At 40.4% G+C, this 72,089-nt stretch overlaps 1 protein-coding gene and 1 long non-coding RNA gene across 18 annotated transcripts; both read left to right on the plus strand.

Moving 5' to 3' along the window:
* The first annotated feature begins 19,395 nt into the window (after positions 1 to 19,395).
* On the plus strand, positions 19,396 to 41,009 carry LOC145459394 (kinesin-like protein KIF9). 17 transcript variants are annotated; one of them, XR_013921377.1, is made up of 11 exons: positions 19,397 to 20,527; positions 23,394 to 23,481; positions 28,096 to 28,208; positions 29,938 to 30,037; positions 32,461 to 32,559; positions 33,918 to 34,079; positions 35,214 to 35,541; positions 37,253 to 37,385; positions 38,655 to 38,732; positions 39,574 to 39,779; positions 40,577 to 41,009. XR_013921377.1 is itself a non-coding variant. In XM_080338050.1 (9 exons), exons 2-4 carry the CDS (start codon positions 23,438 to 23,440, stop codon positions 33,979 to 33,981), a joined length of 207 nt encoding a protein of 68 aa, XP_080194176.1. In that variant the 5' UTR covers positions 19,396 to 20,527; positions 23,394 to 23,437; the 3' UTR covers positions 33,982 to 34,079; positions 35,214 to 35,541; positions 35,700 to 35,762; positions 38,655 to 38,732; positions 39,574 to 39,779; positions 40,577 to 41,003. The 17 variants fall into 17 exon arrangements, 6 of the variants coding, with proteins under 6 accessions (XP_080194176.1, XP_080194178.1, XP_080194179.1 ...); XR_013921373.1 differs by lacking the exon at positions 37,253 to 37,385 and adding an exon at positions 35,700 to 35,762 and having other exon boundaries at positions 28,096 to 28,212; positions 40,577 to 41,007; XR_013921379.1 differs by lacking the exons at positions 29,938 to 30,037; positions 37,253 to 37,385 and adding an exon at positions 35,700 to 35,762 and having other exon boundaries at positions 32,461 to 32,564.
* Positions 41,010 to 42,154: 1,145 nt separating this feature from the next.
* On the plus strand, positions 42,155 to 50,704 carry LOC145459413 (uncharacterized). Its single transcript, XR_013921404.1, has 2 exons — positions 42,155 to 46,634; positions 49,337 to 50,704. It is a non-coding gene; the product is annotated as an uncharacterized LOC145459413 (long non-coding RNA).
* The last annotated feature ends 21,385 nt before the right edge of the window (positions 50,705 to 72,089 follow it).

The raw sequence follows: 72,089 nt of genomic DNA on the forward strand, positions 1-72,089 counted from the left end.
TCTGCGGCAAAGATTCGATATAATCTTGTGCCATCTATTTTCTAAAAATTTACTAACGTTTACGGTGACCGTGGGTTTTCGCGATCGCCACAAACCTCTGTAAAACGCCTGGATATAAAGAGGGAAATTTACTAACGTTTACGGTGAGGGTGACCGTGGGTTTTCTCGCGATCACCACAAACCTCTGTAATTCACCTTGGATATAAAGAGCTCTACGGGTCGGAAACGGGAGATATTTCGTCAAGTCTTTTGTCACGGTGGGTGTGACAGTGGTCGATATGCACAGTTAGTCACGAGTGGCTACTTTTTTGTCAAGCATTTTTGTTAAAAAAACATGCCCCGGCATGCATGGTTGGAAAAGAAGAGAAGTTGAAATAACAGAGAGAAGGAGAGGAGATAGCAGAAACAAAGGAAGGTTTGCCACAGTAACTGGGGATTCAGACTCCGAAATAGGAGGGTTACACCAAACAGCAAGTGTCAGTGAACCAGGGTGGAGCCTGGATGGCTCCATAGCAGTTGTTAGTCCAATTGTGTAGGAGGCGATTCGTCCTTCGTTGAAGCTGAAATCATCTCACGAGCGTGCACCATATGGGAGGGTGTGACTTCTGATACCTGCTAGAGTTGTAACCTGAGTCCCACGTAATGTGTGGCTGGGTGGATATACTTAGCTCTTTCGTAGTAAGACGCACGTTCCTGCGTGAAGTCCTTGATCTGACAATTTCAACGCGAATGCAACGACAGCATTGCCTCAGATAGATATATTGGTCGAATATGTATGGAATATACAGTAGGATATCGCAGATGAGTCTCCCTTGTAAAATGAGATACACGAGCTGATAAATGGCAAGTCACATGGTAGCGAGAAGAAAGATATAAGTCACGTGATATACATATATGAGAGAGAAGGGTCAGAGCTCCACATCACCCCTTCCAAGGAGGCGTGATTAGCGACAATACAAAATGACATTTACTACATGAATTGAATAGCAGTACGATTACGAGACTTAGTAATCGGAAAATAAACACATAGCGTGTGGTTGAAGGTGGTAAGGCCTAAGTATGCAGTGAATAAAGCATTGGTAGAAAGGCGATAACATCAATTTAAAATGCAATATTGTAGCCTGATGTTGCAATATTTATACAACATGATAGCGATGAAACCATATATGAGATAGTGTATTGATAACACGTTAAGGGTTAGATTAAATATAGTCAAAATGGCGAATTGGTCATATCTGAGGCAAGTTTTTTATTTTATTAAAAGAACAATAAACGAAAAAAAAATATGTACACAAAGGAATTGACATTAGGTCTGGCGAATGCGTCATACGCTAGAACAAATTGGTGGTAACTCGAAAATAAGTGTCTGTTATTTGTAAATGCAAAATCCTATAAGCGGAATCTAGTGTATGGTTTGGTAGCATATTCAAGTCAAAACTACTTTTGAAAGTAATCGAAACACGTGGTATAGGAAGTAACGAAAGTAGGAAACCCATGTCTGGGTTTTCTAGCGACCAGAGACTGCTTTTATGAGTCAATGGAGTTGAATAGAAAAAATTACTCAAATGATGGTCTGGTAGTCGAACCGCTTAAAATGGCGAGATTTGTGGGAAATTTCCTGAACCATTAAGATTAACGACCATTGAAATAGTCACAAAGACCGGGGCCCGAAATTATGCGAGCCGTATATATTTTCGGCAAGAACAGTCGTATTGACGCGTTCGGTAATGGGTAGCCTATACGAATGAATCAGTCCATCAGTCTTTTGGAAGACCGAATAATTATTTATATATAGTTGAGCCATGCACCGGGAGCCGCGAACCTGCCTGGAATAATTAACAGTCAATGGTCATTGCACATTAAGGATTGTATTTAGATCCAATTAGTTCACTCCGCCAAGGTTAAAACGCGTATTAACTGTTGTGCGAATATTCTTCACGACTGTTCAAGTCGGCTTTAAAATGCGTATAATACGTGGTGTTACCAAAGCCATGTTGAACTTGTATGTCCTGAAATGTTGACATAGGCCGGAATCGGAGAGCGGAGGAATGTTGTGTCGTAGTGAGCATTTCGGCGGTTCGCGATAGACCCGTTGGCAGACGACGACGAATCTGGGATGCAAAAGCAATTTCGGCAGCAAAAAGGCTACTTCACAAAGTAGGAAAATAATAATGGCAATATAATAGTATAGCCTAATGACAAATTGAACAAGAAATTAAACATGATAAACACTTCGTATGTCAGCGGACCAGATATGAGGTGGTGAAAATCTGCACCGATAGGGAGTATACGCTATAATGTGAGCGTAAGTACTAAGTATTGAATCGATTCCATACGTGAAGGAGCGACGCAAGGCGGTTATATAAGCCTTGTGAGTAATTTGAGATTTCAAGTAGAAGTTAATAAAAATTTACGGAATCTCGAAGTGAATGGAAATTATGCCGGGTTATCCGGGTGTTTTGATCAGTTCAAAAGTATAGTAATTGAATATTTAGCATAAAAGCATGTCAAGATCAATGTAATCGTAGCGTAACGCGGGGACTTCGTCATAAATTACGAAGTAACGTCGTGAAAGTAGAATGTACAAAATGTAAAGAGGGGTAATAAAAATAGCTTAAGTAATGACAAATGTGTGTATTGTTAGGTAGCATAATGGCATTGTTAGTGTTTAGTGCTGCGAACCGCAGTCATGTCGAAAAAAAAGTCCCTAGCGATGTACACAGCATGGTATACCACAAATCCATACACATTGATGAATCTGCGCGCCATATGCTATCCAGATATATAAAAAGGTTTCCGGAAATAAATTGACGTGAATTAATCAAGAATTTGGTCCACTAACGGATCGAAAGAAGGGATAAAAATAGTAATTAATCATCACTGCACGCCACTTACATATCGCAAGTGTAAGAACGTGCGCCCGACTACCCCAGTATAATGTGCTTCGAAGACTTACACATGGCAATGCCTGGTGACGTATCGACCGGTAAGATACGTCTAAACGACAGTCTAAATATTATGTCAAATTCCCCAACACTGGATAAATAATTTATCCAAAAAACCGTATATACACTAATAGTGTCCGATCGTGGATCATTTCGATAAAAAAGCGTACAGGCGAGACGCGAGTCGACCGAATTTCACCTCAACTTCGTTATGTAATGATGGAAGTTTATAGCATGAGTTAAAATCGCATGTTTACAACCCATAGATTCCCCGGCCGGTAGAATCGCTGAGTCACGCACAAGCAATTCCCATGTCTAAAAACGATTTGGAGAGATAACATGTCCAAACCCACTCATTACACACGATCTCAGGAGCAAAAGTGAAATCGTAGACCCGGTACTTCGACCCTAACCTTAATTAACAAGTTTCCCCGAGTAGCGACAATGGGCAACGTGATATTCAAAATTTAACAGATTCGTGACTATACAAACGTTTCACGGATAGGTGACCAGATGTCAGTAATAGGTAGCAATGCCATGAAATGTACAATGTACAATGTATAGAGGTAAAAGATATGTATAGCTAATCGCCTGTAAAACTATAGGTTGCAAAATCTGAGTATGTTCAGATGACATTATAGCGGGTAAGTATATAAGGACGTAAATTACGGAAAAAAAATGACAATTTGTCACCGTGTTAAAGCGGCCTTATTTAAGTATAGATAATTAGAAGTAAGCGAAAATGTCAAAGACCTAGTATAAAGAAAGTAAGCAAGTCAATGTTTGAAGAAAATAGGGAAGTAACTTCCGTATTTATTAATTCCAGCAAAGCGCTGAGTTAGAAGTAACGCTAATATGTGATTAAAATCGAATTATGATTATGGGTAATTGTAGCAAAAGCGAGGTTATGCGAATACGTGTAGTGAGATAAGATGAAGTTGCGTTATGCAGAGTTAAGTTAGTTATAAAATCCCCATTCCCAGTGATACTGGTATATTTAAATAGTTCAAAGCTGAAATCTAAATTGTCGGTTAAAAATAGCAGATTTTGCCGCGGAACATCATATAGAATCCTAATGGAATGCTATGCTATAATCCGGCGAAAAGCCGCGTCACTATTTTTATCGAAGTAACATTGACGGTATAGTTACGGTAGTTCAAAAGGGTAGCGCTTAAATACGCGCGTAAGTCAATGTCGCATGAATGACATATGAAATCACAAAAATTAATATCCTGGAATTGGTAGTTATGTTCCACGGAGATGCCGTGAATTTAAAAAACGAACAAAAAATAGATTGGTAAATAACCAGGGTGGTTGGAAGTGATTTACGCGGTAATATGAAGGTAGGAGAAACCGCAAAATTTATAATCAGAATCGAAATGGGGGTGTTGAACAATCAAACAACTGTAAGCAAATGGTATGTTACACGACCAAGGTAGGCTATTCGTGCGAAAGTGAAGTTGTATATATGGAAATAGTGAATAGTGAATCGGTAGTAATTATTCGATTTCACGGGAGAGAGAAGCAATTTTACCGGGCGATCGGGAGTGTAATTCCCGACGAGGAATGGATGTGACAATTTCGTTAGAAAGCAAAACGCTAAGATTCAAATAATAGTTTTTAAGGCCGTAATATAAAAACGAAACCAATGCACAATGTTCTGTCAGTGTCAGAGCATCACTCAAATCTGGTTCTCTGAATGTCATGGCGATGAATATAGGAACACAAACAACGAACATAATTATATGGAAAGCACGAATCGAGCAATAACAAGGAAATTTGCTGCTAGCCGATAAAGCCAAGTGAGATAAATCATTCTCACTGCAAAATGCATTCCCGAAATTCGAAGTCAAGTAAACGGATTTACCGTGTAAGGGTGGAAAAGTCCTGGATGGCTCCATAGCAGTTGTTAGTCCAATTGTGTAGGAGGCGATTCGTCCTTCGTTGAAGCTGAAATCATCTCACGAGCGTGCACCATATGGGAGGGTGTGACTTCTGATACCTGCTAGAGTTGTAACCTGAGTCCCACGTAATGTGTGGCTGGGTGGATATACTTAGCTCTTTCGTAGTAAGACGCACGTTCCTGCGTGAAGTCCTTGATCTGACAATTTCAACGCGAATGCAACGACAGCATTGCCTCAGATAGATATATTGGTCGAATATGTATGGAATATACAGTAGGATATCGCAGATGAGTCTCCCTTGTAAAATGAGATACACGAGCTGATAAATGGCAAGTCACATGGTAGCGAGAAGAAAGATATAAGTCACGTGATATACATATATGAGAGAGAAGGGTCAGAGCTCCACATCACCCCTTCCAAGGAGGCGTGATTAGCGACAATACAAAATGACATTTACTACATGAATTGAATAGCAGTACGATTACGAGACATAGTAATCGGAACATAAACACATAGCGTGTGGTTGAAGGTGGTAAGGCCTAAGTATGCAGTGAATAAAGCATTGGTAGAAAGGCGATAACATCAATTTAAAATGCAATATTGTAGCCTGATGTTGCAATATTTATACAACATGATAGCGATGAAACCATATATGAGATAGTGTATTGATAACACGTTAAGGGTTAGATTAAATAAAGTCAAAATGGCGAATTGGTCATATCTGAGGCAAGTTTTTTATTTTATTAAAAGAACAATAAACGAAAAAAAAATATGTACACAAAGGAATTGACATTAGGTCTGGCGAATGCGTCATACGCTAGAACAAATTGGTGGTAACTCGAAAATAAGTGTCTGTTATTTGTAAATGCAAAATCCTATAAGCGGAATCTAGTGTATGGTTTGGTAGCATATTCAAGTCAAAACTACTTTTGAAAGTAATCGAAACACGTGGTATAGGAAGTAACGAAAGTAGGAAACCCATGTCTGGGTTTTCTAGCGACCAGAGACTGCTTTTATGAGTCAATGGAGTTGAATAGAAAAAATTACTCAAATGATGGTCTGGTAGTCGAACCGCTTAAAATGGCGAGATTTGTGGGAAATTTCCTGAACCATTAAGATTAACGACCATTGAAATAGTCACAAAGACCGGGGCCCGAAATTATGCGAGCCGTATATATTTTCGGCAAGAACAGTCGTATTGACGCGTTCGGTAATGGGTAGCCTATACGAATGAATCAGTCCATCAGTCTTTTGGAAGACCGAATAATTATTTATATATAGTTGAGCCATGCACCGGGGGCCGCGAACCTGCCTGGAATAATTAACAGTCAATGGTCATTGCACATTAAGGATTGTATTTAGATCCAATTAGTTCACTCCGCCAAGGTTAAAACGCGTATTAACTGTTGTGCGAATATTCTTCACGACTGTTCAAGTCGGCTTTAAAATGCGTATAATACGTGGTGTTACCAAAGCCATGTTGAACTTGTATGTCCTGAAATGTTGACATAGGCCGGAATCGGAGAGCGGAGGAATGTTGTGTCGTAGTGAGCATTTCGGCGGTTCGCGATAGACCCGTTGGCAGACGACGACGAATCTGGGATGCAAAAGCAATTTCGGCAGCAAAAAGGCTACTTCACAAAGTAGGAAAATAATAATGGCAATATAATAGTATAGCCTAATGACAAATTGAACAAGAAATTAAACATGATAAACACTTCGTATGTCAGCGGACCAGATATGAGGTGGTGAAAATCTGCACCGATAGGGAGTATACGCTATAATGTGAGCGTAAGTACTAAGTATTGAATCGATTCCATACGTGAAGGAGCGACGCAAGGCGGTTATATAAGCCTTGTGAGTAATTTGAGATTTCAAGTAGAAGTTAATAAAAATTTACGGAATCTCGAAGTGAATGGAAATTATGCCGGGTTATCCGGGTGTTTTGATCAGTTCAAAAGTATAGTAATTGAATATTTAGCATAAAAGCATGTCAAGATCAATGTAATCGTAGCGTAACGCGGGGACTTCGTCATAAATTACGAAGTAACGTCGTGAAAGTAGAATGTACAAAATGTAAAGAGGGGTAATAAAAATAGCTTAAGTAATGACAAATGTGTGTATTGTTAGGTAGCATAATGGCATTGTTAGTGTTTAGTGCTGCGAACCGCAGTCATGTCGAAAAAAAAGTCCCTAGCGATGTACACAGCATGGTATACCACAAATCCATACACATTGATGAATCTGCGCGCCATATGCTATCCAGATATATAAAAAGGTTTCCGGAAATAAATTGACGTGAATTAATCAAGAATTTGGTCCACTAACGGATCGAAAGAAGGGATAAAAATAGTAATTAATCATCACTGCACGCCACTTACATATCGCAAGTGTAAGAACGTGCGCCCGACTACCCCAGTATAATGTGCTTCGAAGACTTACACATGGCAATGCCTGGTGACGTATCGACCGGTAAGATACGTCTAAACGACAGTCTAAATATTATGTCAAATTCCCCAACACTGGATAAATAATTTATCCAAAAAACCGTATATACACTAATAGTGTCCGATCGTGGATCATTTCGATAAAAAAGCGTACAGGCGAGACGCGAGTCGACCGAATTTCACCTCAACTTCGTTATGTAATGATGGAAGTTTATAGCATGAGTTAAAATCGCATGTTTACAACCCATAGATTCCCCGGCCGGTAGAATCGCTGAGTCACGCACAAGCAATTCCCATGTCTAAAAACGATTTGGAGAGATAACATGTCCAAACCCACTCATTACACACGATCTCAGGAGCAAAAGTGAAATCGTAGACCCGGTACTTCGACCCTAACCTTAATTAACAAGTTTCCCCGAGTAGCGACAATGGGCAACGTGATATTCAAAATTTAACAGATTCGTGACTATACAAACGTTTCACGGATAGGTGACCAGATGTCAGTAATAGGTAGCAATGCCATGAAATGTACAATGTACAATGTATAGAGGTAAAAGATATGTATAGCTAATCGCCTGTAAAACTATAGGTTGCAAAATCTGAGTATGTTCAGATGACATTATAGCGGGTAAGTATATAAGGACGTAAATTACGGAAAAAAAATGACAATTTGTCACCGTGTTAAAGCGGCCTTATTTAAGTATAGATAATTAGAAGTAAGCGAAAATGTCAAAGACCTAGTATAAAGAAAGTAAGCAAGTCAATGTTTGAAGAAAATAGGGAAGTAACTTCCGTATTTATTAATTCCAGCAAAGCGCTGAGTTAGAAGTAACGCTAATATGTGATTAAAATCGAATTATGATTATGGGTAATTGTAGCAAAAGCGAGGTTATGCGAATACGTGTAGTGAGATAAGATGAAGTTGCGTTATGCAGAGTTAAGTTAGTTATAAAATCCCCATTCCCAGTGATACTGGTATATTTAAATAGTTCAAAGCTGAAATCTAAATTGTCGGTTAAAAATAGCAGATTTTGCCGCGGAACATCATATAGAATCCTAATGGAATGCTATGCTATAATCCGGCGAAAAGCCGCGTCACTATTTTTATCGAAGTAACATTGACGGTATAGTTACGGTAGTTCAAAAGGGTAGCGCTTAAATACGCGCGTAAGTCAATGTCGCATGAATGACATATGAAATCACAAAAATTAATATCCTGGAATTGGTAGTTATGTTCCACGGAGATGCCGTGAATTTAAAAAACGAACAAAAAATAGATTGGTAAATAACCAGGGTGGTTGGAAGTGATTTACGCGGTAATATGAAGGTAGGAGAAACCGCAAAATTTATAATCAGAATCGAAATGGGGGTGTTGAACAATCAAACAACTGTAAGCAAATGGTATGTTACACGACCAAGGTAGGCTATTCGTGCGAAAGTGAAGTTGTATATATGGAAATAGTGAATAGTGAATCGGTAGTAATTATTCGATTTCACGGGAGAGAGAAGCAATTTTACCGGGCGATCGGGAGTGTAATTCCCGACGAGGAATGGATGTGACAATTTCGTTAGAAAGCAAAACGCTAAGATTCAAATAATAGTTTTTAAGGCCGTAATATAAAAACGAAACCAATGCACAATGTTCTGTCAGTGTCAGAGCATCACTCAAATCTGGTTCTCTGAATGTCATGGCGATGAATATAGGAACACAAACAACGAACATAATTATATGGAAAGCACGAATCGAGCAATAACAAGGAAATTTGCTGCTAGCCGATAAAGCCAAGTGAGATAAATCATTCTCACTGCAAAATGCATTCCCGAAATTCGAAGTCAAGTAAACGGATTTACCGTGTAAGGGTGGAAAAGTCCTGGATGGCTCCATAGCAGTTGTTAGTCCAATTGTGTAGGAGGCGATTCGTCCTTCGTTGAAGCTGAAATCATCTCACGAGCGTGCACCATATGGGAGGGTGTGACTTCTGATACCTGCTAGAGTTGTAACCTGAGTCCCACGTAATGTGTGGCTGGGTGGATATACTTAGCTCTTTCGTAGTAAGACGCACGTTCCTGCGTGAAGTCCTTGATCTGACAATTTCAACGCGAATGCAACGACAGCATTGCCTCAGATAGATATATTGGTCGAATATGTATGGAATATACAGTAGGATATCGCAGATGAGTCTCCCTTGTAAAATGAGATGCACGAGCTGATAAATGGCAAGTCACGTGGTAGCGAGAAGAAAGATATAAGTCACGTGATATACAGATATGAGAGAGAAGGGGCAGAGCTCCACAGCGGATAATATGAGCTCTCAGATAACACTCATCAACGTTGAACTATGCGCAGTTTTATGGCAAAATATTAATATTCTACATATATTTCGCGCAATCAATTTATGTATATTAAAGACTATATATGATACACAAGACCTCTGTAAATATTGAGAAATCGCATCATCACTAATTAATTAATGTTCATTTATTTCGAAAAAAGAGCATAATAGGCTATATCAGAAATAGCGTTAACGTCACAAACGCATCCAGCACGGCCAGACGGCATGAAACAACGCTTTCGCTCGATTCTTGTAGTCACCACATTTCATACGATTCATTCCTTTTCATGTCACTAGAATAAAGGTAATTAAATCGACAGTGAAACGTCGCCGGCGTCTTATAACGTAATAATGTAAGCTGCATCGGGTGCTGCTATAATGTTGATAGCGAATATAGTAGGTAGAAAGTCCACGTCTGGACACCTGTAACCAGGTGCGCAAACTAACGTAGTAAAACGCACAACAGAATTCACGCAAAAGTCGATATTGCTTTGTGATGATTTTGATGTTATTCCATACCGATTGGGAAGATAGCACTCCTAATTTCATAACTAACTACATAATCCCTAGTAACGTAGTCAGACGCATAACGATAATTTTGATCACTATGTTTTTGATAATATAACTTGCTTCCGATAAATATATAACATTCATTATATGTTAGATGATACTTTGCCTTGATATTCTTTTATGTATTTAGGGCTAATGCGACATCACTATGTTGGCGACAGGCCTGATTTGAACACACCAATTTTGCGAATTTACCATCTTGCTTTCCATAAATAACATTCATATTACCCATAAATTTCGAAAACTATGATGTCTATGCAAGGCTATATTCGCCAGATAATATTATTATGTGTATTTGGACTTTGTATTTTAGCGGATAACATGAGCTCTCAGATAACACTCATCAACGTTGAACTAGGCGCGGTTTTATGATGATATATCAAAGTTCTACACATCATCACTAATTAATTATTATAAAGTGCGATTTTGGGCGCAGACAGACAGGTCTCTGCATTTCACGACCTAATATGAACGGGCACTACAACTGAATAGGGCTTCATTCGAATACCTGCAAGTTTACTTTGCATGTCGAGTATAAGGATAATTTAATCAGCACTAAAACGCTAACGGGCTCCGCAGGCGCACAATTCTTGGCGTTATAATGAAACAAACTTTTCGGTGCAGGCACGCGGTTCCTAACTCGCAGTCACGGTTTCTACAGTTCCACATTTTACGACTTTTATTTTCATTAGACGCATACAAGCGACTCCCAAGGTCGGGGCTATGAAAACAAATCAAGCATGAGTATGTGATTCCAAGGTTGTACCAATCCCCAACCTCAGGGGATTTTGATGATGTATTAAAATTCTACGCACATCTCTGATCTCACCTGAGCTATGTCTTGAAGCCTACGGGACTCTGCAAATTGTTTCGATTAATTCTGCCCGTTTTAATTTAAAATAAGGAAGTCCATTTCACTCAATGTATCGATGCCTACGGTACTCTACATAATTTTCTGATTAATTCTCTCTATGTTAATTTATCATAAGAAAGATGATTTGACTCCAAAAGTACGAAATACTTGTTCGCTTGAGGTAAGCCGCAGCGCTTGGAGTGGAATTTTACGAGGTATGTGGACTCATTTCGAAGGGCTCTATGCCATACGAGCATACTTTACGCTCCAATTCGATCCCCACACATTCCATATAATTACTAACATAACCATTGAGTACCAGCCTTGAAATTTTGCGTAGTACTAGATGCATGTATACAATTTCATGACATCCGACAGTACGACGGAGACTATCAAAATATCGAAAGAAGTCCTCTATTCTTCTCTGAAATAATCAAGGTTTTATCAGGACTTCCCTTCATATAAACTCCAGCAGAATCACTAATAACCTCTCAAGTTTACTCAAGTAACTCTAATTTTATACTCGAGTACTAAATCCCTATTTTCCGCAAGCATGATAGAGGCTATCGCTCGATACTCAACGATTCGTAATTCTGCTGGAATACAAGTACAATTAGGGATGTCAAAGTAACTAATATAGGGGAGATGTGGCACCGATGGAACAAAAATTGGAAAATGGATGCTGGCCCACAAATGTTCAGCCGAAAACAGCAGATCTTTTGCTGGCTCAGCACTTTGATACAAGCTCTACCTATCGCGCACATATACATGAATATCCGTCTTTTCAAAAAATATTAATGGACGTTCAAAATTAGGCTCCAACTTATAAATTTGAGAGTGCATACATATTGCCCGAAAATCGACAGTGTGACTTCCAAGTGCCTCTAATTTTAATTTTAATCTAATTTGGAAGAATTAGGCCTAGAATCAGATCATCAACTAACTACTGATTTTTGAGCAGTTCTAGTTTTAGTTGGTAGTTCTGAATTTTGAAAAGTCCATAGTTTGTAGTCTATCCCTATATAAAAAAAAATTCAAAATATTGGAAATTCAATGCTCCGTGTTCTCAAGAAATCGACGACGCAAAGGGTGATACCTGATACGTAACAGATTTACCCTTGCAGTCAGAGTTTAACTCGATGAGCATACAGAGAAACTATGCTTCCTGCATTACAATCTACCTCTACTGGACTGATCTGCAATTCTGTATCACGTTTTGCTTTTTGGGTTAACCCAAATTTCAATGAATGTGCACAATTCAGCAATAGTTATTTTCAATTTCAGTTTTCTCATATGTTGCTCAGCTGTCTCTGGCATGTACAAGGGCCATTTGCCTAATATACAATATTATGGGCGAAATGGTTCTCTGCTGCAACTGAATGACATCGAATGTCCACTGACATGTGCGATTGTGCGTGCGCCGTGCATGCGTGCGTAATTAAATTCCGCTAATACTTGGAACATAACCACCAGAAGATGTTTGTCAAGGCTTGAGTTGTAAAAGACGAGACAGGTTTGAACAACCTGAAATCGGTGCCATTATAGAACAGATTCCATAACAACTCGGACATTTTGCCTTGTGGAAATCGTCGTCGAGGTTATGTAATACGCGTTGATAAGCGGGGTATTTAATTGTTCGCTAGCGATCACGCTAATTGACAGCGCTTCCGGACTCGCAGACAAGCTTATTCGCGCAAGTTCGTTAACACGAGGAGATTGTATAATCGGCATTTACGCATGCACTTAACCCTCGTGAATCGATGCTATATTAACCCTAGTTATCAACTCCGTCACATTATGACGTCATTCATTTGTGACGTCACCGAACCCGCATACCTAAGGAAAATTAGCGTTCGGCGCCTATGCATCACATCACAACAGAATGTACTTCGTCAACGTTCGAATATGCACCATTCATCCCACAGCAAAGAATATAATGCTTGTTATCCATCTCAAAAGATACTTTGGTATTTTTTAGACCATTCCGATTTTATTTCACTTGGTGCCAATGTTGTGGGATGATCATGATTTCATATATTTGCTACATCCAGTAACCTTCGTAGCTTTGCACTATGTTTGGTATGCCACGATACCGCCAATCAAGGTCTCCAGGCTTCAACAGTGAAAATTAGTATGGAAACTATATTCTTGTTGATAAATAAACTTTCAGTGGCGAGAAGCGTATAATTTCAATACTCGAATAAATCGTATCACAGCCTACGAAACATGTAGTACATAGCTATGCACGTCAGTGGAAAGGACATGCGAAGTCGTGATCAACTTTGCACCTTCAAGAATCTCTTGAAATATTTCATATACCCGGGGCGGGCAACATACGGCCCGCAGCGGGATTGCGAGCGACCCGCATACAGTTTCTGGTCTTGCATGATAATGTGGCCCGTGCCTATCTGCATTTGAAATCACATATCTTCGGCCATGAATATGAACAACGTGTGTTCTAAGCTAACTGATATCCACGTGCAATTTTAATTAAGGGTTTCTACGAACAACATGTATTCAGAGTTCAAAGAACTTTTATCAACCGCTGATCAACAGCTTCTGAAGTACGGCAATAAATTCATTGCATCATGTTTTTATCTCAAGGCTTTAAACTGAAGGTTTAGATTAAAAAGGATCTAATCCTTCTATAAGTGGATATATACGCGTTTACTGTATCGATTGAAGAACCCGGCCTCTCAAGTACTTTAGTTTCCCCTATGCGACCCTGCCGACTGGAGAAGTTGCCCGCACCTGCCATATCCCAAACACAATCTCACATTACCTCAAAGAAGTTGATCTGCATGGTCCCGTTGCTGAGATGCAGCACGATGGCGCTTCTCACCCAAAACTACGTTCTGAGGAAGGGCAGACGAGCGTACTGGTCACCTTCCTTTGGTGCCATGGACGCCCCGGCCTGAAACGCAAATCCACAGTCAAGAAAGTGTGCCGGTATTTAAAGTTCAAACCTACACATCTTAGTTGAAACGTAGCGACTCATTTCAAGTGTTGCGATGTAATCGGTAGCCTTGAGTCGAACGTCATTTCGAGTGACTCTGGACATTAGATTTTTAGCAAAACACATTTTCAGCAATACTTGTTTGTTTTTAAAATTCGAATGATTACGAGCTTTTTTCAAATAATACAATAATTACAATTCTAGTTATTCAGTTTTTTCCAAATTAAATTAGATTTATAGCTGTACTGTTGATTTCCGAATTAGATTAAAATTAGAATTGTAGCAACTGGTTTTCTGACACAGTTGATTATAATTACTGAACCCGCGAAAACTTGAACTTGAATCAAGTTCCGTTCATACAAATCTGAGCACGTTCTCAAAAGCACGAGAATGGCAAATATCTGTACAGCAAGCTTACTTGGTTTCATACTATACAGTTCTCCTGTAGCATTTTCAGAAAAACATAAATTAGATTAGAATTAGAGCAAATCAACATTTCACAAATTAGACTAGAATTAGATTACCGGCATTCCGCTCTATTCAGTCCAATTTAACAACTAGAATTAACCAGTTGTATAAGTCTGCTATGAAGGCAGCGCAGAGTAAAATCATGCTTGAGTGTGGAGACGAATAATGTCACCCTATCTTGTCAAAATTGCCAAAAAATACCAACTTGAGAGTATTAATGCGCCTGATTTACGAATGGTTGTAAATACACTTTTATTTCAAATGAGATCACGATAAACTCGACCCACCTTGAGCAAATGCTCGCTCATGCAGTTGCGGAAATACTTGAGCTAGGTGACTTTTTTGGTTAGCGTAGGCGGGTATTGTTGAAGTGTGTAATAAGGCTCTGCCATGTCTCTGTCAATGTACTCCACTTGCTCGTCGTTGGCGTACAGAAGTATTCGTGTGCTATCATTGAACAAAACTCCATTGCTGTTGTCACATAGCTGGTAACCTGAAATTTGAAGTGAATTTATCAACATTCGGACCACAACAATTTCTATATCGTTGCTGGAAAACAAACTGTCCGGCTCCAACTTTTTGATTTTTTTTCTTCCATCGCTATTTGGACATAGGTCTTTTGTCTTAACGTGGTTGCGAGTTCTTAAGTAGCATGAATTTCTAGTGAAGTGGACATATGAATTTGAATTGTCGAGGTAAATTCAAAACAAATCAGGTTTAGGACCAAAGTATATGGTCAAAGTCAAAATTTTCAAAAAGGGACGATGTAGGGACCACTGTTGAACAGCTAAAAAACTTTGCAGGTTTTTGAAATTAGATTGGAAACGGCTAGGCAGTTTGAGTTTTGCAAATTAAATTAAAGTTGAAAGTAGTGAATTTGCAACCACTTGACAATTGAATAAATTGCCCGTTAGAAAGAAATGCAACAGAAATCAAGTTCAGTTCGTATCGAAACAGAGTTGATTCTGATATAGACGAGAATGGCAAATGTCTGCACACCAAGTTTGGCTCATTTTGCATGATGCAGTTCTCCTGGAGCATTTTATGGAGGACAGGGAAATAGATTAAAATTGGATTAGAGCAGCGATACTCGCTTTGTATTACAAGAAGTCATCAAGATATGATAAAAATTTCAATTCGTTTTCTGAAATTGGGTGTAAGAACAAAAAATCATGATAGAAATATTAGAGTTGACACTTCAGGCCATATAATAAAATCATTTTTAGAGATCAATTATTTTCATTTTTCAGCCATTTTATAATACAGAAACGACGCATCTGGCATCGCTACTGTGCATACAAACAGGGATATTTAGGATTCCAAAATTTCCATACCTAGGCCGTACTTATCCGTATAATCCACTCATTTGCTAATCCAGAGTACCGGTAGAGCTGCTGGGTCTTCCGCCTCATCTGTAAAATCGCACTGCCAACAGTATTGTGAACGAAGCAGTACGGTAATAATTTCCACATTAATAGAATAAAACTGTTAAATTACCACCACCAATAGCACAGTTTATAGTAGCATCAAACCCCACACAAGATACAAAATACATTGGAAATTAAACTGCGCAGCATGAAAAGGCAAAGTCGAAGCGGTGCAAATTTTACTGAGAGAGCTGCAGCCGAGCGGAGCATAGGCCTATTGATGAATTACGATTCAAGCCGATATACACATGTCGACGGGAAACTCGACTAGGATTGGCTGGCGCTTCTTCGATATACGCCCCAGATCGAAACAGTGCTCCCCATGACACCAACAAATGTTTCACATGAACACAATAAAATTTATAAACGTCAAAATAAATTGTTTTTTTTCATGGTTGTGGAAGGGGGATATTATGGTCGGAGAAGAGGGGGATATTAGGACTGGGGAGGGAGGATTTTAGGGTTGAGTAGAGGGGGATTTTAGAGTAGGAGAGGGAGGATATTAGGGCTCGAGGAATGATGGATATTAGGGTTGGAAAGGGGGATATTAGGTTTGCAGGAGAGGGGGATATTAGGTTTGGGGAAGGGGGATATTAGGGTTAGGGGATGGGTTTAGAGTTAGGGTTAGGATTAGAGCTGGGTTAGGGTTAGAGTTGTGTTAGGGTTAGGGTAACCCAAGAATAGGTTTGGAGTGAGGGACACGATATCCAACCCTAATATCCCACACTCTCCCGACTATAATATCCCCCAACCCTAATCTTGGGATACCCTAACACCAACTTTGACCTTAACCCACCTCCAACCCTAAAATCCCCCTTCCCAGCACTAATCTTGGAATACCCCAACCCAACCCTAATATCCACCTACCCCCAACCCTAATATCCCCTAATCCTGATATCCTCTTCTCCTCCAACCTTTATACCCCTCCCCCAACCCTAATCCTGGGATACCCTAACACCAACTTTGACCCTAACCCACATCCAACCCTAATATCCGTCTCTCCACAGGCAAAAAACAATTTATTTTGACGTTTATAAAATTTGATCGTATTCATGGGAAACACTTGCTGGTGACATGTGAAACACTGTTTCGATCTGGGGCGTATAACGAAGAAGCGCCGATTGGCTTATGGTCATGAAGAATCACTGCATGGCTCCATCAACAACAACTATATACCGTAACTCATGGACGATATTTCTACAGCGGTGGCAACAGCAAAAAAATGATGTATTCTTAACGGCTAACACAAGATTAGAAAAGTACCTGTAAATGACTGTCCCAATTCCGTTGTGCGCGAAAGCGTAAATAGGTCACTCTCGAACCGGGATATCTAAACATATCCCTGCTCTCGAAACCACAAGCTGTGACGACACAGTTAGTAGGGCTGGGCACAATGATTCGAGTACTCGAATCTGAATCGAGTATTAATTTTAATGATTCGAGTCGAGTAGTAAATGACGATTTTTTCGAGTACTGAAATTATACGCTTCTCACCACTGAACCTTAATATATCAACGAGAGTTATAGTTTCGATACTAATTTTCACTGTTGAAACCTTGATTGGTGGTATCTTAGCATGCGAAACATGGTACAAAGCTACGAAGGTTACCGGACGTAGCACATTTCCGAAGTCATGATTATCCCACAACATTGTCACCAAGTGGAATGAAATCGGTATGGTCGAAAAAATACAAAAGTATCATTTAAGAGGCATTATATTCTTTGCGGTGGCATAAACGGTACATATTTGAACTTTGACGTATTACATTCTGTTATGACGTCATAATTAGTGATACTCGATTACTCGACTCGACTCGAAACATATTACGTGATTCAGAATCGAATCACTCAGGTACTCGGTTTTGCCCAGCCCTAACAGTTAGTCTGCGACGCACGTGTTCTCAGAGCCCGCATATGGAGGTCGGCGCGCTGACGCGGCAGACGTAAGATAGACAATTGGCTCTATTTCGCTTCATTTATTCTTTCTTATTTCCTATTGAACCGCAGTATCATTGAACCTGGTAAATCTACAAGTTTCTGACCACTAATTACTACTATTTGGCTGTTCTGTGCTAGTAAAGAAAGCTCCTTGGATCTGCGTGTGTGATCAGGATTGCAAGTGTACTCAGAGCGGTCATTAGTCAGTGACTAGTGCGTACAACAGGAACTGTAAGCTGTAGCGTCGACTCCAATCAAGCACTATACCTGCGTGTCTTGCAACAAGTCGTTGCAGCGACCGCTACAGTACCGGTAATCGCCCAGGCCAATGGGCACTTCTTCGATGGCAGTCAGAGATCGAAAAGTGTTCACCATGATCACCAATCAATGTTTTCTTATGAACACGAACAAAAATTTATAAACGTCAAAATATATTGTTTTGTTTTGCGTTTGGAGAGGGTTAGGGTCAAAGTTGGGTTTAGGGTATCCCAAGATTAGGGTTGGGGGATATTAGGGTTGTGAAAAGGGGGGTTATTAGGGTTGCGGGATGGGGTATTAGGGCTGGGGTTAGGGGGATATTAGGGTTGCGGGAGGGGGTATTAGGGCTGGGGTTAGGGGGATATTGGGGTTGCGGGAGGGGGGATATTAGGGTTTAGAGAGGGGGTATTAGGGCTGGGGTCAAAGTTGGTGTTAGGGTATCCCAGGATTAGGGTTGGGGGAGGGGTATAAAGGTTGGAGGAGAAGAGGATATCAGGGTTGGGGGATATTAGGGTTGGGGGTAGGTGGATATTAGGGTTGGGTTGAGGTATTCCAAGATTAGTGCTGGGAAGGGGGATTTTAGGGTTGGAGGTGGGTTAAGGTCAAAGTTGGTGTTAGGGTATCCCAAGATTAGGGTTGGGGGATATTATAGTCGGGAGAGTGTGGGATATTAGGGTTGGATATCGTGTCCCTCACTCCAAACCTATTCTTGGGTTACCCTAACCCTAACACAACTCTAACCCTAACCCAGCTCTAATCCTAACCCTAACTCTAAACCCATCCCCTAACCCTAATATCCCCCTTCCCCAAACCTAATATCCCCCTCTCCTGCAACCCTAATATCCCCCTTTCCAACCCTAATATCCATCATTCCTCGAGCCCTAATATCCTCCCTCTCCTACTCTAAAATCCCCCTCTACTCAACCCTAAAATCCTCCCTCCCCAGTCCTAATATCCCCCTCTTCTCCGACCATAATATCCCCCTTCCACAACCATGAAAAAAAAACAATTTATTTTGACGTTTATAAATTTTATTGTGTTCATGTGAAACATTTGTTGGTGTCATGGGGAGCACTGTTTCGATCTGGGGCGTATATCGAAGAAGCGCCAGCCAATCTTAGTCGAGTTTCCCGTCGACATGTGTATATCGGCTTGAATCGTAATTCATCAATAGGCCTATGCTCCGCTCGGCTGCAGCTCTCTCAGTAAAATTTGCACCGCTTCGACTTTGCCTTTTCATGCTGCGCAGTTTAATTTCCAATGTATTTTGTATCTTGTGTGGGGTTTGATGCTACTATAAACTGTGCTATTGGTGGTGGTAATTTAACAGTTTTATTCTATTAATGTGGAAATTATTACCGTACTGCTTCGTTCACAATACTGTTGGCAGTGCGATTTTTGATAGCCAATGTAATCTCGGGAAACATTTGCTCTGCTCGAACGAACGATATGTGAGAAGTATGCTTTGTCAGACCAGATTTGCAAATAATAACCGGCTCAGAAATCTCTGTAGTCTGTGGAATAGTTCAAAAACAATTGCTGTCGTTATTTTGGTTTGGTCTGGTTGTAAACATTGAGAAGTGCTTGCTTTCATGTCCACCACCAATTAGTGTTCACCATGGACAATGGACATGTATAGTGTACGAAGTGTGGATTAGCAAAAACTTGACACGTAAGCCAATTATCATTATTGCTTCGTCTCCTCTGGACCGTCAGAATTAGTCGACAGTGTTGATTTTATTCATGCACTATGTTAGCTTGCCCCAGTGGTTAAAAGTTGAAATACCCTAGAATTTGCTTGCCTTGTGATATCCTTCTATACCAATTCCTTTAATATTCAATGCATCTTGTGCGGGATTGAATGCTGCTGCCAACTGTAATTATGAGTGGTCATTTTACAGTTATATGCTACTAATGGAAAATAATTATAAGCATTGACTCTTTTGCTACAATCATAAACTGTGTGTTTGTTATTTTTTGTCAGCAATAAATTTATTTGCTACTAAACATAGCAATATTGCTACTGAACATAGCATATACATTGGTGGTACTACACAGCATACTGTCGCCTGAAATTGCAAACTCATTGACATCTTAGTCTACGACAGTGCTCTTCAACAAATTGGTTACTATGTAGCTTAAGCTATCAAGTGTCTCATTAAAAAGGCATTTGGCATTTGTTTCGCTCGTTTTGCTTTCAAATATTTCACAAAAACCCTTCTCGGCCAAACAATGTTGTTGGGAATTTGTACCAAAACGTCTACTGAGGGATTGCATCGCCAGGTCTTGAAATCTTTTCTGCACTCCTATCCAATATACAGCGTATTTTTCACGAGTGAAAAATGTTTGCTGGCAGAAATTGTATTTAAGAGCTGACACAAAGGTACCGCGAGGCTCCAGTTTGTCGAGAGGATGAAAAACCCCACAGGTTTGTTTTGAGGCTTTTGCTTTATTTCTTTTGAACATAAGGTGCAAAACAATCAAGGAGAGTAGGCACATTAGAGCTCGCTACCTGATGATACGTTACTCCAACTTCTGTCTCGCAAGTTTATGATAATAGCAAATAACTCACGATACCGTACTGCGTGTTCTACTCTTTAGCTCAATCTAACTTGAGAATTCATGACAGTTTAATAACGATAAAGCAGCTTTCAGACTACCACCAAAATCTCAGTTTTTCTGGCATCACGCGTCCCGAGCCTCACCAATGAAAAGGAATTAATTTTTTAATATTACAGTTGTATGCTACAATTTTACGGGAATGCATGATATACAGAATATGATGATTGTTTAGCTTAAGAAAGCAGAAAGTCAATCTAACGTCAATTTCCCAGCGGGTCTCAGGCTCAGACGGGCTGATATAGGCCTACTGTATGTCTGCCACTATGGAGATTGTAGTGATCCCTATACCGCTATCACCACACCAGCTTCCAGACCAGGCTCTTGGTCACGTAATAATTAGAGTGCGTGAATATTAATTACCAAGGCTTGTGAGAGCTACGATTAGTGGTGCGTCGTATTCAGTTTTTACAATTGCGTCCAGATAAACTTGACGCAACATTGATAAATTAATGGCAGGGACCAATTTCATCAAAATTTATAGCCGTTTAACTTCTTACAACCAAACATAGCTAGCATGCGATTCATAGATTCAAAACTTGGCAGCAGATACCTCTACCGATATGAATGAACTGGGCCTATTGCCTTGACGTGCAATGGCCCCGACACTGCCGAGACCGAAACGTTCGGAAAACGGCATAGGGCCGTGGTTCTCAAACTGGAGGGCGCGTCCCTCTTGTGGGGGTGTGAAAGCATCTGAAGGGGACGCGGAGCTGTGGTCAACTGAAAAAAAAATTTCGCGCTTCGCGATTTACACCAAGTTCATATTTTGTGTATAGTCCGGAATCCATATAATAGAACTCCCTCATCAATTAACAATCATAGCCTTCCATGCCATCAAACTATCCGTTGAGATTGCTAGCATTCTGGTTGCACTTTGTGATATGACGGTAAAGGGGGAGCGAGATTTCTCAGTATCATAAAGGGGGCGTGTATAAAAAGTTTAAGAACCACTGGCTTAGGGCTTCCCCGTAAGGTAAAGCTTAATGTGGAGATGGTCTTTCAGCTAGTAACGTTTCTCGCTAGCCCCAATATCGATTCCTTGGTGGCTGAACAGCGTTTCCAGGTATCATGCACACTTGCACAGCTCAGAGCTCAAAAATGAAATGAACTTGATGATAATGATTTTTTTTGTTGTATTTGTATTCCTTTAATAAAATATTACTTCTTTTGTGGTCACTATGCCCATTGTCTATGTTAGTTAGCACGGCGTTAGACTGACGTTGAGTTTTAAAACGTTGTTGCGTAGTTTATATCGATATTGAATACTTGCGGCCCGCGGCCGCTACGAAATTTCAAAAGTGGCCCGCGACCCATTTTGAGTTGGCGACCCCTGCTCTAACTAGTCTTAATCCATGGCAAAAATCTCACTGGGCTCACCCTTAGATCAATATAGGAAAATCTAATGTCTGAAGTTATCCGGTCAAATTTTATCAGAACGGGGTAACTTTGGACAGTGCACTACAAAAAAAAATCAGACAAATTTGGTCTCAATGTCTCAAATCGATTTTTTACAAAAAAAAAGTCTTAAAGACCAATTAGTCTTACCAATAACTTTATGTCTCAAAAGTAAGCCAGAAATTGATCGAATATAGTAGCAGTGCTTTGGGGGCATCCTTTTCAATGTTAGGGGTCTGAGCGGAGGAGGGGAAGGATGAGAGAGACCAGAAATTGCAGTGTGGAGATGATCCTGTACTAAGTTTCAAGGTATTCACTAGATATAGTTATCAAGGTACGTGCCACTTACTACTCACGTGTACTATTCAGATCAATATATATATGGTTGTCTGAGTCGAAAATAGCATTTATGGTGAGTGGGTGGTAAAATGAGACCAAATCATCCTCATTTCTTAAATTTGAGACCAAATTTGTCTAATTCTGAGACCAAATTGTCTAATTTTTTTTTGTAGTGTGGAAATTGTGATATTTAGAGCTCCGGAAAGTGGCTGCTTACTCTGTTTCAAAGTTTATCGTCAACTATATTCGTTATGACCGGCCTTATGGCTTTTTAAAATCGAATGAGAAGGTTAATAAATTAGGAGTTTGTCAAAATATGAAGAAATGGGTAGTCTATAAGCCGAGAGATTGTAATCGGGTGCAAGCTACTTCGAAAACTTATCACATACTCTTGAAGATGTACTTGCTGAATGTGGGATATTGTAAATTACAATAAGCAGTGCTTTTCAACCTGTGTGACGGTTCGCGAATGAAAAAAAAATGCAGGGCGAATGATGAGCATGGTGCGAACGAAAATCTCGGATGAGTGCGAACGACGAAGGTGGTGCGAACAATGCGAATGAAAATCCCATATGAGTGCGAATGAAAATCGTGAATAATAATTGTCAATTTTTCTGGCCTGGAATAGTTCAAATATACCTTATAGGAAATTCAACGGCAATATAACTTTTGTTGTTGCGATGCAATTGTAAAAACTTGTTTAAGTTACGACGCACCACTAGTCGTAGCTCTCACAAGCCGTTAGTGAATTAATATTTTCGCTCTATAATAATTACCTAATCAAAAGCTTGGTTTGGAAGCTGGAGCCTGCGACAGGCTGGGAAAATGACGTTAAATTGACTTTCTGCTTACTTTCGCTAAACAATCATCATACTTCCGTAATACCTGTTCGATTAGGGCGAGGCACGAGGATAGTAGTAGTAGACTCACATTTGCAGGTTACTGTAACGCAAATCTTACCCCTTCAAAAGATTATTAAAGTATGGACTGCAAAAGATATAATTTTGGATCGACACGGTGCCAGAGGTATGTGTTAATATGTATGTAATATTTGTTGAATTTATTGCAAAAATCCTGAGATAGATTTTACAAATATGGTCACGGTGTTGGGTACTGGAGCGAATAAGCTTTATCATGAGAATTCATGATAATAATAGTCCGACTGGTTTTTCTGGAAATCATGGTTGAAGACCGTTGGGATTACCTACTGTAGTTACTAGGGATCTGCAACGAGCGTCTATGAGACTCATTCATTTCGAGGCCAGCCTTTTCTGCGTCTGGTCACGTGAAGACAGGTAAGTTTTGGTCAATAAACGGCTGATAAAATGCGGTGCCAAAACATAAGCGTCAGATGAGTAAAGTTATAAGCCTATGAAGCAGTGGCTCTAACGATGGTTTAAGTTGGCATATTTCTATGCTTACTTCGTTTTAGTAATATATTAGCACCAACCCTGCGAATGGGCTGTGAGGAATGGAAACACGGTTGTTGGAATTTGCTTCGTAGTATTATATCGCGAATCAAGTTTCTCTAGAGCAGGGGTTCTCAAAGGGTGTGCCATGGCCCACTGGTGGGCCACAGATCTATTTAGAAAATTTCAGAATTAATGTAAGTTCGGTTATATTTCTTATGTTATTCGCTAAAAATATATTCGTGTTATCTAATTATACGTAGGCTACATAGCTACAAAGCTTTTCATCCGATCCTGATTATACGTAGTGGCACGTATGAAGTCAGCATGTAGAGATCGAAACGGTGGCTTTTTCTACTGGCTATGGAGTAACTCCATGTCGAGTTCACCAGAAAAGCGGAAAAATGTAACCAATTTTTCAGTTTTTCATGAAAATTGGCATGCATAGAAAACTTCATTTTCTGATTTCAGAAGAACAAATTTCATCAAAATCGGTCAACTAGAATCGAAGATATGGTCGTTCAAAAATTGCTGTTTTTGTAATCGCTTAAGCGGAAAAAATGTATAAAATTTATACATTTAATTTGAATTTGCAATATTTACGTCAAATTAAGGGTATTGCAGGTGATAATTTCATACTTGGCCATTCACATCCTACTTCATTCTCTTACCCGTTTTTTGACACATGGGGTTGCATAGTTTGACCTGTGACCCCATGATTTTGTTTGTAGCACAGAAATCACTCACGCGTGACGGCATTTTCAATTTCAAATATCTCTTGCTGACCAGGTGGTATCACCAAGTGTGAGGTGTCGTTGGAAAGCTTTTGTAAATTCTATGTGATCTGTTTGAACTATACCGATTACCCTCCATACAAAGTAATTGACAGATAGAATAAAAGTGAAATTAGGTATTCTACAGAGTTTGTTTTATTAGTGTAAGATGAGAATTTAGATTTAAACATGTTATATGCATGTTAGTTCCTAGTTTCTTCTGAACGTTAATTTCCTTTTCGTGGTGCTGGCAAAAAACAAACTTCATTGTCTTTTTCTTGCTCTTTGGCATCTCTCACCAACCTTTCATTTGCTCAAAAATTTTGAGATTTTCTGGAGCCATTGTTAGGACTCGAATGATTTGAGCTCTTGATGAATTTGGGTTATTGATTTTTCTTTTTATATTATATTTTCGAAAGTTGCTTCATTACAATTTTTCACTTTATTTGTCTGCCATCTCCACTAATTCTGGCATCTCATCACCTTGAAAACCTTGTTTGACAAGCTTTGCTTCAACATTGAGATTAAATTTTTTTTTTGACATATCCAATTTTCAATTGATAAAATATGATCTATTTTTGTTTTTGGTAGTGGAGAACCTTTTTGTGAGAACCAGCTTCCAAAACAGAACCTATACTAGAAATACAAGAGTTAATCAATAGGCTTGCAGCCTGTTATGAATGTGTCATAGTAAAAAATTTCAAAAACGTGACAACTTTTTAAAGACTGTTTTACAACAAATTTTTGGATTGTTTTGATTAATTCCCCACTAGTAATATTGTTGATTTCAGAAGTCCTTTACATGAGCTTTCCAACGACACCTCAAACTTGGTGTTACCACCTGGTCAGCAAGAGATATTTGCAATTGAAAATGCAGTCACGCGTGAGTGATTTCTGAAGGTGCGAACAAAATCATGGGGTCACAGGTCAAGCTATGCAAGTAGGGTGTAAATGACCAAGTTTGAAAGTATCACCCACATGTCTAAATTTTTAGCATTTTTTCCGCTTGAGCGATTTCAAAAACAGCAATTTTTGGAGGGCAATATCTTCTATTTGACCGATTTTTATAATATCTACTTTTCTCAAATCAGAAAATAAAGTTCTGTAAGCATACCAATTTTCATAAAATTCCGAGGTAGTGGTTACAGTGGCCAGGAGAACTGACATGGATTGACTCTAATGACAACCTACAGCTTAAAGAAACTGAAATAATTTCAAGCTTATAATAACTGGAAGATAATGCTGAAGTAACCAAGTATCCCGGAAGCGTCATATGTCGTATGCCGTTGATAAGGGTATGCAATGAACTCGCAATGAAGTGAAATTGATGTACAGATTTACTGTACTTTGGCAGGCCGTATTATTGTAAGCTAAAAATAGTCATAGTCGCAAATTATTAGCAACTTCTGGCGAAGGTATACTGCACCACCTCAACGAAGCTTAATGGATTGAGAATTTATTGAAGCGCATTAATCTTTGAAGTCGGTTTAAAATGTCCGGCCTGGAAATCATTGTACATATTGAAAGAGTCACAGGAATTGATTGTATCATTTGATTGAATATTCTGACATCGCAACTTCAGTTGTTTTGGTACAAGACATACAGAGTACGTCATGCATATTGAAAAATCTTTCTTCGCTTCTCAGTGGTACCCCATCCACCAATGAATTGTTCGATGCTGGCCTAGAATGATTATAATATTCCCCACAATAGTATCACTAAAGTCCCAATCACACAGTACGGGGATCTGATAATTGTGTTTCGCGACGCGAATGGAGCAGCGGACGAAAATAATCTACTTAAGAGTTTTAGCTTTTGATTAACCAGGACCGTAACTACCGCACCCACACACCCACGATGTTCACCAAATTTGGTTCAATTTTAACCAGTGGAAGAGGAGTTATTGCCGTCGAAAAATTTGGATTATGAAGTATTTACGGTGACCAACTCTTTAATTATTTATTATAGTGGTGCCCACCGTAAATACTATATTATTCAAATCCAAATTTTTCGACGACAATAACTCCACTTCCACTGTTTAGAATTGAACCAAATTTGGTGAACATAATTTCAATAGATATCCTAACACTTTCATGGGGTGAACAGAAAATTTTCAAATTTTTGGTTATTTTATTTTTTTATGATAAATAGAAACTTTCTTCTCCAATAGCAAATCGGCTACTGGTTGGAATTGAACCAAATTTGGTGTGTGGGCTTAGATTAGGTAACCTAACAATTTTATCAAGTAGTCATTACGATTTAGAACAGCAATATAATTTAAATCAGCAATAAATCATCACAATAACATGCTTAATGTTTGCTGTTGCTGACACCGCCAGTGCATGGTATACCCCTTATCACCATATGATATTTATAAGTTCCAATTAGTGAAGACAAGAGGGGAAATTGAGATAAGGGATGAATAAAAGGGCATTAGCATTCATAAACTATTATTTATATTTATTTTTTATTTTGGGGGGGATTGAATAGAAATAATACAATTGGCCAGACGTGTAGGCCTACTATTTTCTTTCAGTTTCAGCCACTTCTCTCATTAACTCTTACCAAATAAGCCTCATTCACGAGGTTTCATAATATATGTAGTGTAAAGACATCCAAAAACGACATTGCCTAAAGGTACCCCACTGGCCCACATACCTGAGTGAGTAACTTTGGACATAGATAATTTTAAAATATAAGGTACTTATTTATGATCATGAAGATTTTGTAGTAGTTAATTCTAATCTTTGATCCCATGACCCTTGAAAAATACAAAACTTGTCTCCCCTAGCATTTCCAAGATCTATAGCGGAAATGTTGGAAATTGTCCAAAGTTACCCCAGTTTACGGGTACTCAATTTTCAAACACAGCACAGTTTTCGGGTAATTCAACACGACTTGACTGAGTGGATTTGTCATGACAAGTGGTCGTAAGACTGTTTTCGAAAATTCTATAGGCCTATCTATTAATAGTGTCATTGGTTATTTTGCGTGTCGCGAAGATTGATGTTGCAATTTCAGAAATATCGATCAACTGCGATAAGTATGTGATTCTTTGAAACTACTCATTTCCAAATCTTGAATTTTGACTTCTACATGAAATAGTTTTGACATGTCTTGGAAATGGTGAGTTGTGGAGTATTATTAGTTCTTGTACACTTTGAAACCAGTTACTGCAGTCATTTTCAAATATTCATTTCTACTTGTATGTCAAGTTGTTTTGACTCATCTTGGGAATCAAAGGGTTGAAACCAGGTCACAACGTTCCGTCTCACTTTTATAGTTCTGACTCGAGGCAAGTCGAGTCCAAGTCATTGTCTGCTGCTTCCTTGACAGCAGTCATACGGTGAAAGTTTTGTGAAGCAACTGTTGTTTGCTCATCATGTATTTCGTAGCTCAACATGTTCTGAATAAAGCTTGAATCATCATCTGCCAACCTACCAACAATGCGCTTTCAGAATCCCCACCGGTAACAGACTCTTTGAACACCTGATCAGCAAGCTGCTGCTGTCGTGATCATTCAAGCATAGCCGTGATCGGTGAAGCATAGCCAATTAGCCAATCACGAGCCGTGGGTATTTGATTACTAGTCTTCTTTCAGGCTCATTGTTGTTTTAATTATCAATAGTCTATAGATAGAAGGAGACACGATCACCGAGAATTTTAAAGATTTTCCAAATTTTGTACAATCCTAATGACCAGCTTAAAAAATCTTATCAATGTTTCTGAAGCGTGTATGCTATGATTAAATTATAGTTTGATTTGTTTTAAATATATACAATATTTAAAGATATCATCTCCATAATTACCCGGTCCCCATATAATTATATAAGGATGTTGCGCTTTAGCTAATAATCCCAACTTAACATAGTGCAGCCCGCGAATGGATTCAGATTTTTAATGTGGCCCCGCAAGCTGTAAAGTTTGCACACCCCTGGGTTGGTAAAGTTTTGAGCTCGCGGGCCGCATTCAACATCTAAACCCATGCGCGGGCCGCACTATAAGAAATTGAGATTATGAACCAAAACGCAATATTGGTATTTGATTGTATAGTGAGGTAATGGAGATGCTTATTTAAAACATTGCTTTGTTGATATCGTACACACGTCAGAAATTTAGTGGTGAGATTTCATAAGCTGATCGACCTCTATAACCAATTTGTCAAAATTATAGAGATGAAAGTCGGTTGTCCCGATTCTTTGAACAGGATTGAAATTTAAATATGTCAGCAGCGATTTGTTCATAGATTTACCTATTCCACTTTTGGTTCAGTTCCACGACGAACAAGGCAACTATGTTAACTTCAAACACTATTCTACGATGTGTAGGTAAAATATAAATACCCCATCGCTTGCAGAGAACGAGTCTACCTAAGACAAGCGCGAATCGTTTGTATCAGCACATCACTAAAATAATTAAAACACTGGAGTGGCCAATATGAAATCCCACTCGTGATCCCAATTATGTCAATCTCGTTTAGGGTTTCTGTTATGTTTAGTAGTTGAAACCTTTCCAACTTCGTTGGCCTTGAGATCGGGCTGTCGCGCCAGAAATTAAACATATAGTAAGGAAGTATTTACCTTGGAACAGTGGTTCTCAAACTTTTTAAGACGCGCCCCCCTTATGATGGGGAAAGAATTCGAGCCCCCTTATCATCATATCACAAAACGCAACCAGGGTGCTAGGAAACTTAACTGAACTGATAGTTTGATGGCACGAGAGATTTTTAAGTATGAAATTGAGACTAAATACAGAGCAACAATGATGAAGTGAATGAGAAATTCTTTTCAGTGGAGCTCAGCTTCGTGCCCCCTTCAGATGCTTTCACTCCACCAAGGGGGGGGGGGGGAGGGGCCGCACCCCAGTTTTGTAATTATCATAGTGAAATATACTAAAAAAAAGTTTAATCAAGTCCTTGCAATAATTCGATTTTTGGTAAACCTTTTATCAATATTTAAAAAAAGTTTCGTTAGACTCTCGCAGGCCGCACAGAACGGTGTTGCGGGCCACATGTGGCCCGCGGGCTGTAGTTTGCCCACCCCTGGTCTATAGTCATACGTCCTGCCCAATGACTCGAGTACTGGCTGGGTCAATACACAAATTGACTCGAATCGAGTCATTTTACGCATATGAAAATATGACTTGAGTCGAGACGAATCACCAAAAATCGTGACTCGAGTCATTACAACCCTAAGAAATCATAATATCTACACTACATGTAGGCTATCTACTTGACTTGAAATTTACGTTGTTGCTTGCAATGCATTTCACGCGGGTAACTGAAATTCTTTTGTCTCCAGCACGTATTGCATGGAGTTTGGTTTTCCTGAGGTGGATCAATGTGATCAACAGCCGTGCATGGTTTCACAAGAGTTTTGTCTGGAAAAGCTCAGCTGACCGGTACTGTCCATTTCTCATGCCATTAGGTTTACGGGGATGCGTCAATAATTGGGCTCGCCACAATCGTTATAGAGTGTAACTAATGATTCGAGTCGAGTAGTCGGAGATCAGGTTATCGCAGGGGTGGGCAGTTATTTTACTCAGCGGGCCAAATGACGAGCATAAAATATGTTGGCAATAATTGGTAACATGTTATACCCTAATCGCGCCAGCGCGGAATTTTTCCAAGATTCATGATTCGATCGGTAAATAATATTGGTAATTGCATATATATTGCTATATATTATTAATCCCTCTCAGCCCACGTACTCCTGTTTTATCGCCAGAGCCGAGTGAGATGTTGTCTTCGAAATATTTGGAAGAGCCCTTTGATATAATTACTTCGTTACATGTTGTTATTTCGTGACCTCCAGTCTGCTATGTGAAAGCGTACCAAACTAAAAGACGCACACGATTCCAAATTTGTATTTCTACACTGCAAAATATTGCCTATGCACAATTGGAGATCGTGCTTTTCGGTTAACATTAGGACAGTACTTTTCAGTCAAGGTTTTCCAGCTGTCGAACTTTTTTCCCTTTACTTAATTTGATCAGTAGTTGCAATTGCAGTGCCTTCTTGGAGTTCCACGCTGGCCTAAACTTCATAGGTTTTGGTGCGTCGTGGCACGGTAATAGCTGACGTCGAAATGCCTAATCCTATAAACCATGCTTTCTTAATCGCGCTTAGTGCGAGAAAAATTCGAAAGAAGTAGCATAAATTATACTTCTTAACCATGACGACCTGCTCGGCACTAACTACTAAAAAAAACGGATTTTTCCTGACTCCCCCTCTGAAACTTTTTTAAATTTCAACGTTCAGCTTGATATCCTTTATGGGTGATCATGACGCAAAGAAATCACGGCACTGATTGACTTGTTTTACGAATTAGGGATTTGGAAACGCATCACGTAACAATTTGAAACACAGATCGTGAAATGCGTAATGTGACGATGGCAACAAAAAGGATTGGTGGCTTCTTGTGACTTTAATCGTACCGGCAGAATTTGCTACATTTACTCTATTTTGAATCTGGATTACGCATGTGAGGTACATAGAGGCTGCGTAATCGCGGCTTGTTAATAAACATGCTTGATAGTAAACGAATTTGCGGTCAGTTTATACATACATACATACTATGGTTTTATTCCATACAGCAACATTAAAAATAGGTTAAATATATTTCATTTCAAGCAACCTTTCGCGGGCCGCACTTTGCCCAGGCTTGCTTTATCGAGTACTTGTACACTCCTCGCCGCTAACATTAAATTTATCAACAACAATAGTTTCAATACAATTTACAGCTGGGGAAATTTTTCGAAATTTTTCTGCACTCTGTTCAGTAGTGGCACTCATTCCAGAGGAGTCAAAACTTTCGATATCAAGAGCCTGCAAGACATCTTCTGATCGTTGTGTTCTACTATTAGCGCGAATCAAAATCATCTATCTATCTGCGGCCAGAACTATCGCTTGCGTCCGTTCACAAACAGCATGTATTTTAATCAATTCCGCCCATGTTCAATGTCTTAGCAAACATGACAATCACAGAAGGCGTGACAGATATCATATTTCTATGCAGTACGTGTCAAATGACAATCGCTGCATTTTGCCTGTGTAGAAATTGACATCCTTGCACATCAATATCGAGGTTTTGGTCTTGTCGCGTCGCGTCTTCTAATTAATCACGTTTGATCAATGTATTGGTGCGGATTTTGTTTGCTCACTCGAAGAGCAGCATCACAAAATCCATTGCTTATTTCTAAAACGCAGTATTCACTAACTAGTCAGGCGGTTTCAGGCCTAACTGGATTATGGGTATGCCGCATACCCAAAAAAGTTCCTAGGTATGCGCGGGAGCACGGCATACCTGAGTTGAGCGCCTTTAAATGAAATGTATTCATTGTTCGTTTAGTCACTACAAGTGGGTGAATTGACATTTTTGGCGCTTTGTGTTTCCAAATCAATGATGATGATGATGATTACGCTTTCTCAAAAAACCAACTAGATAAGGTCCGGATTCAAGACTTAAAAGGTCAGCATTCGAGCTGCAGTCCACCAGTTGAGTAGCCCTGGTGTACAGCATTTCTTGACCTAACTCATTTTTGGTGGTTGCGTGGATGCCTTAACCTTGGTCTCAACAGCTAGACCTGTCTTGGTCTCTTCTTGCCATTTGGTCTTGTTGTTGCCGGCAAAAAAGCTACCTGATGACAAAAAATAAGATAGAATAAGGAACTAAGTCAAAAATAACGACAGATATTGTATAGGAGAATGTAGTTTTATAGTTTTAGCTTTAACATTGACCTATCCTGGACCCATCATGTGATGTTCTTAACCTGGGGTCCTTGAGCACTCTTATTGCATTCCTTATTTACTATTTCTCTGTCAGGTCATCAACATTCATGCTGCTAAAGGCGAGTGGCAAAAGATTGCAAACAATCAATTGTTCAAGGTGGACGGGATCCTTCACAATGCAAGTCAAGAACAGGTGGGGTGAGCAATGTTCTGTAATAATTTTGGCAAAATCGTCATTGGGTGGATCTACTTGGTAATGCATCATCACCGCACAGGGTAATCGTGATTTTGCAATAATCAATTACAGCATTTTCAATCAATGGTAATCGTGTGATCGGTTACATTTGAGAAATTTCAAAGTCGTAATAATCGGTAATTTTGCAGATATTCTATTGTTTTGTAAAAGATCAACTCCCGTTATCAAACTTTTCCCTTATACAAGAACTATGATGTAAACGGAACACTAAATAGTGCGAAGTATCCAGTTGCTTACAGTAGAACGTTAAGATATTTCAACTACACTGCTCATCACTATAACCCAACCAAACTATTCATCATAAAAAATATGTGGCAGCTTTCGTATTATATGGATTGTAAGAATGTAGGTGTATAGCATCTGTGTGTTACGTTATGATACATAGTGGCAGATATGACTAAATTTTCTGTTTATGTTGTCATATTTTCCTGATTCCGTCACCAATCTTCATTTTTCCATTATTTACAAAATTCACACCACCCTACTACATCATGTTATATCTTGTGTCGATATGAGGCAACCTTGTCTTATTCTGATATGCGTTCAAAGCACAGGTGTACGTCTGAAGCAGTGGAATTGTTATCGCGACTAATCAAGATTACTTTTCCACGTAATTGTAATCTTAATTGATTACTGCAAAATTAGGCTGTGATCACCATGAGGTGGTTTTGAAGTAATCGCAATCCACTATATTAATGCAGTAATCAGACCATATCACACCATTCATTGACAGTGGCGTGTTTATGTGATAGCCCTCATCATCTTATCATCTTTTTATATGCCTCGTACTTTGGTCAATATTTTTTGCGTTATTTTGGATATTTCCTGCTTTTCGTAGTAGAGTGGCAATTTTAATGTACAGTTGACTCCGCTGAATTTGGACACTTTGCTTACGCTCACTTTTTGCCGAATTAGGCGAAGAATCATTTCTTAGTTACATGGGCACGAGCTCATTGTTGATGGTTACTGTATGGATCGTCCTTGTTTCACTATAATCACTCATATTGTATTGAAACGAATGGAATAGTCTACTGGTTATTGTGTCATCTTTACTTAACGATAGGAGATGTGAACCTGTGTCCGAATTAACTGGAGAATTAATCGTCAATTTCTACTATTGCTCATTCCCGATCAGATTGTCCGAATAAAGCGACTGCCTGGGTTATCCAGTGTCCGAATTAGGATGATTCAACTGTAATTAATGTACGGGTCAACGCATGCAGTCAATGTAATCGAACCGATTACTTTTATTGGGCCTCTCTGTATCGTCATTCCTAAAAACTGGTTACTCAAAGGTTTACGCTGAAGTGGCGTCGAACTTGGTCAAGAGATCTCTGCAAGGGTACAATGGGACTTTGATGGCGTACGGACAAACCGGCGCTGGAAAAACGTTTTCCATCACAGGAGCAACTGATCATTTCAAGCAAAGAGGAATCATTCCCAGAGCTGTCACACAGGTATTGTGCAGTTAAGAGAGGTGGTCACTCTGGTCAGTAACCTAGTTATTCAAAGTACTTGAGTAGGTTTTGCCTTCTCGCGCTGATTGCTTGAGTGGTTATGTTTATATAGTACTTACAAGATTTTAAAGCATAACTTATTTACTTTATACACATTGGAATTTGTAATGTAGGAAGTATATTTGTGACGATTTCACATCACTATCATGAGAGAAATCGTATCAACATCGCGAATTAACCCCCATATCAAGGTAACTGATTATATTTTGTACAATTGTGCCAATTTTTAGTATCCTATCATTTTGCTTTAGTCACAAAGATCTACGGGTACCGTATTATTACTAAAGTAGACATGAACTGCTAAAAACGTGTAACCCCTTGACTTGCGTACTTTTCATTTTCTACTTCCACTGGAAGTAGTCTTTAGAATCACTTCTTCTCGTAATCCAGTCGAAATTTTGATTCTCGCATTGTAAACCCTCAGGTAATCTGATTGCTAGGTCAGTGGTTTCCAACAGCCAGCCAGCCAAATATATTTTAATTTTATATCTCATTTGCAAAATGCAAGGAATTGGACAATCAGCCGTGAACAATAGAAATCAAGCATCCAATGCCGGCCGCATGCACAGACGGCAGCGTATGCATTAAAGGCCTATCTCTTCATCAAGGTTTGCAAATGCCAAATCGGATTATACAAATTGCTTTGCTATTTCTCATGTGTTTATTTTTTGTTAGGGACACGTATTTCATCATTTATATTATAAATAGGGCTGGAGGAAATCGAATACATCAGTGATTTGATTCCGAATCGAGTGTCAGAGCATCACTTTTTGCGTAATCATACCAGTATGGATGATGTGATAAGTTCAGAGATATGTACCTTTTATGCAACCACCAAGAATATATTGATCGTCCTACATCACATAGAAATAAATTTTGTATTTCATTGCACTTTATGATAATACCATCGTAGTTTCAAACTGCACTACGTGTACACGCAATTGAGATTTCAAAGCTGCCGCGTTGGGAAATAGTACCAAACTATAATCGAATCATCAAGCCCAGCCCTGATCATTACCATTCGCTATTGACAATACCTAAAAAATTGATATGTATCTCGGGCTTTATTTGCAGCTGTCCACTCTGAGATTTTCGATGCGAATGAAGCGTGTTGCGTTACGACCTGCCAGGAATGTGGACCCCATGAAATTGTTGAGCTGTCTTCAAAGACGATGCAAAACAAATTTTAGTCAATTCCGACTAGTAGAAGGGAGCTATTTGAGTTTTTCGTTGATAATCCCCGGCTCAAGGATAATCCGACAAATATCAACGAAAAGCGCGAATAACTCCGCTTCGACTGGTCGGAATTGACTCAAATTTGGTGTACAACACATTGTCCAACAATCCCCAAGTTCAATATGATCCTATCACGGAAGGTCAAATGAACGAAATACGCAAACAGGTAAATCAAATCAGGCTTTCAAAGAATCGTAAATTGTGCTTGCTGTACTTGATAGCATCATAATTGAAAAATTTTATTTTCCCCATTTTTTGTACCCAAATCAGTTATAGTCATGTATTTGAAGGTATTTACTTATATTTTCAAAAACATTTTGACAGGGCGCGATGATTCGAGTACTCTCATCTGCATCGAGTGTTAATTTTCATGCTTCAAGACGAGCAGTGAGAGATTATTTTTTCAAACTAAAATGAGAGTCAATATTATTTTCATTGTGGAAGGATTGAAACCTCGATTAGTTGTACTATAGCAGTGGTCGGGAACCTTTATTGTCCGAAGAGCCATATTGGCCCTACTTTTTCCATCTCAACTCTCAAAGAGCCATACATGCCAATCAACTGTTACGTCACAATTGAAAATTTGTGACGTCATGGTAGCACTAATTCAAACTCACTACATGGGATTCCTCGTGTGCGCCATATTTTATCTGTAAAAACTGATATTTATTGTTCGAAAATAAAGCTGGAAACGAGAGGTCAGGCACAGACGGGTAAGCCTCGCCATTGATAACGCAATTCATCGTAAGTAGCTTAGAACTTATTATAACTGATAATAATCGAAAGTGACTGTCACACTGATTTCGAAAATATATCGACTTCCAAATTCTTAAAGTATTCGGCGGTAACCAGAGCCGTAACAGCACTTCGTCACCCCCCAAAAAACGTTGGTCTTGGGCCCCCATATGATGATAAACCGGAATTCTGGGGGCTTCGTTCCCCAGACCCCCCTGAGGTTATGCACTGTTTATCGCTACTTATTATCTACATTGGGAGCCGTTTGCTGACTCAGCTATACTCGCCTGCACGCGCGAAGCGGGAAAAATGTATATAATTCATGATTGAATCGGTAAATGTGATCGGGAATTGCATACATAATGCTATCAATTTCTTGTCCTCTCTGCTCACGTAATCAGATTTACCGGTAGAGTTGAGTGAGGTGTTATGGAAACTGTAGGGCTCGTTGGTATCACTCTGTAACATGATGTTATTTTCTGACCTCCTGTCTGCTATATCAAAAATATAGAACCGCCCAAACGTAGGCTACTAAACTAAAAGACGCACACGATTTTAAATTGGTATTTCTTCACTGGCATATAATTTCTCCCTGCGGGATGGTATTTGTCTTGTGAGGTTCAGATTGCCAAGATAGGGACATTCGGCGCCAGTCATTGAGGCGCCTAATTAAACCTATGTGTATGTGTATGTTGTATATATAACGAAGTTTTCAGTCAGCATAAGGGCAGTCCTTTTCGGCCAAATGTATTCTCGCTGTCGATCGTTCTGGCACACTTCTTGGAGTCACATGTAGCATGGCATAAAACTTTATATGTCTTGGTGCATCGTGCCCCGGTAATGGCCAAGGCCAATATGCTCACTTCTATAAATCTTGTGTGTTTTTTCCTGAGGGAAGAGTACCCCAAAATCATAATACTTGGCAAATTGAAATCGCGTCCAGCGCGAAAATTTTCTGAAAAAGTTGCATAAATTTTCGTAAAGTACTCAAAAATTTATGCTAATTCACGAAAAAATTTTGGGCCTCCTTCGAGCTCGGTTCCACCTCAATTGGGGGGTTGAGGGTGTGACAGTTCCGGCCCTGGCGGTAACATAACGTTCCGCTACATGCTTATACATTTTATCGCCGGTACTATACACAGATCTATACTTACCAATCAAGAGCGTGGATAGCTATGGCGTGTATTTGAAATCTGCGTCTTGAAATGGGCGTCGCCATGTCTGCTATGATCTTTGATTAATCAACGTATTGCACAATTCAAGATTTCGAGTCGGGTACGTAGAATTCGCGAGTGATTTTGGCCTCCGGCGTGACAGTAACTTAAATTTTATGATTTTGAAAAGAGGGGGTCCGAGCCCCTAAACCTGAAGACGGCATTGTCTTTACCTCTCAAAGACATGATTATACTGCCACCAGAATAATTATTTTGGTCGTGATGAAAATTCACCAGCAAGTCGCTGCAATATTGATCAATTGAGTACAAAGATAAATATTTGGCAAAAGAGCCATATCTTATACCCAAAAGAGCCATATATGGCTCGCGAGCCATAGGTTCCCGACCACTGTACTATAGCGTACGAAATATGTGGTACAAAGCTTTGCACGTTATAAAAATGGCATTTCTGTGTAGAAGTGATCAACCTACATCGTTGTCACTAAGTTTAATGAAATTGGCATGGTTGAGAAGATAGCAGATTATATTTCATATGATGTGTAACTGGCTTTTATTTAAATTCTTTTCCTTGCTTTATGTGATGCCTTTTTGCATATTGCTTTCCAATTTCTTTATCATGCATTACCTTGCTTCATGTGACACTGCCTCTTCGTACATATTTTTGCCATGTCTTTTAGTATTATTTTGCTAGCTTGAGGTAATTGCGTTATTCACTGCATGTATAAATTTTGCAATATACTGATTTTCCCGATGACTGTGTGAATAGATGTTATTGTAGTAGGTTTCGGGGTATGATATTAGTGGATGAGATAGTACAGAAGTAGGAGACAGGGCTAGTGGTCGCCTGCGGAGGCGGGCTGTGGCACCTATCCGGCGTCTTGGGCACCCAATTGGTACCCTACCTAATACCGACAGATCCGCCACAATTTCGTGGTTACCAGTTGGTTTCCCTCGTGGTCACTTGCTTTCGACCCGCGTTGGTCCCTTGTTGTCCCCAAGTGGCCGGTGAAATATCTGTCTTGGCTGTCCCAATCTCGAGTCAATACAAAAATTGACTCGGGTAAGTCGAGTAACCAAAAAATCGTGACTCGAGTCATTACAACCATGGGAATGAAATCGAATTTTAAGGCATTTAAAAAATACTCTGCCCAATTTTTGCTCCAAACAAAATCATGACTTATTGTGATTGTACTTTATGGCACTGATGTGTATGAAACAATGTATTTTAGATTTAGACAGGCATTTTCTGATCTAATCATGAGAAAACAAGGTTTTGACATATTTGAAAAATTCAATGGGAAACTATAGCATTCAGATAATCTGCTTACATGTGAAATTTTTTTATTTGACAAATATTTTTGTTTTACAGATGAGGCGGAAGACCCAGCAGCTCTACCGGTACTCTGGATTAGCAAATGAGTGGATTATACGGATAAGTACGGCCTAGGTATGGAAATTTTGGAATCCTAAATATCCCTGTTTGTATGCACAGTAGCGATGCCAGATGCGTCGTTTCTGTATTATAAAATGGCTGAAAAATGAAAATAATTGATCTCTAAAAATGATTTTATTATATGGCCTGAAGTGTCAACTCTAATATTTCTATCATGATTTTTTGTTCTTACACCCAATTTCAGAAAACGAATTGAAATTTTTATCATATCTTGATGACTTCTTGTAATACAAAGCGAGTATCGCTGCTCTAATCCAATTTTAATCTATTTCCCTGTCCTCCATAAAATGCTCCAGGAGAACTGCATCATGCAAAATGAGCCAAACTTGGTGTGCAGACATTTGCCATTCTCGTCTATATCAGAATCAACTCTGTTTCGATACGAACTGAACTTGATTTCTGTTGCATTTCTTTCTAACGGGCAATTTATTCAATTGTCAAGTGGTTGCAAATTCACTACTTTCAACTTTAATTTAATTTGCAAAACTCAAACTGCCTAGCCGTTTCCAATCTAATTTCAAAAACCTGCAAAGTTTTTTAGCTGTTCAACAGTGGTCCCTACATCGTCCCTTTTTGAAAATTTTGACTTTGACCATATACTTTGGTCCTAAACCTGATTTGTTTTGAATTTACCTCGACAATTCAAATTCATATGTCCACTTCACTAGAAATTCATGCTACTTAAGAACTCGCAACCACGTTAAGACAAAAGACCTATGTCCAAATAGCGATGGAAGAAAAAAAATCAAAAAGTTGGAGCCGGACAGTTTGTTTTCCAGCAACGATATAGAAATTGTTGTGGTCCGAATGTTGATAAATTCACTTCAAATTTCAGGTTACCAGCTATGTGACAACAGCAATGGAGTTTTGTTCAATGATAGCACACGAATACTTCTGTACGCCAACGACGAGCAAGTGGAGTACATTGACAGAGACATGGCAGAGCCTTATTACACACTTCAACAATACCCGCCTACGCTAACCAAAAAAGTCACCTAGCTCAAGTATTTCCGCAACTGCATGAGCGAGCATTTGCTCAAGGTGGGTCGAGTTTATCGTGATCTCATTTGAAATAAAAGTGTATTTACAACCATTCGTAAATCAGGCGCATTAATACTCTCAAGTTGGTATTTTTTGGCAATTTTGACAAGATAGGGTGACATTATTCGTCTCCACACTGAAGCATGATTTTACTCTGCGCTGCCTTCATAGCAGACTTATACAACTGGTTAATTCTAGTTGTTAAATTGGACTGAATAGAGCGGAATGCCGGTAATCTAATTCTAGTCTAATTTGTGAAATGTTGATTTGCTCTAATTCTAATCTAATTTATGTTTTTCTGAAAATGCTACAGGAGAACTGTATAGTATGAAACCAAGTAAGCTTGCTGTACAGATATTTGCCATTCTCGTGCTTTTGAGAACGTGCTCAGATTTGTATGAACGGAACTTGATTCAAGTTCAAGTTTTCGCGGGTTCAGTAATTATAATCAACTGTGTCAGAAAACCAGTTGCTACAATTCTAATTTTAATCTAATTCGGAAATCAACAGTACAGCTATAAATCTAATTTAATTTGGAAAAAACTGAATAACTAGAATTGTAATTATTGTATTATTTGAAAAAAGCTCGTAATCATTCGAATTTTAAAAACAAACAAGTATTGCTGAAAATGTGTTTTGCTAAAAATCTAATGTCCAGAGTCACTCGAAATGACGTTCGACTCAAGGCTACCGATTACATCGCAACACTTGAAATGAGTCGCTACGTTTCAACTAAGATGTGTAGGTTTGAACTTTAAATACCGGCACACTTTCTTGACTGTGGATTTGCGTTTCAGGCCGGGGCGTCCATGGCACCAAAGGAAGGTGACCAGTACGCTCGTCTGCCCTTCCTCAGAACGTAGTTTTGGGTGAGAAGCGCCATCGTGCTGCATCTCAGCAACGGGACCATGCAGATCAACTTCTTTGAGGTAATGTGAGATTGTGTTTGGGATATGGCAGGTGCGGGCAACTTCTCCAGTCGGCAGGGTCGCATAGGGGAAACTAAAGTACTTGAGAGGCCGGGTTCTTCAATCGATACAGTAAACGCGTATATATCCACTTATAGAAGGATTAGATCCTTTTTAATCTAAACCTTCAGTTTAAAGCCTTGAGATAAAAACATGATGCAATGAATTTATTGCCGTACTTCAGAAGCTGTTGATCAGCGGTTGATAAAAGTTCTTTGAACTCTGAATACATGTTGTTCGTAGAAACCCTTAATTAAAATTGCACGTGGATATCAGTTAGCTTAGAACACACGTTGTTCATATTCATGGCCGAAGATATGTGATTTCAAATGCAGATAGGCACGGGCCACATTATCATGCAAGACCAGAAACTGTATGCGGGTCGCTCGCAATCCCGCTGCGGGCCGTATGTTGCCCGCCCCGGGTATATGAAATATTTCAAGAGATTCTTGAAGGTGCAAAGTTGATCACGACTTCGCATGTCCTTTCCACTGACGTGCATAGCTATGTACTACATGTTTCGTAGGCTGTGATACGATTTATTCGAGTATTGAAATTATACGCTTCTCGCCACTGAAAGTTTATTTATCAACAAGAATATAGTTTCCATACTAATTTTCACTGTTGAAGCCTGGAGACCTTGATTGGCGGTATCGTGGCATACCAAACATAGTGCAAAGCTACGAAGGTTACTGGATGTAGCAAATATATGAAATCATGATCATCCCACAACATTGGCACCAAGTGAAATAAAATCGGAATGGTCTAAAAAATACCAAAGTATCTTTTGAGATGGATAACAAGCATTATATTCTTTGCTGTGGGATGAATGGTGCATATTCGAACGTTGACGAAGTACATTCTGTTGTGATGTGATGCATAGGCGCCGAACGCTAATTTTCCTTAGGTATGCGGGTTCGGTGACGTCACAAATGAATGACGTCATAATGTGACGGAGTTGATAACTAGGGTTAATATAGCATCGATTCACGAGGGTTAAGTGCATGCGTAAATGCCGATTATACAATCTCCTCGTGTTAACGAACTTGCGCGAATAAGCTTGTCTGCGAGTCCGGAAGCGCTGTCAATTAGCGTGATCGCTAGCGAACAATTAAATACCCCGCTTATCAACGCGTATTACATAACCTCGACGACGATTTCCACAAGGCAAAATGTCCGAGTTGTTATGGAATCTGTTCTATAATGGCACCGATTTCAGGTTGTTCAAACCTGTCTCGTCTTTTACAACTCAAGCCTTGACAAACATCTTCTGGTGGTTATGTTCCAAGTATTAGCGGAATTTAATTACGCACGCATGCACGGCGCACGCACAATCGCACATGTCAGTGGACATTCGATGTCATTCAGTTTGGCGCTAATCGCTAATCAGCATACACCTAACGGCATTGTCTCCAAGCCATCGAGAGATAGGAGCCGACGTATGCTACGCTCGTGACGCGATAGTTGGCCAGCGATGATATCTTTCGTACTTGGCCTGTTGCAGATGTGATTGTATAGGCAAGCGATGATATCGTCCGCGCCAATGTAGATCCGATTAGTGCGCAACGGGCGTAGTGCTGATGTGGTTGTTCAAGCCAGTGAACCTAGGCTTGTTGGAGACGCGATAAATCAGGCAAGCGTCCCAAGCGATGATTGCCGAGCGCACGGCAATCAATGACATAATTTCGCGATCATCTCAGCGGGAAATCGCGTTGCGTAACATTGTGCTCAGAGGAAAGCTGGCTAATTGCTAACACGATTTTCGTCAATTGGCCCTCGCGCAACGGATTACCTCGCCCACATAGCAGCAGCAGGTAATGTCGTAAATGGAAATACATTCCGATTTGTTCTTATAACACAATCGGGGGTTTATACTGATACATGCCAAACCGAATTCTAGGTATGCCGCATACCTAAGAAAATGTCTAGGTATGTGTGGCATACCTTGCATACCCAGGTTCGGCGCCTATGATGTGATGTCATGATGAGTGATACTCGATTACTTAACTCGAAGCATATCGCATGATTCATAACACTGGTCAACACATATTTTAGGCAGACAAAGTAAGAGTGGTTTGGGGAGTTCTGTAGGGCACTGATTCCGAATATGACCTTGGTTTTTTCAAATTGGCTCTTGCTGTGGAGATAAGCCATGGGGCTATTTTGACCAAAATCTTCCATTTTCGTGGTGATGACTACATAAAAAATCGACTTGACTTGACTTGACTCGAGTCAAAATCTGCAATGAATCGTGACTCGAAGGTAGTGACTGGATCCCAACACCCTAAATCATTGATAAATTTATCTAAATTATATTGTACAGACCAACGTGTTGTTAGGGGGGACTTACGAAGTGCTGTTTCGGCCCTGAGTGAAGGTGAACTTAGACATGAGCTGTCGTGAGGTCCATGAAGCATTTTATGCTAACAAGAAGTTGTTGGAGCATGTTGTTTCTGGAACGTGATATGCCACGACTCGTATAAATACAACGTATAGGTACACAAACGCTTATTAATGCTAATCTAATTTTTCGACTGTCCTTATTTTTGGGTCGATGTCGATGGCAACCCTGCCAATAACAGATATCATAGGCCGATATTAATATGGAAGGAGCAGAGAACCATTTCGCCCATAATATTGTATATTAGGCAAATGGCCCTTGTACATGCCAGAGACAGCTGAGCAACATATGAGAAAACTGAAATTGAAAATAACTATTGCTGAATTGTGCACATTCATTGAAATTTGGGTTAACCCAAAAAGCAAAACGTGATACAGAATTGCAGATCAGTCCAGTAGAGGTAGATTGTAATGCAGGAAGCATAGTTTCTCTGTATGCTCATCGAGTTAAACTCTGACTGCAAGGGTAAATCTGTTACGTATCAGGTATCACCCTTTGCGTCGTCGATTTCTTGAGAACACGGAGCATTGAATTTCCAATATTTTGAAATTTTTTTTATATAGGGATAGACTACAAACTATGGACTTTTCAAAATTCAGAACTACCAACTAAAACTAGAACTGCTCAAAAATCAGTAGTTAGTTGATGATCTGATTCTAGGCCTAATTCTTCCAAATTAGATTAAAATTAAAATTAGAGGCACTTGGAAGTCACACTGTCGATTTTCGGGCAATATGTATGCACTCTCAAATTTATAAGTTGGAGCCTAATTTTGAACGTCCATTAATATTTTTTGAAAAGACGGATATTCATGTATATGTGCGCGATAGGTAGAGCTTGTATCAAAGTGCTGAGCCAGCAAAAGATCTGCTGTTTTCGGCTGAACATTTGTGGGCCAGCATCCATTTTCCAATTTTTGTTCCATCGGTGCCACATCTCCCCTATATTAGTTACTTTGACATCCCTAATTGTACTTGTATTCCAGCAGAATTACGAATCGTTGAGTATCGAGCGATAGCCTCTATCATGCTTGCGGAAAATAGGGATTTAGTACTCGAGTATAAAATTAGAGTTACTTGAGTAAACTTGAGAGGTTATTAGTGATTCTGCTGGAGTTTATATGAAGGGAAGTCCTGATAAAACCTTGATTATTTCAGAGAAGAATAGAGGACTTCTTTCGATATTTTGATAGTCTCCGTCGTACTGTCGGATGTCATGAAATTGTATACATGCATCTAGTACTACGCAAAATTTCAAGGCTGGTACTCAATGGTTATGTTAGTAATTATATGGAATGTGTGGGGATCGAATTGGAGCGTAAAGTATGCTCGTATGGCATAGAGCCCTTCGAAATGAGTCCACATACCTCGTAAAATTCCACTCCAAGCGCTGCGGCTTACCTCAAGCGAACAAGTATTTCGTACTTTTGGAGTCAAATCATCTTTCTTATGATAAATTAACATAGAGAGAATTAATCAGAAAATTATGTAGAGTACCGTAGGCATCGATACATTGAGTGAAATGGACTTCCTTATTTTAAATTAAAACGGGCAGAATTAATCGAAACAATTTGCAGAGTCCCGTAGGCTTCAAGACATAGCTCAGGTGAGATCAGAGATGTGCGTAGAATTTTAATACATCATCAAAATCCTCTGAGGTTGGGGATTGGTACAACCTTGGAATCACATACTCATGCTTGATTTGTTTTCATAGCCCCGACCTTGGGAGTCGCTTGTATGCGTCTAATGAAAATAAAAGTCGTAAAATGTGGAACTGTAGAAACCGTGACTGCGAGTTAGGAACCGCGTGCCTGCACCGAAAAGTTTGTTTCATTATAATGCCAAGAATTGTGCGCCTGCGGAGTCCGTTAGCGTTTTAGTGCTGATTAAATTATCCTTATACTCGACATGCAAAGTAAACTTGCAGGTATTCGAATGAAGCCCTATTCAGTTGTAGTGCCCGTTCATATTAGGTCGTGAAATGCAGAGACCTGTCTGTCTGCGCCCAAAATCGCACTTTATAATAATTAATTAGTGATGATGTGTAGAACTTTGATATATCATCATAAAACCGCGCCTAGTTCAACGTTGATGAGTGTTATCTGAGAGCTCATGTTATCCGCTAAAATACAAAGTCCAAATACACATAATAATATTATCTGGCGAATATAGCCTTGCATAGACATCATAGTTTTCGAAATTTATGGGTAATATGAATGTTATTTATGGAAAGCAAGATGGTAAATTCGCAAAATTGGTGTGTTCAAATCAGGCCTGTCGCCAACATAGTGATGTCGCATTAGCCCTAAATACATAAAAGAATATCAAGGCAAAGTATCATCTAACATATAATGAATGTTATATATTTATCGGAAGCAAGTTATATTATCAAAAACATAGTGATCAAAATTATCGTTATGCGTCTGACTACGTTACTAGGGATTATGTAGTTAGTTATGAAATTAGGAGTGCTATCTTCCCAATCGGTATGGAATAACATCAAAATCATCACAAAGCAATATCGACTTTTGCGTGAATTCTGTTGTGCGTTTTACTACGTTAGTTTGCGCACCTGGTTACAGGTGTCCAGACGTGGACTTTCTACCTACTATATTCGCTATCAACATTATAGCAGCACCCGATGCAGCTTACATTATTACGTTATAAGACGCCGGCGACGTTTCACTGTCGATTTAATTACCTTTATTCTAGTGACATGAAAAGGAATGAATCGTATGAAATGTGGTGACTACAAGAATCGAGCGAAAGCGTTGTTTCATGCCGTCTGGCCGTGCTGGATGCGTTTGTGACGTTAACGCTATTTCTGATATAGCCTATTATGCTCTTTTTTCGAAATAAATGAACATTAATTAATTAGTGATGATGCGATTTCTCAATATTTACAGAGGTCTTGTGTATCATATATAGTCTTTAATACACATAAATTGATTGCGCGAAATATATGTAGAATATTAATATTTTGCCATAAAACTGCGCATAGTTCAACGTTGATGAGTGTTATCTGAGAGCTCATAGTATCCGCTGTGGAGCTCTGCCCCTTCTCTCTCATATCTGTATATCACGTGACTTATATCTTTCTTCTCGCTACCACGTGACTTGCCATTTATCAGCTCGTGCATCTCATTTTACAAGGGAGACTCATCTGCGATATCCTACTGTATATTCCATACATATTCGACCAATATATCTATCTGAGGCAATGCTGTCGTTGCATTCGCGTTGAAATTGTCAGATCAAGGACTTCACGCAGGAACGTGCGTCTTACTACGAAAGAGCTAAGTATATCCACCCAGCCACACATTACGTGGGACTCAGGTTACAACTCTAGCAGGTATCAGAAGTCACACCCTCCCATATGGTGCACGCTCGTGAGATGATTTCAGCTTCAACGAAGGACGAATCGCCTCCTACACAATTGGACTAACAACTGCTATGGAGCCATCCAGGACTTTTCCACCCTTACACGGTCAATCCGTTTACTTGACTTCGAATTTCGGGAATGCATTTTGCAGTGAGAATGATTTATCTCACTTGGCTTTATCGGCTAGCAGCAAATTTCCTCGTTATTGCTCAATTCGTGCTTTCCATATAATTATGTTCGTTGTTTGTGTTCCTATATTCATCGCCATGACATTCAGAGAACCAGATTTGAGTGATGCTCTGACACTGACAGAACATTGTGCATTGGTTTCGTTTTTATATTACGGCCTTAAAAACTATTATTTGAATCTTAGCGTTTTGCTTTCTAACGAAATTATCACATCCATTCCTCGTCGGGAATTACACTCTCGATCGCCCGGTAAAATTGCTTCTCTCTCCCGTGAAATCGAATAATTACTACCGATTCACTATTCACTATTTCCATATATACAACTTCACTTTCGCACGAATAGCCTACCTTGGTCGTGTAACATACCATTTGCTTACAGTTGTTTGATTGTTCAACACCCCCATTTCGATTCTGATTATAAATTTTGCGGTTTCTCCTACCTTCATATTACCGCGTAAATCACTTCCAACCACCCTGGTTATTTACCAATCTATTTTTTGTTCGTTTTTTAAATCCACGGCATCTCCGTGGAACATAACTACCAATTCCAGGATATTAATTTTTGTGATTTCATATGTCATTCATGCGACATTGACTTACGCGCGTATTTAAGCGCTACCCTTTTGAACTACCGTAACTATACCGTCAATGTTACTTCGATAAAAATAGTGACGCGGCTTTTCGCCGGATTATAGCATAGCATTCCATTAGGATTCTATATGATGTTCCGCGGCAAAATCTGCTATTTTTAACCGACAATTTAGATTTCAGCTTTGAACTATTTAAATATACCAGTATCACTGGGAATGGGGATTTTATAACTAACTTAACTCTGCATAACGCAACTTCATCTTATCTCACTACACGTATTCGCATAACCTCGCTTTTGCTACAATTACCCATAATCATAATTCGATTTTAATCACATATTAGCGTTACTTCTAACTCAGCGCTTTGCTGGAATTAATAAATACGGAAGTTACTTCCCTATTTTCTTCAAACATTGACTTGCTTACTTTCTTTATACTAGGTCTTTGACATTTTCGCTTACTTCTAATTATCTATACTTAAATAAGGCCGCTTTAACACGGTGACAAATTGTCATTTTTTTTCCGTAATTTACGTCCTTATATACTTACCCGCTATAATGTCATCTGAACATACTCAGATTTTGCAACCTATAGTTTTACAGGCGATTAGCTATACATATCTTTTACCTCTATACATTGTACATTGTACATTTCATGGCATTGCTACCTATTACTGACATCTGGTCACCTATCCGTGAAACGTTTGTATAGTCACGAATCTGTTAAATTTTGAATATCACGTTGCCCATTGTCGCTACTCGGGGAAACTTGTTAATTAAGGTTAGGGTCGAAGTACCGGGTCTACGATTTCACTTTTGCTCCTGAGATCGTGTGTAATGAGTGGGTTTGGACATGTTATCTCTCCAAATCGTTTTTAGACATGGGAATTGCTTGTGCGTGACTCAGCGATTCTACCGGCCGGGGAATCTATGGGTTGTAAACATGCGATTTTAACTCATGCTATAAACTTCCATCATTACATAACGAAGTTGAGGTGAAATTCGGTCGACTCGCGTCTCGCCTGTACGCTTTTTTATCGAAATGATCCACGATCGGACACTATTAGTGTATATACGGTTTTTTGGATAAATTATTTATCCAGTGTTGGGGAATTTGACATAATATTTAGACTGTCGTTTAGACGTATCTTACCGGTCGATACGTCACCAGGCATTGCCATGTGTAAGTCTTCGAAGCACATTATACTGGGGTAGTCGGGCGCACGTTCTTACACTTGCGATATGTAAGTGGCGTGCAGTGATGATTAATTACTATTTTTATCCCTTCTTTCGATCCGTTAGTGGACCAAATTCTTGATTAATTCACGTCAATTTATTTCCGGAAACCTTTTTATATATCTGGATAGCATATGGCGCGCAGATTCATCAATGTGTATGGATTTGTGGTATACCATGCTGTGTACATCGCTAGGGACTTTTTTTTTCGACATGACTGCGGTTCGCAGCACTAAACACTAACAATGCCATTATGCTACCTAACAATACACACATTTGTCATTACTTAAGCTATTTTTATTACCCCTCTTTACATTTTGTACATTCTACTTTCACGACGTTACTTCGTAATTTATGACGAAGTCCCCGCGTTACGCTACGATTACATTGATCTTGACATGCTTTTATGCTAAATATTCAATTACTATACTTTTGAACTGATCAAAACACCCGGATAACCCGGCATAATTTCCATTCACTTCGAGATTCCGTAAATTTTTATTAACTTCTACTTGAAATCTCAAATTACTCACAAGGCTTATATAACCGCCTTGCGTCGCTCCTTCACGTATGGAATCGATTCAATACTTAGTACTTACGCTCACATTATAGCGTATACTCCCTATCGGTGCAGATTTTCACCACCTCATATCTGGTTCGCTGACATACGAAGTGTTTATCATGTTTAATTTCTTGTTCAATTTGTCATTAGGCTATACTATTATATTGCCATTATTATTTTCCTACTTTGTGAAGTAGCCTTTTTGCTGCCGAAATTGCTTTTGCATCCCAGATTCGTCGTCGTCTGCCAACGGGTCTATCGCGAACCGCCGAAATGCTCACTACGACACAACATTCCTCCGCTCTCCGATTCCGGCCTATGTCAACATTTCAGGACATACAAGTTCAACATGGCTTTGGTAACACCACGTATTATACGCATTTTAAAGCCGACTTGAACAGTCGTGAAGAATATTCGCACAACAGTTAATACGCGTTTTAACCTTGGCGGAGTGAACTAATTGGATCTAAATACAATCCTTAATGTGCAATGACCATTGACTGTTAATTATTCCAGGCAGGTTCGCGGCCCCCGGTGCATGGCTCAACTATATATAAATAATTATTCGGTCTTCCAAAAGACTGATGGACTGATTCATTCGTATAGGCTACCCATTACCGAACGCGTCAATACGACTGTTCTTGCCGAAAATATATACGGCTCGCATAATTTCGGGCCCCGGTCTTTGTGACTATTTCAATGGTCGTTAATCTTAATGGTTCAGGAAATTTCCCACAAATCTCGCCATTTTAAGCGGTTCGACTACCAGACCATCATTTGAGTAATTTTTTCTATTCAACTCCATTGACTCATAAAAGCAGTCTCTGGTCGCTAGAAAACCCAGACATGGGTTTCCTACTTTCGTTACTTCCTATACCACGTGTTTCGATTACTTTCAAAAGTAGTTTTGACTTGAATATGCTACCAAACCATACACTAGATTCCGCTTATAGGATTTTGCATTTACAAATAACAGACACTTATTTTCGAGTTACCACCAATTTGTTCTAGCGTATGACGCATTCGCCAGACCTAATGTCAATTCCTTTGTGTACATATTTTTTTTTCGTTTATTGTTCTTTTAATAAAATAAAAAACTTGCCTCAGATATGACCAATTCGCCATTTTGACTTTATTTAATCTAACCCTTAACGTGTTATCAATACACTATCTCATATATGGTTTCATCGCTATCATGTTGTATAAATATTGCAACATCAGGCTACAATATTGCATTTTAAATTGATGTTATCGCATTTCTACCAATGCTTTATTCACTGCATACTTAGGCCTTACCACCTTCAACCACACGCTATGTGTTTATGTTCCGATTACTATGTCTCGTAATCGTACTGCTATTCAATTCATGTAGTAAATGTCATTTTGTATTGTCGCTAATCACGCCTCCTTGGAAGGGGTGATGTGGAGCTCTGACCCTTCTCTCTCATATATGTATATCACGTGACTTATATCTTTCTTCTCGCTACCATGTGACTTGCCATTTATCAGCTCGTGTATCTCATTTTACAAGGGAGACTCATCTGCGATATCCTACTGTATATTCCATACATATTCGACCAATATATCTATCTGAGGCAATGCTGTCGTTGCATTCGCGTTGAAATTGTCAGATCAAGGACTTCACGCAGGAACGTGCGTCTTACTACGAAAGAGCTAAGTATATCCACCCAGCCACACATTACGTGGGACTCAGGTTACAACTCTAGCAGGTATCAGAAGTCACACCCTCCCATATGGTGCACGCTCGTGAGATGATTTCAGCTTCAACGAAGGACGAATCGCCTCCTACACAATTGGACTAACAACTGCTATGGAGCCATCCAGGACTTTTCCACCCTTACACGGTAAATCCGTTTACTTGACTTCGAATTTCGGGAATGCATTTTGCAGTGAGAATGATTTATCTCACTTGGCTTTGTCGGCTAGCAGCAAATTTCCTTGTTATTGCTCGATTCGTGCTTTCCATATAATTATGTTCGTTGTTTGTGTTCCTATATTCATCGCCATGACATTCAGAGAACCAGATTTGAGTGATGCTCTGACACTGACAGAACATTGTGCATTGGTTTCGTTTTTATATTACGGCCTTAAAAACTATTATTTGAATCTTAGCGTTTTGCTTTCTAACGAAATTGTCACATCCATTCCTCGTCGGGAATTACACTCCCGATCGCCCGGTAAAATTGCTTCTCTCTCCCGTGAAATCGAATAATTACTACCGATTCACTATTCACTATTTCCATATATACAACTTCACTTTCGCACGAATAGCCTACCTTGGTCGTGTAACATACCATTTGCTTACAGTTGTTTGATTGTTCAACACCCCCATTTCGATTCTGATTATAAATTTTGCGGTTTCTCCTACCTTCATATTACCGCGTAAATCACTTCCAACCACCCTGGTTATTTACCAATCTATTTTTTGTTCGTTTTTTAAATTCACGGCATCTCCGTGGAACATAACTACCAATTCCAGGATATTAATTTTTGTGATTTCATATGTCATTCATGCGACATTGACTTACGCGCGTATTTAAGCGCTACCCTTTTGAACTACCGTAACTATACCGTCAATGTTACTTCGATAAATATAGTGACGCGGCTTTTCGCCGGATTATAGCATAGCATTCCATTAGGATTCTATATGATGTTCCGCGGCAAAATCTGCTATTTTTAACCGACAATTTCGATTTCAGCTTTGAACTATTTAAATATACCAGTATCACTGGGAATGGGGATTTTATAACTAACTTAACTCTGCATAACGCAACTTCATCTTATCTCACTACACGTATTCGCATAACCTCGCTTTTGCTACAATTACCCATAATCATAATTCGATTTTAATCACATATTAGCGTTACTTCTAACTCAGCGCTTTGCTGGAATTAATAAATACGGAAGTTACTTCCCTATTTTCTTCAAACATTGACTTGCTTACTTTCTTTATACTAGGTCTTTGACATTTTCGCTTACTTCTAATTATCTATACTTAAATAAGGCCGCTTTAACACGGTGACAAATTGTCATTTTTTTCCGTAATTTACGTCCTTATATACTTACCCGCTATAATGTCATCTGAACATACTCAGATTTTGCAACCTATAGTTTTACAGGCGATTAGCTATACATATCTTTTACCTCTATACATTGTACATTGTACATTTCATGGCATTGCTACCTATTACTGACATCTGGTCACCTATCCGTGAAACGTTTGTATAGTCACGAATCTGTTAAATTTTGAATATCACGTTGCCCATTGTCGCTACTCGGGGAAACTTGTTAATTAAGGTTAGGGTCGAAGTACCGGGTCTACGATTTCACTTTTGCTCCTGAGATCGTGTGTAATGAGTGGGTTTGGACATGTTATCTCTCCAAATCGTTTTTAGACATGGGAATTGCTTGTGCGTGACTCAGCGATTCTACCGGCCGGGGAATCTATGGGTTGTAAACATGCGATTTTAACTCATGCTATAAACTTCCATCATTACATAACGAAGTTGAGGTGAAATTCGGTCGACTCGCGTCTCGCCTGTACGCTTTTTTATCGAAATGATCCACGATCGGACACTATTAGTGTATATACGGTTTTTTGGATAAATTATTTATCCAGTGTTGGGGAATTTGACATAATATTTAGACTGTCGTTTAGACGTATCTTACCGGTCGATACGTCACCAGGCATTGCCATGTGTAAGTCTTCGAAGCACATTATACTGGGGTAGTCGGGCGCACGTTCTTACACTTGCGATATGTAAGTGGCGTGCAGTGATGATTAATTACTATTTTTATCCCTTCTTTCGATCCGTTGGTGGACCAAATTCTTGATTAATTCACGTCAATTTATTTCCGGAAACCTTTTTATATATCTGGATAGCATATGGCGCGCAGATTCATCAATGTGTATGGATTTGTGGTATACCATGCTGTGTACATCGCTAGGGACTTTTTTTTCGACATGACTGCGGTTCGCAGCACTAAACACTAAAAATGCCATTATGCTACCTAACAATACACACATTTGTCATTACTTAAGCTATTTTTATTACCCCTCTTTACATTTTGTACATTCTACTTTCACGACGTTACTTCGTAATTTATGACGAAGTCCCCGCGTTACGCTACGATTACATTGATCTTGACATGCTTTTATGCTAAATATTCAATTACTATACTTTTGAACTGATCAAAACACCCGGATAACCCGGCATAATTTCCATTCACTTCGAGATTCCGTAAATTTTTATTAACTTCTACTTGAAATCTCAAATTACTCACAAGGCTTATATAACCGCCTTGCGTCGCTCCTTCACGTATGGAATCGATTCAATACTTAGTACTTACGCTCACATTATAGCGTATACTCCCTATCGGTGCAGATTTTCACCACCTCATATCTGGTTCGCTGACATACGAAGTGTTTATCATGTTTAATTTCTTGTTCAATTTGTCATTAGGCTATACTATTATATTGCCATTATTATTTTCCTACTTTGTGAAGTAGCCTTTTTGCTGCCGAAATTGCTTTTGCATCCCAGATTCGTCGTCGTCTGCCAACGGGTCTATCGCGAACCGCCGAAATGCTCACTACGACACAACATTCCTCCGCTCTCCGATTCCGGCCTATGTCAACATTTCAGGACATACAAGTTCAACATGGCTTTGGTAACACCACGTATTATACGCATTTTAAAGCCGACTTGAACAGTCGTGAAGAATATTCGCACAACAGTTAATACGCGTTTTAACCTTGGCGGAGTGAACTAATTGGATCTAAATACAATCCTTAATGTGCAATGACCATTGACTGTTAATTATTCCAGGCAGGTTCGCGGCCCCCGGTGCATGGCTCAACTATATATAAATAATTATTCGGTCTTCCAAAAGACTGATGGACTGATTCATTCGTATAGGCTACCCATTACCGAACGCGTCAATACGACTGTTCTTGCCGAAAATATATACGGCTCGCATAATTTCGGGCCCCGGTCTTTGTGACTATTTCAATGGTCGTTAATCTTAATGGTTCAGGAAATTTCCCACAAATCTCGCCATTTTAAGCGGTTCGACTACCAGACCATCATTTGAGTAATTTTTTCTATTCAACTCCATTGACTCATAAAAGCAGTCTCTGGTCGCTAGAAAACCCAGACATGGGTTTCCTACTTTCGTTACTTCCTATACCACGTGTTTCGATTACTTCAAAAGTAGTTTTGACTTGAATATGCTACCAAACCATACACTAGATTCCGCTTATAGGATTTTGCATTTACAAATAACAGACACTTATTTTCGAGTTACCACCAATTTGTTCTAGCGTATGACGCATTCGCCAGACCTAATGTCAATTCCTTTGTGTACATATTTTTTTTTCGTTTATTGTTCTTTTAATAAAATAAAAAACTTGCCTCAGATATGACCAATTCGCCATTTTGACTTTATTTAATCTAACCCTTAACGTGTTATCAATACACTATCTCATATATGGTTTCATCGCTATCATGTTGTATAAATATTGCAACATCAGGCTACAATATTGCATTTTAAATTGATGTTATCGCCTTTCTACCAATGCTTTATTCACTGCATACTTAGGCCTTACCACCTTCAACCACACGCTATGTGTTTATGTTCCGATTACTATGTCTCGTAATCGTACTGCTATTCAATTCATGTAGTAAATGTCATTTTGTATTGTCGCTAATCACGCCTCCTTGGAAGGGGTGATGTGGAGCTCTGACCCTTCTCTCTCATATATGTATATCACGTGACTTATATCTTTCTTCTCGCTACCATGTGACTTGCCATTTATCAGCTCGTGTATCTCATTTTACAAGGGAGACTCATCTGCGATATCCTACTGTATATTCCATACATATTCGACCAATATATCTATCTGAGGCAATGCTGTCGTTGCATTCGCGTTGAAATTGTCAGATCAAGGACTTCACGCAGGAACGTGCGTCTTACTACGAAAGAGCTAAGTATATCCACCCAGCCACACATTACGTGGGACTCAGGTTACAACTCTAGCAGGTATCAGAAGTCACACCCTCCCATATGGTGCACGCTCGTGAGATGATTTCAGCTTCAACGAAGGACGAATCGCCTCCTACACAATTGGACTAACAACTGCTATGGAGCCATCCAGGACTTTTCCACCCTTACACGGTAAATCCGTTTACTTGACTTCGAATTTCGGGAATGCATTTTGCAGTGAGAATGATTTATCTCACTTGGCTTTATCGGCTAGCAGCAAATTTCCTTGTTATTGCTCGATTCGTGCTTTCCATATAATTATGTTCGTTGTTTGTGTTCCTATATTCATCGCCATGACATTCAGAGAACCAGATTTGAGTGATGCTCTGACACTGACAGAACATTGTGCATTGGTTTCGTTTTTATATTACGGCCTTAAAAACTATTATTTGAATCTTAGCGTTTTGCTTTCTAACGAAATTGTCACATCCATTCCTCGTCGGGAATTACACTCCCGATCGCCCGGTAAAATTGCTTCTCTCTCCCGTGAAATCGAATAATTACTACCGATTCACTATTCACTATTTCCATATATACAACTTCACTTTCGCACGAATAGCCTACCTTGGTCGTGTAACATACCATTTGCTTACAGTTGTTTGATTGTTCAACACCCCCATTTCGATTCTGATTATAAATTTTGCGGTTTCTCCTACCTTCATATTACCGCGTAAATCACTTCCAACCACCCTGGTTATTTACCAATCTATTTTTTGTTCGTTTTTTAAATTCACGGCATCTCCGTGGAACATAACTACCAATTCCAGGATATTAATTTTTGTGATTTCATATGTCATTCATGCGACATTGACTTACGCGCGTATTTAAGCGCTACCCTTTTGAACTACCGTAACTATACCGTCAATGTTACTTCGATAAAAATAGTGACGCGGCTTTTCGCCGGATTATAGCATAGCATTCCATTAGGATTCTATATGATGTTCCGCGGCAAAATCTGCTATTTTTAACCGACAATTTAGATTTCAGCTTTGAACTATTTAAATATACCAGTATCACTGGGAATGGGGATTTTATAACTAACTTAACTCTGCATAACGCAACTTCATCTTATCTCACTACACGTATTCGCATAACCTCGCTTTTGCTACAATTACCCATAATCATAATTCGATTTTAATCACATATTAGCGTTACTTCTAACTCAGCGCTTTGCTGGAATTAATAAATACGGAAGTTACTTCCCTATTTTCTTCAAACATTGACTTGCTTACTTTCTTTATACTAGGTCTTTGACATTTTCGCTTACTTCTAATTATCTATACTTAAATAAGGCCGCTTTAACACGGTGACAAATTGTCATTTTTTTTCCGTAATTTACGTCCTTATATACTTACCCGCCATAATGTCATCTGAACATACTCAGATTTTGCAACCTATAGTTTTACAGGCGATTAGCTATACATATCTTTTACCTCTATACATTGTACATTGTACATTTCATGGCATTGCTACCTATTACTGACATCTGGTCACCTATCCGTGAAACGTTTGTATAGTCACGAATCTGTTAAATTTTGAATATCACGTTGCCCATTGTCGCTACTCGGGGAAACTTGTGAATTAAGGTTAGGGTCGAAGTACCGGGTCTACGATTTCACTTTTGCTCCTGAGATCGTGTGTAATGAGTGGGTTTGGACATGTTATCTCTCCAAATCGTTTTTAGACATGGGAATTGCTTGTGCGTGACTCAGCGATTCTACCGGCCGGGGAATCTATGGGTTGTAAACATGCGATTTTAACTCATGCTATAAACTTCCATCATTACATAACGAAGTTGAGGTGAAATTCGGTCGACTCGCGTCTCGCCTGTACGCTTTTTTATCGAAATGATCCACGATCGGACACTATTAGTGTATATACGGTTTTTTGGATAAATTATTTATCCAGTGTTGGGGAATTTGACATAATATTTAGACTGTCGTTTAGACGTATCTTACCGGTCGATACGTCACCAGGCATTGCCATGTGTAAGTCTTCGAAGCACATTATACTGGGGTAGTCGGGCGCACGTTCTTACACTTGCGATATGTAAGTGGCGTGCAGTGATGATTAATTACTATTTTTATCCCTTCTTTCGATCCGTTAGTGGACCAAATTCTTGATTAATTCACGTCAATTTATTTCCGGAAACCTTTTTATATATCTGGATAGCATATGGCGCGCAGATTCATCAATGTGTATGGATTTGTGGTATACCATGCTGTGTACATCGCTAGGGACTTTTTTTTCGACATGACTGCGGTTCGCAGCACTAAACACTAACAATGCCATTATGCTACCTAACAATACACACATTTGTCATTACTTAAGCTATTTTTATTACCCCTCTTTACATTTTGTACATTCTACTTTCACGACGTTACTTCGTAATTTATGACGAAGTCCCCGCGTTACGCTACGATTACATTGATCTTGACATGCTTTTATGCTAAATATTCAATTACTATACTTTTGAACTGATCAAAACACCCGGATAACCCGGCATAATTTCCATTCACTTCGAGATTCCGTAAATTTTTATTAACTTCTACTTGAAATCTCAAATTACTCACAAGGCTTATATAACCGCCTTGCGTCGCTCCTTCACGTATGGAATCGATTCAATACTTAGTACTTACGCTCACATTATAGCGTATACTCCCTATCGGTGCAGATTTTCACCACCTCATATCTGGTCCGCTGACATACGAAGTGTTTATCATGTTTAATTTCTTGTTCAATTTGTCATTAGGCTATACTATTATATTGCCATTATTATTTTCCTACTTTGTGAAGTAGCCTTTTTGCTGCCGAAATTGCTTTTGCATCCCAGATTCGTCGTCGTCTGCCAACGGGTCTATCGCGAACCGCCGAAATGCTCACTACGACACAACATTCCTCCGCTCTCCGATTCCGGCCTATGTCAACATTTCAGGACATACAAGTTCAACATGGCTTTGGTAACACCACGTATTATACGCATTTTAAAGCCGACTTGAACAGTCGTGAAGAATATTCGCACAACAGTTAATACGCGTTTTAACCTTGGCGGAGTGAACTAATTGGATCTAAATACAATCCTTAATGTGCAATGACCATTGACTGTTAATTATTCCAGGCAGGTTCGCGGCCCCCGGTGCATGGCTCAACTATATATAAATAATTATTCGGTCTTCCAAAAGACTGATGGACTGATTCATTCGTATAGGCTACCCATTACCGAACGCGTCAATACGACTGTTCTTGCCGAAAATATATACGGCTCGCATAATTTCGGGCCCCGGTCTTTGTGACTATTTCAATGGTCGTTAATCTTAATGGTTCAGGAAATTTCCCACAAATCTCGCCATTTTAAGCGGTTCGACTACCAGACCATCATTTGAGTAATTTTTTCTATTCAACTCCATTGACTCATAAAAGCAGTCTCTGGTCGCTAGAAAACCCAGACATGGGTTTCCTACTTTCGTTACTTCCTATACCACGTGTTTCGATTACTTTCAAAAGTAGTTTTGACTTGAATATGCTACCAAACCATACACTAGATTCCGCTTATAGGATTTTGCATTTACAAATAACAGACACTTATTTTCGAGTTACCACCAATTTGTTCTAGCGTATGACGCATTCGCCAGACCTAATGTCAATTCCTTTGTGTACATATTTTTTTTTCGTTTATTGTTCTTTTAATAAAATAAAAAACTTGCCTCAGATATGACCAATTCGCCATTTTGACTATATTTGATCTAACCCTTAACGTGTTATCAATACACTATCTCATATATGGTTTCATCGCTATCATGTTGTATAAATATTGCAACATCAGGCTACAATATTGCATTTTAAATTGATGTTATCGCCTTTCTACCAATGCTTTATTCACTGCATACTTAGGCCTTACCACCTTCAACCACACGCTATGTGTTTATTTTCCGATTACTATGTCTCGTAATCGTACTGCTATTCAATTCATGTAGTAAATGTCATTTTGTATTGTCGCTAATCACGCCTCCTTGGAAGGGGTGATGTGGAGCTCTGACCCTTCTCTCTCATATATGTATATCACGTGACTTATATCTTTCTTCTCGCTACCATGTGACTTGCCATTTATCAGCTCGTGTATCTCATTTTACAAGGGAGACTCATCTGCGATATCCTACTGTATATTCCATACATATTCGACCAATATATCTATCTGAGGCAATGCTGTCGTTGCATTCGCGTTGAAATTGTCAGATCAAGGACTTCACGCAGGAACGTGCGTCTTACTACGAAAGAGCTAAGTATATCCACCCAGCCACACATTACGTGGGACTCAGGTTACAACTCTAGCAGGTATCAGAAGTCACACCCTCCCATATGGTGCACGCTCGTGAGATGATTTCAGCTTCAACGAAGGACGAATCGCCTCCTACACAATTGGACTAACAACTGCTATGGAGCCATCCAGGCTCCACCCTGGTTCACTGACACTTGCTGTTTGGTGTAACCCTCCTATTTCGGAGTCTGAATCCCCAGTTACTGTGGCAAACCTTCCTTTGTTTCTGCTATCTCCTCTCCTTCTCTCTGTTATTTCAACTTCTCTTCTTTTCCAACCATGCATGCCGGGGCATGTTTTTTTAACAAAAATGCTTGACAAAAAAGTAGCCACTCGTGACTAACTGTGCATATCGACCACTGTCACACCCACCGTGACAAAAGACTTGACGAAATATCTCCCGTTTCCGACCCGTAGAGCTCTTTATATCCAAGGTGATTTACAGAGGTTTGTGGTGATCGCGAGAAAACCCACGGTCACCCTCACCGTAAACGTTAGTAAATTTCCCTCTTTATATCCAGGCGTTTTACAGAGGTTTGTGGCGATCGCGAAAACCCACGGTCACCGTAAACGTTAGTAAATTTTTAGAAAATAGATGGCACAAGATTATATCGAATCTTTGCCGCAGAGCACTCGACTGGGGATGATGTCTCTTGGCCACAGACAGCTTCGAAGCAGGATCCTCTCCCAGGTTGGAGTAGGTTCAGTGGTTCACTGACACTTGCTGTTTGGTGTAACCCTCCTATTACGGAGTCTGAATCCCCAGTTACTGTGGCAAACCTTCCTTTGTTTCTGCTATCTCCTCTCCTTCTCTCTGTTATTTCAACTTCTCTTCTTTTCCAACCATGCATGCCGGGGCATGTTTTTTTAACAAAAATGCTTGACAAAAAAGTAGCCACTCGTGACTAACTGTGCATATCGACCACTGTCACACCCACCGTGACAAAAGACTTGACGAAATATCTCCCGTTTCCGACCCGTAGAGCTCTTTATATCCAAGGTGATTTACAGAGGTTTGTGGTGATCGCGAGAAAACCCACGGTCACCCTCACCGTAAACGTTAGTAAATTTCCCTCTTTATATCCAGGCGTTTTACAGAGGTTTGTGGCGATCGCGAAAACCCACGGTCACCGTAAACGTTAGTAAATTTTTAGAAAATAGATGGCACAAGATTATATCGAATCTTTGCCGCAGAGCACTCGACTGGGGATGATGTCTCTTGGCCACAGACAGCTTCGAAGCAGGATCCTCTCCCAGGTTGGAGTAGGTTCAGTGGTTCACTGACACTTGCTGTTTGGTGTAACCCTCCTATTTCGGAGTCTGAATCCCCAGTTACTGTGGCAAACCTTCCTTTGTTTCTGCTATCTCCTCTCCTTCTCTCTGTTATTTCAACTTCTCTTCTTTTCCAACCATGCATGCCGGGGCATGTTTTTTTAACAAAAATGCTTGACAAAAAAGTAGCCACTCGTGACTAACTGTGCATATCGACCACTGTCACACCCACCGTGACAAAAGACTTGACGAAATATCTCCCGTTTCCGACCCGTAGAGCTCTTTATATCCAAGGTGATTTACAGAGGTTTGTGGTGATCGCGAGAAAACCCACGGTCACCCTCACCGTAAACGTTAGTAAATTTCCCTCTTTATATCCAGGCGTTTTACAGAGGTTTGTGGCGATCGCGAAAACCCACGGTCACCGTAAACGTTAGTAAATTTTTAGAAAATAGATGGCACAAGATTATATCGAATCTTTGCCGCAGAGCACTCGACTGGGGATGATGTCTCTTGGCCACAGACAGCTTCGAAGCAGGATCCTCTCCCAGGTTGGAGTAGGTTCAGTGGTTCACTGACACTTGCTGTTTGGTGTAACCCTCCTATTTCGGAGTCTGAATCCCCAGTTACTGTGGCAAACCTTCCTTTGTTTCTGCTATCTCCTCTCCTTCTCTCTGTTATTTCAACTTCTCTTCTTTTCCAACCATGCATGCCGGGGCATGTTTTTTTAACAAAAATGCTTGACAAAAAAGTAGCCACTCGTGACTAACTGTGCATATCGACCACTGTCACACCCACCGTGACAAAAGACTTGACGAAATATCTCCCGTTTCCGACCCGTAGAGCTCTTTATATCCAAGGTGATTTACAGAGGTTTGTGGTGATCGCGAGAAAACCCACGGTCACCCTCACCGTAAACGTTAGTAAATTTCCCTCATTATATCCAGGCGTTTTACAGAGGTTTGTGGCGATCGCGAAAACCCACGGTCACCGTAAACGTTAGTAAATTTTTAGAAAATAGATGGCACAAGATTATATCGAATCTTTGCCGCAGAGCACTCGACTGGGGATGATGTCTCTTGGCCACAGACAGCTTCGAAGCAGGATCCTCTCCCAGGTTGGAGTAGGTTCAGTGGTTCACTGACACTTGCTGTTTGGTGTAACCCTCCTATTTCGGAGTCTGAATCCCCAGTTACTGTGGCAAACCTTCCTTTGTTTCTGCTATCTCCTCTCCTTCTCTCTGTTATTTCAACTTCTCTTCTTTTCCAACCATGCATGCCGGGGCATGTTTTTTTAACAAAAATGCTTGACAAAAAAGTAGCCACTCGTGACTAACTGTGCATATCGACCACTGTCACACCCACCGTGACAAAAGACTTGACGAAATATCTCCCGTTTCCGACCCGTAGAGCTCTTTATATCCAAGGTGATTTACAGAGGTTTGTGGTGATCGCGAGAAAACCCACGGTCACCCTCACCGTAAACGTTAGTAAATTTCCCTCTTTATATCCAGGCGTTTTACAGAGGTTTGTGGCGATCGCGAAAACCCACGGTCACCGTAAACGTTAGTAAATTTTTAGAAAATAGATGGCACAAGATTATATCGAATCTTTGCCGCAGAGCACTCGACTGGGGATGATGTCTCTTGGCCACAGACAGCTTCGAAGCAGGATCCTCTCCCAGGTTGGAGTAGGTTCAGTGGTTCACTGACACTTGCTGTTTGGTGTAACCCTCCTATTTCGGAGTCTGAATCCCCAGTTACTGTGGCAAACCTTCCTTTGTTTCTGCTATCTCCTCTCCTTCTCTCTGTTATTTCAACTTCTCTTCTTTTCCAACCATGCATGCCGGGGCATGTTTTTTTTAACAAAAATGCTTGACAAAAAAGTAGCCACTCGTGACTAACTGTGCATATCGACCACTGTCACACCCACCGTGACAAAAGACTTGACGAAATATCTCCCGTTTCCGACCCGTAGAGCTCTTTATATCCAAGGTGATTTACAGAGGTTTGTGGTGATCGCGAGAAAACCCACGGTCACCCTCACCGTAAACGTTAGTAAATTTCCCTCTTTATATCCAGGCGTTTTACAGAGGTTTGTGGCGATCGCGAAAACCCACGGTCACCGTAAACGTTAGTAAATTTTTAGAAAATAGATGGCACAAGATTATATCGAATCTTTGCCGCAGAGCACTCGACTGGGGATGATGTCTCTTGGCCACAGACAGCTTCGAAGCAGGATCCTCTCCCAGGTTGGAGTAGGTTCAGTGGTTCACTGACACTTGCTGTTTGGTGTAACCCTCCTATTTCGGAGTCTGAATCCCCAGTTACTGTGGCAAACCTTCCTTTGTTTCTGCTATCTCCTCTCCTTCTCTCTGTTATTTCAACTTCTCTTCTTTTCCAACCATGCATGCCGGGGCATGTTTTTTTAACAAAAATGCTTGACAAAAAAGTAGCCACTCGTGACTAACTGTGCATATCGACCACTGTCACACCCACCGTGACAAAAGACTTGACGAAATATCTCCCGTTTCCGACCCGTAGAGCTCTTTATATCCAAGGTGATTTACAGAGGTTTGTGGTGATCGCGAGAAAACCCACGGTCACCCTCACCGTAAACGTTAGTAAATTTCCCTCTTTATATCCAGGCGTTTTACAGAGGTTTGTGGCGATCGCGAAAACCCACGGTCACCGTAAACGTTAGTAAATTTTTAGAAAATAGATGGCACAAGATTATATCGAATCTTTGCCGCAGAGCACTCGACTGGGGATGATGTCTCTTGGCCACAGACAGCTCCGAAGCAGGATCCTCTCCCAGGTTGGAGTAGGTTCAGTGGTTCACTGACACTTGCTGTTTGGTGTAACCCTCCTATTTCGGAGTCTGAATCCCCAGTTACTGTGGCAAACCTTCCTTTGTTTCTGCTATCTCCTCTCCTTCTCTCTGTTATTTCAACTTCTCTTCTTTTCCAACCATGCATGCCGGGGCATGTTTTTTTAACAAAAATGCTTGACAAAAAAGTAGCCACTCGTGACTAACTGTGCATATCGACCACTGTCACACCCACCGTGACAAAAGACGTGACGAAATATCTCCCGTTTCCGACCCGTAGAGCTCTTTATATCCAAGGTGATTTACAGAGGTTTGTGGTGATCGCGAGAAAACCCACGGTCACCCTCACCGTAAACGTTAGTAAATTTCCCTCTTTATATCCAGGCGTTTTACAGAGGTTTGTGGCGATCGCGAAAACCCACGGTCACCGTAAACGTTAGTAAATTTTTAGAAAATAGATGGCACAAGATTATATCGAATCTTTGCCGCAGAGCACTCGACTGGGGATGATGTCTCTTGACCACAGACAGCTTCGAAGCAGGATCCTCTCCCAGGTTGGAGTAGGTTCAGTGGTTCACTGACACTTGCTGTTTGGTGTAACCCTCCTATTTCGGAGTCTGAATCCCCAGTTACTGTGGCAAACCTTCCTTTGTTTCTGCTATCTCCTCTCCTTCTCTCTGTTATTTCAACTTCTCTTCTTTTCCAACCATGCATGCCGGGGCATGTTTTTTTAACAAAAATGCTTGACAAAAAAGTAGCCACTCGTGACTAACTGTGCATATCGACCACTGTCACACCCACCGTGACAAAAGACTTGACGAAATATCTCCCGTTTCCGACCCGTAGAGCTCTTTATATCCAAGGTGATTTACAGAGGTTTGTGGTGATCGCGAGAAAACCCACGGTCACCCTCACCGTAAACGTTAGTAAATTTCCCTCTTTATATCCAGGCGTTTTACAGAGGTTTGTGGCGATCGCGAAAACCCACGGTCACCGTAAACGTTAGTAAATTTTTAGAAAATAGATGGCACAAGATTATATCGAATCTTTGCCGCAGAGCACTCGACTGGGGATGATGTCTCTTGGCCACAGACAGCTTCGAAGCAGGATCCTCTCCCAGGTTGGAGTAGGTTCAGTGGTTCACTGACACTTGCTGTTTCGTGTAACCCTCCTATTTCGGAGTCTGAATCCCCAGTTACTGTGGCAAACCTTCCTTTGTTTCTGCTATCTCCTCTCCTTCTCTCTGTTATTTCAACTTCTCTTCTTTTCCAACCATGCATGCCGGGGCATGTTTTTTTAACAAAAATGCTTGACAAAAAAGTAGCCACTCGTGACTACCTGTGCATATCGACCACTGTCACACCCACCGTGACAAAAGACTTGACGAAATATCTCCCGTTTCCGACCCGTAGAGCTCTTTATATCCAAGGTGATTTACAGAGGTTTGTGGTGATCGCGAGAAAACCCACGGTCACCCTCACCGTAAACGTTAGTAAATTTCCCTCTTTATATCCAGGCGTTTTACAGAGGTTTGTGGCGATCGCGAAAACCCACGGTCACCGTAAACGTTAGTAAATTTTTAGAAAATAGATGGCACAAGATTATATCGAATCTTTGCCGCAGAGCACTCGACTGGGGATGATGTCTCTTGGCCACAGACAGCTTCGAAGCAGGATCCTCTCCCAGGTTGGAGTAGGTTCAGTGGTTCACTGACACTTGCTGTTTGGTGTAACCCTCCCATTTCGGAGTCTGAATCCCCAGTTACTGTGGCAAACCTTCCTTTGTTTCTGCTATCTCCTCTCCTTCTCTCTGTTATTTCAACTTCTCTTCTTTTCCAACCATGCATGCCGGGGCATGTTTTTTTAACAAAAATGCTTGACAAAAAAGTAGCCACTCGTGACTAACTGTGCATATCGACCACTGTCACACCCACCGTGACAAAAGACTTGACGAAATATCTCCCGTTTCCGACCCGTAGAGCTCTTTATATCCAAGGTGATTTACAGAGGTTTGTGGTGATCGCGAGAAAACCCACGGTCACCCTCACCGTAAACGTTAGTAAATTTCCCTCTTTATATCCAGGCGTTTTACAGAGAGTTGTGGCGATCGCGAAAACCCACGGTCACCGTAAACGTTAGTAAATTTTTAGAAAATAGATGGCACAAGATTATATCGAATCTTTGCCGCAGAGCACTCGACTGGGGATGATGTCTCTTGGCCACAGACAGCTTCGAAGCAGGATCCTCTCCCAGGTTGGAGTAGGTTCAGTGGTTCACTGACACTTGCTGTTTGGTGTAACCCTCCTATTTCGGAGTCTGAATCCCCAGTTACTGTGGCAAACCTTCCTTTGTTTCTGCTATCTCCTCTCCTTCTCTCTGTTATTTCAACTTCTCTTCTTTTCCAACCATGCATGCCGGGTCATGTTTTTTTAACAAAAATGCTTGACAAAAAAGTAGCCACTCGTGACTAACTGTGCATATCGACCACTGTCACACCCACCGTGACAAAAGACTTGACGAAATATCTCCCGTTTCCGACCCGTAGAGCTCTTTATATCCAAGGTGATTTACAGAGGTTTGTGGTGATCGCGAGAAAACCCACGGTCACCCTCACCGTAAACGTTAGTAAATTTCCCTCTTTATATGCAGGCGTTTTACAGAGGTTTGTGGCGATCGCGAAAACCCACGGTCACCGTAAACGTTAGTAAATTTTTAGAAAATAGATGGCACAAGATTATATCGAATCTTTGCCGCAGAGCACTCGACTGGGGATGATGTCTCTTGGCCACAGACAGCTTCGAAGCAGGATCCTCTCCCAGGTTGGAGTAGGTTCAGTGGTTCACTGACACTTGCTGTTTGGTGTAACCCTCCTATTTCGGAGTCTGAATCCCCAGTTACTGTGGCAAACCTTCCTTTGTTTCTGCTATCTCCTCTCCTTCTCTCTGTTATTTCAACTTCTCTTCTTTTCCAACCATGCATGCCGGGGCATGTTTTTTTTAACAAAAATGCTTGACAAAAAAGTAGCCACTCGTGACTAACTGTGCATATCGACCACTGTCACACCCACCGTGACAAAAGACTTGACGAAATATCTCCCGTTTCCGACCCGTAGAGCTCTTTATATCCAAGGTGATTTACAGAGGTTTGTGGTGATCGCGAGAAAACCCACGGTCACCCTCACCGTAAACGTTAGTAAATTTCCCTCTTTATATCCAGGCGTTTTACAGAGGTTTGTGGCGATCGCGAAAACCCACGGTCACCGTAAACGTTAGTAAATTTTTAGAAAATAGATGGCACAAGATTATATCGAATCTTTGCCGCAGAGCACTCGACTGGGGATGATGTCTCTTGGCCACAGACAGCTTCGAAGCAGGATCCTCTCCCAGGTTGGAGTAGGTTCAGTGGTTCACTGACACTTGCTGTTTGGTGTAACCCTCCTATTTCGGAGTCTGAATCCCCAGTTACTGTGGCAAACCTTCCTTTGTTTCTGCTATCTCCTCTCCTTCTCTCTGTTATTTCAACTTCTCTTCTTTTCCAACCATGCATGCCGGGGCATGTTTTTTTAACAAAAATGCTTGACAAAAAAGTAGCCACTCGTGACTAACTGTGCATATCGACCACTGTCACACCCACCGTGACAAAAGACTTGACGAAATATCTCCCGTTTCCGACCCGTAGAGCTCTTTATATCCAAGGTGATTTACAGAGGTTTGTGGTGATCGCGAGAAAACCCACGGTCACCCTCACCGTAAACGTTAGTAAATTTCCCTCTTTATATCCAGGCGTTTTACAGAGGTTTGTGGCGATCGCGAAAACCCACGGTCACCGTAAACGTTAGTAAATTTTTAGAAAATAGATGGCACAAGATTATATCGAATCTTTGCCGCAGAGCACTCGACTGGGGATGATGTCTCTTGGCCACAGACAGCTTCGAAGCAGGATCCTCTCCCAGGTTGGAGTAGGTTCAGTGGTTCACTGACACTTGCTGTTTGGTGTAACCCTCCTATTTCGGAGTCTGAATCCCCAGTTACTGTGGCAAACCTTCCTTTGTTTCTGCTATCTCCTCTCCTTCTCTCTGTTATTTCAACTTCTCTTCTTTTCCAACCATGCATGCCGGGGCATGTTTTTTTAACAAAAATGCTTGACAAAAAAGTAGCCACTCGTGACTAACTGTGCATATCGACCACTGTCACACCCACCGTGACAAAAGACTTGACGAAATATCTCCCGTTTCCGACCCGTAGAGCTCTTTATATCCAAGGTGATTTACAGAGGTTTGTGGTGATCGCGAGAAAACCCACGGTCACCCTCACCGTAAACGTTAGTAAATTTCCCTCTTTATATCCAGGCGTTTTACAGAGGTTTGTGGCGATCGCGAAAACCCACGGTCACCGTAAACGTTAGTAAATTTTTAGAAAATAGATGGCACAAGATTATATCGAATCTTTGCCGCAGAGCACTCGACTGGGGATGATGTCTCTTGGCCACAGACAGCTTCGAAGCAGGATCCTCTCCCAGGTTGGAGTAGGTTCAGTGGTTCACTGACACTTGCTGTTTGGTGTAACCCTCCTATTTCGGAGTCTGAATCCCCAGTTACTGTGGCAAACCTTCCTTTGTTTCTGCTATCTCCTCTCCTTCTCTCTGTTATTTCAACTTCTCTTCTTTTCCAACCATGCATGCCGGGGCATGTTTTTTTAACAAAAATGCTTGACAAAAAAGTAGCCACTCGTGACTAACTGTGCATATCGACCACTGTCACACCCACCGTGACAAAAGACTTGACGAAATATCTCCCGTTTCCGACCCGTAGAGCTCTTTATATCCAAGGTGATTTACAGAGGTTTGTGGTGATCGCGAGAAAACCCACGGTCACCCTCACCGTAAACGTTAGTAAATTTCCCTCATTATATCCAGGCGTTTTACAGAGGTTTGTGGCGATCGCGAAAACCCACGGTCACCGTAAACGTTAGTAAATTTTTAGAAAATAGATGGCACAAGATTATATCGAATCTTTGCCGCAGAGCACTCGACTGGGGATGATGTCTCTTGGCCACAGACAGCTTCGAAGCAGGATCCTCTCCCAGGTTGGAGTAGGTTCAGTGGTTCACTGACACTTGCTGTTTGGTGTAACCCTCCTATTTCGGAGTCTGAATCCCCAGTTACTGTGGCAAACCTTCCTTTGTTTCTGCTATCTCCTCTCCTTCTCTCTGTTATTTCAACTTCTCTTCTTTTCCAACCATGCATGCCGGGGCATGTTTTTTTAACAAAAATGCTTGACAAAAAAGTAGCCACTCGTGACTAACTGTGCATATCGACCACTGTCACACCCACCGTGACAAAAGACTTGACGAAATATCTCCCGTTTCCGACCCGTAGAGCTCTTTATATCCAAGGTGATTTACAGAGGTTTGTGGTGATCGCGAGAAAACCCACGGTCACCCTCACCGTAAACGTTAGTAAATTTCCCTCTTTATATCCAGGCGTTTTACAGAGGTTTGTGGCGATCGCGAAAACCCACGGTCACCGTAAACGTTAGTAAATTTTTAGAAAATAGATGGCACAAGATTATATCGAATCTTTGCCGCAGAGCACTCGACTGGGGATGATGTCTCTTGGCCACAGACAGCTTCGAAGCAGGATCCTCTCCCAGGTTGGAGTAGGTTCAGTGGTTCACTGACACTTGCTGTTTGGTGTAACCCTCCTATTTCGGAGTCTGAATCCCCAGTTACTGTGGCAAACCTTCCTTTGTTTCTGCTATCTCCTCTCCTTCTCTCTGTTATTTCAACTTCTCTTCTTTTCCAACCATGCATGCCGGGGCATGTTTTTTTAACAAAAATGCTTGACAAAAAAGTAGCCACTCGTGACTAACTGTGCATATCGACCACTGTCACACCCACCGTGACAAAAGACTTGACGAAATATCTCCCGTTTCCGACCCGTAGAGCTCTTTATATCCAAGGTGATTTACAGAGGTTTGTGGTGATCGCGAGAAAACCCACGGTCACCCTCACCGTAAACGTTAGTAAATTTCCCTCTTTATATCCAGGCGTTTTACAGAGGTTTGTGGCGATCGCGAAAACCCACGGTCACCGTAAACGTTAGTAAATTTTTAGAAAATAGATGGCACAAGATTATATCGAATCTTTGCCGCAGAGCACTCGACTGGGGATGATGTCTCTTGGCCACAGACAGCTTCGAAGCAGGATCCTCTCCCAGGTTGGAGTAGGTTCAGTGGTTCACTGACACTTGCTGTTTGGTGTAACCCTCCTATTTCGGAGTCTGAATCCCCAGTTACTGTGGCAAACCTTCCTTTGTTTCTGCTATCTCCTCTCCTTCTCTCTGTTATTTCAACTTCTCTTCTTTTCCAACCATGCATGCCGGGGCATGTTTTTTTAACAAAAATGCTTGACAAAAAAGTAGCCACTCGTGACTAACTGTGCATATCGACCACTGTCACACCCACCGTGACAAAAGACTTGACGAAATATCTCCCGTTTCCGACCCGTAGAGCTCTTTATATCCAAGGTGATTTACAGAGGTTTGTGGTGATCGCGAGAAAACCCACGGTCACCCTCACCGTAAACGTTAGTAAATTTCCCTCATTATATCCAGGCGTTTTACAGAGGTTTGTGGCGATCGCGAAAACCCACGGTCACCGTAAACGTTAGTAAATTTTTAGAAAATAGATGGCACAAGATTATATCGAATCTTTGCCGCAGAGCACTCGACTGGGGATGATGTCTCTTGGCCACAGACAGCTTCGAAGCAGGATCCTCTCCCAGGTTGGAGTAGGTTCAGTGGTTCACTGACACTTGCTGTTTGGTGTAACCCTCCTATTTCGGAGTCTGAATCCCCAGTTACTGTGGCAAACCTTCCTTTGTTTCTGCTATCTCCTCTCCTTCTCTCTGTTATTTCAACTTCTCTTCTTTTCCAACCATGCATGCCGGGGCATGTTTTTTTAACAAAAATGCTTGACAAAAAAGTAGCCACTCGTGACTAACTGTGCATATCGACCACTGTCACACCCACCGTGACAAAAGACTTGACGAAATATCTCCCGTTTCCGACCCGTAGAGCTCTTTATATCCAAGGTGATTTACAGAGGTTTGTGGTGATCGCGAGAAAACCCACGGTCACCCTCACCGTAAACGTTAGTAAATTTCCCTCTTTATATCCAGGCGTTTTACAGAGGTTTGTGGCGATCGCGAAAACCCACGGTCACCGTAAACGTTAGTAAATTTTTAGAAAATAGATGGCACAAGATTATATCGAATCTTTGCCGCAGAGCACTCGACTGGGGATGATGTCTCTTGGCCACAGACAGCTTCGAAGCAGGATCCTCTCCCAGGTTGGAGTAGGTTCAGTGGTTCACTGACACTTGCTGTTTGGTGTAACCCTCCTATTTCGGAGTCTGAATCCCCAGTTACTGTGGCAAACCTTCCTTTGTTTCTGCTATCTCCTCTCCTTCTCTCTGTTATTTCAACTTCTCTTCTTTTCCAACCATGCATGCCGGGGCATGTTTTTTTAACAAAAATGCTTGACAAAAAAGTAGCCACTCGTGACTAACTGTGCATATCGACCACTGTCACACCCACCGTGACAAAAGACTTGACGAAATATCTCCCGTTTCCGACCCGTAGAGCTCTTTATATCCAAGGTGATTTACAGAGGTTTGTGGTGATCGCGAGAAAACCCACGGTCACCCTCACCGTAAACGTTAGTAAATTTCCCTCATTATATCCAGGCGTTTTACAGAGGTTTGTGGCGATCGCGAAAACCCACGGTCACCGTAAACGTTAGTAAATTTTTAGAAAATAGATGGCACAAGATTATATCGAATCTTTGCCGCAGAGCACTCGACTGGGGATGATGTCTCTTGGCCACAGACAGCTTCGAAGCAGGATCCTCTCCCAGGTTGGAGTAGGTTCAGTGGTTCACTGACACTTGCTGTTTGGTGTAACCCTCCTATTTCGGAGTCTGAATCCCCAGTTACTGTGGCAAACCTTCCTTTGTTTCTGCTATCTCCTCTCCTTCTCTCTGTTATTTCAACTTCTCTTCTTTTCCAACCATGCATGCCGGGGCATGTTTTTTTAACAAAAATGCTTGACAAAAAAGTAGCCACTCGTGACTAACTGTGCATATCGACCACTGTCACACCCACCGTGACAAAAGACTTGACGAAATATCTCCCGTTTCCGACCCGTAGAGCTCTTTATATCCAAGGTGATTTACAGAGGTTTGTGGTGATCGCGAGAAAACCCACGGTCACCCTCACCGTAAACGTTAGTAAATTTCCCTCTTTATATCCAGGCGTTTTACAGAGGTTTGTGGCGATCGCGAAAACCCACGGTCACCGTAAACGTTAGTAAATTTTTAGAAAATAGATGGCACAAGATTATATCGAATCTTTGCCGCAGAGCACTCGACTGGGGATGATGTCTCTTGGCCACAGACAGCTTCGAAGCAGGATCCTCTCCCAGGTTGGAGTAGGTTCAGTGGTTCAC

This window comes from Botryllus schlosseri, chromosome 16 (genome assembly GCF_051294905.1).
Source record: "Botryllus schlosseri isolate E-star chromosome 16, Bs_hap1, whole genome shotgun sequence".
Taxonomy (NCBI): domain Eukaryota; kingdom Metazoa; phylum Chordata; class Ascidiacea; order Stolidobranchia; family Styelidae; genus Botryllus; species Botryllus schlosseri.

Coding starts and splice junctions, on each gene's coding strand:
- LOC145459394 (XM_080338048.1), top strand. CDS start 23,695: ATGAGACTCATTCATTTCGAGGCCAGCCTTTTCTGCGTCTGGTCACGT. Junction 23,751..32,460: donor GTCTGGTCACGTGAAGACAG/GTAAGTTTTGGT, acceptor TTTCTCTGTCAG/GTCATCAACATTCATGCTGC. Junction 32,560..33,917: donor ACAATGCAAGTCAAGAACAG/GTGGGGTGAGCA, acceptor GGTTACTCAAAG/GTTTACGCTGAAGTGGCGTC.